Source organism: Astyanax mexicanus, chromosome 22 (assembly GCF_023375975.1).
Source record: "Astyanax mexicanus isolate ESR-SI-001 chromosome 22, AstMex3_surface, whole genome shotgun sequence".
In the NCBI taxonomy this organism is placed as follows: Eukaryota; Metazoa; Chordata; class Actinopteri; order Characiformes; family Acestrorhamphidae; genus Astyanax; species Astyanax mexicanus.
The window spans coordinates 8,174,200-8,246,288 of NC_064429.1; the positions used below are offsets into that span (position 1 = coordinate 8,174,200).

The 72,089-nt window shown below is 37.9% G+C and overlaps 4 protein-coding genes and 2 long non-coding RNA genes across 9 annotated transcripts in view; 2 read left to right on the forward strand and 4 right to left on the reverse strand.

The window, feature by feature from the left end:
- zfand5a (zinc finger, AN1-type domain 5a) overlaps window positions 1-7,765 on the reverse strand; it is a 17,493-nt gene extending 9,728 nt beyond the window's left edge. Inside the window, exons 1-2 of one of the 2 annotated variants that reach the window (XM_022666273.2) lie at window positions 7,583-7,765; window positions 822-983 (exon numbers count right to left, since the gene is read on the reverse strand). In XM_022666273.2, coding sequence (XP_022521994.1) covers window positions 822-978 — 157 coding nt within the window. In that variant the 5' untranslated portion in view covers window positions 979-983; window positions 7,583-7,765. The remainder of the gene's footprint in view (window positions 1-821; window positions 984-7,582) is intronic. The other variant, XM_022666272.2, reaches the window with a different exon arrangement.
- On the forward strand, window positions 5,162-12,179 carry LOC103021806 (uncharacterized). Of its 2 annotated transcripts, XR_007428826.1 has the most exons (5): window positions 5,162-5,432; window positions 7,307-7,466; window positions 7,774-7,932; window positions 9,278-9,456; window positions 11,232-12,179. It is a non-coding gene; the product is annotated as an uncharacterized LOC103021806 (long non-coding RNA). The 2 variants fall into 2 exon arrangements; XR_453746.4 differs by lacking the exon at window positions 5,162-5,432 and having other exon boundaries at window positions 7,238-7,466.
- A 3,899-nt stretch (window positions 12,180-16,078) lies between these two features.
- gda (guanine deaminase) lies at window positions 16,079-43,464 on the reverse strand. The gene is made up of 14 exons (XM_049470356.1): window positions 43,313-43,464; window positions 33,998-34,086; window positions 31,647-31,818; window positions 29,633-29,720; window positions 27,237-27,342; window positions 25,419-25,446; window positions 23,354-23,461; window positions 21,921-22,028; window positions 20,145-20,242; window positions 19,375-19,442; window positions 17,836-17,982; window positions 17,517-17,635; window positions 16,617-16,644; window positions 16,079-16,392 (listed from the first exon to the last, which is right to left on the reverse strand). The coding sequence occupies exons 1-14, from the start codon at window positions 43,415-43,417 to the stop codon at window positions 16,328-16,330; spliced, it is 1,329 nt and encodes a 442-aa protein (XP_049326313.1). The 5' UTR covers window positions 43,418-43,464; the 3' UTR covers window positions 16,079-16,327.
- On the reverse strand, window positions 23,468-25,412 carry LOC125786806 (uncharacterized). Its single transcript, XR_007428827.1, has 3 exons — window positions 24,956-25,412; window positions 24,479-24,815; window positions 23,468-24,129 (listed from the first exon to the last, which is right to left on the reverse strand). It is a non-coding gene; the product is annotated as an uncharacterized LOC125786806 (long non-coding RNA).
- A 15,035-nt stretch (window positions 43,465-58,499) lies between the features above and the next one.
- On the reverse strand, window positions 58,500-65,352 carry c22h9orf85 (chromosome 22 C9orf85 homolog). 2 transcript variants are annotated; one of them, XM_049470766.1, is made up of 4 exons: window positions 65,216-65,352; window positions 62,375-62,481; window positions 60,166-60,279; window positions 58,500-58,723 (listed from the first exon to the last, which is right to left on the reverse strand). In XM_049470766.1, exons 1-4 carry the CDS (start codon window positions 65,285-65,287, stop codon window positions 58,531-58,533), a joined length of 486 nt encoding a protein of 161 aa, XP_049326723.1. In that variant the 5' UTR covers window positions 65,288-65,352; the 3' UTR covers window positions 58,500-58,530. The 2 variants fall into 2 exon arrangements, with proteins under 2 accessions (XP_049326723.1, XP_022522000.2); XM_022666279.2 differs by lacking the exon at window positions 65,216-65,352 and adding an exon at window positions 63,331-63,554.
- A 1,285-nt stretch (window positions 65,353-66,637) lies between these two features.
- The window catches only part of abhd17b (abhydrolase domain containing 17B, depalmitoylase), a 34,798-nt gene continuing 29,346 nt past the window's right edge, over window positions 66,638-72,089 (forward strand). The window contains exon 1 of the mRNA XM_007239657.4: window positions 66,638-67,150. The gene's annotated coding sequence lies outside the window, so the exon portion shown is untranslated. The remainder of the gene's footprint in view (window positions 67,151-72,089) is intronic.

The window sequence follows — 72,089 nt, forward strand, 5'->3', positions numbered from 1 at the left end:
TCTTAGAAGTGCTATTTTATTAATATATTCACCTCAGCAGTGCTATTCTAATCATACCTCATTTATTTACCTCATTATTTCTATTATATTTCTAAAGTTACATCAGCTGTACTGTTCTAGATGTACACTGTCTGCTGTAATGTACAAAGAGAAAGAACAGTAAACTGAGCATAGTAAGTGATGTAGAAAGTTTTTGAAATTTTATTTCACTTATGCAACAAAATGAACTTGAACATGCAGTTTGTCAGCTTTCTGCTGGCATTCTATATATATGTAGGCAGACCAAGAAAAGGAGGAGCTGGATTGTGGACCTGACACCACTGCTAGAACAAATTCTAAAACTTACTTCATGTATTTTTTATGATGTAAAATAAAATGAGTCATTGTTCTGTATAAATTATTCTGTCTTTTTACTGAAGGTCCCTTTTTTGCTGTTTTTAGCCAAACAATTTCAGTTGATAAGTAATTTAGTGCATGCCTCCTAAAGACAGCTCAGTTACTTGTAAAAAAAAAAAAAGTATCATTAAATGAGTATTTAATTATTTAATAGTAGCACTGGTGAAGAACAAGTGGTACTGTACCATATCCAAAAATGTTTGCCTGTTGCTATTGGATGGCAGAGACCTTTTTGAAAAACAAACGATTGCGACAAGTAAGCTGAATGAACCAGTGTTTCCTTCAATTCTATGCCCACTTGAAATCCACAGTAGCTCTGTAATGCTCTTAAAAATTACACACTGTGCATAGAAATCATAAAACGGCTGTCCTTTCATGGCAGTCTAAAGCTGAGTTGAGCTGACCCGGAAGGTTGCACGACTTACCCAGAGGGCTGACTGGACTGCGGTCGCTGCTCTGTTGTCGACTCAGGTGCTCCTTGTAGCAGACGGAGCACATCCCGTTCGTCCTGGGGTTGCCGTAGAAACCGCAGCCCGTGGTGCACAGGATGGGAACTGGACTCTGATTGGTCTCCTGGGCCATCGCTGCTGATACGACATGTCAGGAGTAGAGAGGGGTTAGAAAGTTCTGGTTATGATCAAGATTTACAATGTAGAACAAACAGCCATAGTTGCAAAAGTAGCGGTTGCAAAAATTGTTGCACCCAGAATATAGCATCAGATTGCGACGCTTTCAAAAAGAAAGGCAAGTCTTGGTCAAATTTTTAAGCTACACATTCATACAGGGTTGGACAATGAAACTGAGATGGCTAAATTGGAGCAGCCTGGTGGTCAATCTTCATTACTTGCACATTATTGCACCAGTAAGAGCAGAGTGTGAAGGTTCAATTAGCAGGGTAAGAGCACAGTTCTGCTCTAAATATTGCAATGCACACAACATTATGGGTGACATCCCAGAGTTCAAAAGAGGACAAATTGTTGGTGCACATCTTGCTGGCGCATCTGTGACCAAGACAGCAAGTCTTTGTGATGTATCAAGAGCCACGGTATCCAGGGTAATGTCAGCATACCACCAAGAAGGACCAACCGCATCCAACAGGATTAACTGTGGACGCTGTAAGAGGAAGCTGTCTGAAAGGGATGTTCAGATGCTAACCCGGATTGTATCCTACAAAAAAAAATCATAAAACCACGGCTGATCAAATCACGGCAGAATTCAATGTGCACCTCAACTCTCCTATTTCCACCAGAACTGTCCGTCAGGTCAACAAACTATTGTGCTCTAAAACCAGGTGTTTCAGTTTCATTGTCCAACCTAATGGCTCGTTAATGTATGGCTGGGCTGTCAAAAGTGCCTAAAATGAAGAAAAAGAGATCTTGATCTTGTCTCCACAGACAAATTCTTCTCCACCGTAAAAAAAGCTGGACTAGTCGATGAAGATGACCTGTTGCCATTCTAGGTCAATTCATGACAGTCTGGTATGACTAGCCCAATGTCTTACGGCAACTGACTTAAACTGAACAGGCTTTCTTGGCATCAGCCTGAGTTGTTTAAAACCTCGAACGAGAGCAATCACAGCACTGTTTCCTACCAACACGTAATTAGGGCACATTTGTTTTACTCCAGGCATACAAAAGAGACAGTCTGGACACTCTAAACTGCATCCATAAACTTACAGTTAACTATGTAGGTCAACCACCCAACCAAATTAAGGCAGGTTCAACAGGACCACCTATTGCAGAGTATTCCAGACTGTACTTATGTTTGTGTTGCTGGTTTTGGAAACATTTTTAATCCCAATATTAGTCGAGTAGGATCGTAATTATTAACGATAACATGAAGTATTCAAAATACTTTCAAGGGATGGAATTCACCTTTTGCTTGTCATATTACTCCTGATTTTCTTCCAATGTATGCAATCTCTGTTTGTGTAATTTCTGTCATGTTTTGCTATTGCACACATCTCTCACTTAAAAGCTTCAGCAGTTTATTTTTTTAGCAAAGAAACCCCAATATAGTGGCTAAAAATAAAGAGACATATTCCTAACATTAGCAATGCTCTATTCTGGGCTGCTAAATAATGATATGCACAGGACATTCACAAAAAAAGCACAGGAACGCTATAGTATGCCTGTGGGCTCTCCTGCATTGAATGTGGATGTGATTTCACACCTCAGTTTGCATGGACAATTCTTGCCAGACAAAGGTGATCACAATCATTACCACCAGCTGCACTGTGCTGACCACTGTGGGTGGTAATGCCTTCTATGGCGTATTCCCGGTACACATGAAGTACTGTGATTTGAGGAATTCTTGATCACAAACTTGGATGGATAGAAAATGGAATATCCCTTCCATCTCCGATAAAAATTAGGGCATTCCCAAGCAGACCCCTGAAGTAATACTTCATGATCAATTTACATATCATACAGTCATTCTATCTCAAGACTTTTGGCATGTCAGTGTATTTTTTTTAAATGACCTTTATTATATCTCTTAAGATATAAAGATTTTATTCACAGTTTTCAAGCATCTTGGCATCATGTTCTCCTCCACCAGTCTTACACACTGCTTTTGGATAACTTTATGCTGCTTTATGCCTAGTGCAAAAATTCAAGCAATTCAGCTTGGTTTGATGGCTTCTGATCATCCATCTTCCTCTTGATTATATTCCAGAGGTTTTCAATTTGGTAGAGTAAACAACAACAAAAAAAAGAAATTACATATATTTGCATTTAGAATCTACCGAATGTGTGATATGCCATTTTTTCATGTTTAAATGTGTTTTTATCTGAAAGTTGGGATGTCAAGGCATCAAAAACAAGCTATGTTCTGTGAACCTAAACTTAAACAATATGGAGATGTTTGGAAATATCACAAGGATATAAAAAGGTGCAATTCTTCAAGAGCCTAGAAAATAACGTTCTAACAACGTTCACAGCCATGCTTAAATCATTGCAAGCATCTTATTTTGGTTGCTGGGTTCTCTGGCTGATTGGTGCTGAATGCAGAGTAGTGGGATGCTTGTGGGAAGCAAAGCATCCTCTTAATTTTAACTGTGTTTAACTGACTGCTTGAGCCTCAAGATCTACAGTATGTGTGCATGTTTAATTAAGAAAATGTTGTGCCATCTATCAAAGTATTGTTTGTTTTCCCAGCTTATTTGCATGGAGTTGGTCCAACTTGTCTTTTGTCACATCAGAACATGCAGGGACATGTTCTGTTTGATGTATATGATCCAACTCAGACTCAAGACTCACTTTAATTCAGACTAAAAGATTAGATAAGGCTATATAAGTTTGTATTAATAATAATAATAAAGTATATGGCAACATACATGCTTTATAAGTGCACATACTCGATGCTAAAACAATAGCTGGACCAGTACTTCCTTAAGCATGTGTGTTGTTTAAAGTCAGACCAACTAATTAAACCAGTGGGATCACCAGCAGCCAAACTGGGCCTTTGCATTTGAGACTGGACACACTTGGTCTAGTAGTAGTTGATATGTAGATACTGACACTACTGACACTGCTCAACTTTTTTTCGGGTAGTTACTATTACTATAAATATCTACTTGTCTCATTGTTTCTGCCCATGTCATTATCAGGATACCGTGATATTTCACTTTGTCTTAATTCCCTTGAACATAAAACACTGTGAAGGTTGTGATAGCAATTATGTCAATGATGACCTTCTTAATAAGCGTGAATCCTAAAATGACAAGGCAGACATACTTAAATAGCTTGATATTTAAATTAAGAAACATTTGAGAGACCTAAATAAAAAATCCATCTTGAAATCTGCTTAAAATAAATGATTCAACTTAAGCAGGCATTACTGCTGACATGGCCAAAAACCCTTATTCTCATCAAAGAAAACTATAAAATAGTTATAAACAACTTTAAAGTTACTTTAAAGTAGGTTAACACTATTACTCTGTGTGTGTGATAATGTGCTTATTCTGAGTAAATTGGTGAAGAAAAAAGTGTTTGTATGACATGCAAACATCTACACTGTAGTTGTTTATAAGCTGAATTTACTTTCATAAATCACTCAGAATTGTCGAGCAATGTTAGGGACTTTATTTGTGGGTTTAGAGTATTCTTTAGAATAAAAAAACTGTAGCCATACTGACCCTTTATAAATAAACTTGAACTGTTGCTATCTAGATACTGATACTTTTTTAGAACTCCACAGTCTGTTTTTGATGAGTAACTATTACTATTATTATCTGCTTGACTCATTATTTCTGTGAGGGTGGTCTTTCATTGGGGGTGGTTTCATGCTCTTCAAACCACCTCTGTTTATAACAAACAGTAAGAAGTCTTGCTTCACAGCTGAGGTTACATGAGGGGGGAGTCTGGAACACGAGTCTGTGCTCGTTTCACATCTGAACCAAACGTTATAGGGGAAGTTTCAAAAGGCCCCCTGGTGTGTGTGTGTGTGTGTATATATGTGTGTGTATATATGTGTAAGTATGTGTGTGTATGTATGGTGTATGAAGTGGGTATAACGTTATATGTATGTGTGTGTGTAAATTGTGTATGAGTATATGAAGTATGTTTTTGTGTATGAAGTGTGTATGTATATGTGTGTATTTGTATATGTATAAAAAGTGTATGTTGGTGTGTATAGTGTGTACGTATGTATTTGAAGTATGTATGTATGTATGTATGTATGTGAAGTGTGTGTGTATGTTTGTTTGTGTTTGTATGAATGTGTGTATATAAAGAGTGTGTGTGTATATATATATATATATATATATATATATATATATATATATATATATATATATATATATAGCGCGTGCTGAATGAGCCGTGGCACGCTGCTGCCTCGTGCACAACGTTTACAAAGAAACTTCAAGCTCGAGACACAGGTTTAACGGTTTTCTCTCAGAAAAGTAACTTACATCCATATCTACTTGAGCTAACTGCAATTTTATGACAGAAATACACAACAAATACAGTCAATTACCCGGAGAAAAAACAGCTAAACTAAAGAAAATAACGACATATATTAAATATATTGTGGTGAGTGGCAATATTTACACGACAAACAAATGTTTTTTTTTAATGGTAGAAAGCTAGCCAGATGCTAACTGCTTACTCATTTAGCTAGCTGATTGAAAGCTGTCCCTTTAGCCTGGTTTAGCTTGGCCAGAAAGACCCCAGGTATTGTGACCTGATTAAAAACTAAAAGAACTTAGCTTATCTCTCAACAAAATATCTGAGTAAATTCCTCACTGTCACTGTTAAACAATACTGATAGCTACAAATGCCACAAAGTGATTAGCTAGCTTGTCTATTTAGCCAAAATCACCACATCATCAAGTCCTAGCTAAATATTTAAACTTTTTACTTTATAAAACTGATATACCAGCAATAAAAAGGCTTACTCCTACAACATTAGAGCTATGTATCTTCAAACTAGCCATATTACCAGGACCAAATGTCTCTAAACGTTAGGTTAACTTGACTAGCTAGCTAGTAGCTAATATGTTACCACTGATTTGAATGTTGTTTAGATTATTTTCACTCTTTCTTACCTAGTTATAAAAAAATCTGACAGGAATGCACGACACATACAGTCAAGTATCCAGAGAAAAATAGGTATCTCTGGCTATGTATTTACCACTATTTATGGTTAACTAGCCAGTTGCTAACTGCTTACTCATTTAGCTGACTGAAAGCTGTCCCCTTTAGCTTGGACTAGCTTGCTCAGAAATACTCCTTCAACTAATCAGAAGACCCCAGGTAAGGGGTCCTTCAAAAAATAAAACTCAAAAAATAGCTACAAAGCTAGCTAGCTAGCTAAATTTCTCACTGTCACTCACTGTAACTTGACTAGTAACTTAGCTAACCTAGCGAATATGTGCTCTCTTTTATCTGTAACGTAATGACATTTGTACTAGTAAAACTACAGATATCTAACTTACAATTACTGTATCCTAGTAAAATGGTCAATTCAGATTTTTTACATTTTCACTGTAACGTTAATCCTGACTAGTAAAAGCTTAAATTTTCAATGCATCAATATCTAACGGAAGTAGGTAATAAAAACTAGTTTCAAATCTAGACTAGATAGCTTGACAGACATCTAAAATGATATTATTGTGATCTAAAACTGCACATATCTTAACTACACATTACTAGAAGTAAAAACTCCATAATCTTGATATGTCTTGAATTAGCACTTGTAACGTTACTAATCAGATTTCATTTAGCTACAGACAATGTGGACCTGGAGTTTCTACAAAGAATTTAAGCTTTTACCTGTAAAAAGTGAATTAAGGCTAATATGTCTGGTGTGATTTGAGGCTAAAGCTATGCGAGCTGTGTCTATAAACTATGTAGGTTATCTATTTTCTTTGTTTAAGCCGTGATAGCTATTAGCTGGCTACTTCCTCTTTTTGCCCCAGACAAACAGCCTCATCTGTAACGTTACACTAAACGCGGACTAGCTAATGTTCATGTTGTTCTCGAACAAAAAGCTAACCTAACCTAGCTCGTCTAGCCTGTTAGCTTTTGTGTTTAACTGTGAAACGTCTCTACAAACGAAGACAACACCACACAACACGCCACACAACAAACAACCAGTCTGGCTCTATGGCTGAAGAAGCCAGTCAGCTAAAACAATAGGCAACCGTCCGTGTGAAGTAGGTGAGGTAACGTGTTTATCACCTGGCTCAGGGAACAGCATAGTCCCTGCAAAACAAACTAAGGGAGGAGAAACGGGTTTTAAGCAAGACCAGTTGAATAAACTGCCTGTTTAAAAAGGACAAATCCGTCTACAAGCTGTGCATTGATGATATAAGGCGACAAATCTGGATTAATGGTAAGTTAAGACCACTAAAACGGATGCTCAGCAGCTGACTGCACTGTCTGCCCTTCTTCTTTCTATCTAGGGTTCTTCAGCCAGCCGAGTCACGTTCTCGGGCTTGTGATGGAGGTGTTGATGGTGCTGACAAGTTGGAAATACTTTGTTTACCAAGGTCCACCCGTTGTTGAAAACGTCAAACGTCGACTGGACGTTGTTCTCAAGCTAAACATCTATATTTCATCTGGGTAAGCAGCTCTTAACACACGTCAGCAAAGGTCGTTAATCTATCTGCCTGGTCGTGAACACTTAAAAAAAAGCCATTCTTGGTTTAAAAACACCCATTTTTGTCGTCGACACTCACCTCGGTGTGTTCTTTACTACTAAACGCGTCGATAAAGGTGGGATTGAGCCGATATTTAATAGAAGGAGGCGAGCACTGGTCCTGTTTTTTCCCTGGGCTTTGTGTGTCGGTGATCGCGATAAATTAATTCCCTCTCGCCCTTTCCCGAGCTATCTCTTCTCTTCTTTCACACTGTTTGTTTCCTTCTTTAGTAAGAGGAGGGGCCTATGATGTCACTTTGCGGAGGAGGCACCCTATTGGTCACACGACGTCCGGGGGCGTGGCGATGTGAGCAACGCAAACAAAAAAACAGCACACCACCTATGATGACTAATGCAACAGTAATAATCCCCAGTTGCGTTTAACTTCGGGTAAGCAAAGTACATCCATCCCGTATCTGTTGTGAAAGAATGTGGAAACTAACTAGTTTCAGGTCACACTTGAGAAACTGGCAATTATGTTGATGAAAGTTAATAGAAAAACAACTTTCAGGATCATTCTAACTGTATGTGTACTTTGATCAGTCTGGTATAATTCAATTTAGGTTCATTTATGTAGAGCAGTGGCCTTTAAATCGAGACCCTGAATCAAGTCCCTGGACGCTGTGATGTTTACACGGTCAAAATCCAGACAGAGAAATGAATTAAATGTTCAGATTTAAAGACCCAGCATATAAAGATTTCCACAACGTATATATTATCACAAAGCAGCTTTGGTTTTTTTTTGTGAATATCCTTTTTTCCCAAGAACAAGTACAACAACATACAGAAACAAATAAAGGTATAGAAAAATCAAACACAAAATTAAAATACTGTGAATAACTCAACATGTTCCACACACACACACCTTTGACAGGGGAAAAGTAAAATCTACATAAATGTATACAGCCCTGAAAAAAGTTGAGACCAGTTTCTAAATCATGTTCTCTGACTGCTCCACCAGTCTTACACACTGCTTTTAGATAACTTTATGCCTTTACTCCTGGTGCAAAAAAAAATCAATCAGTTCAGTTTGGTTTGATGGCATCTTCCTCTTGATTATATTTCAGATGTTTTCAATTAGGTAAAATCAAAGAAACTTATCATTTTTAAGTGGTCTCTTTTTTCACAAACAAATATGCATAAATACAGATATAGACTGAGGCACTTCTAAATAATACCATGCTACACATACCCAATCAGCTGTATATTTCAGGATAACTTTGTAATCTTTTACAAAATCAATAGCTTCTGACAAGTGTCGGATTGTAGCTGCTTTAGCACGTTGTAGCCTGGCAGTGGCCCTCTCCAGCACAAGAATGTCAGGAAAAAAATATCAGAAAGTGTTTTTACAAGAGATTTCTCCGGCATACGAAATTTCGCAAATCAGCTTTGTGACATCCAGGTCCAAGCCTCTTATAAGCAACCAAGTGAGAACAAAGACGGTGGAAAACCCCCTTTATTATAAGAGGAAGGAGCCTTGAGAGGAACCAAGACTCAAAAAGGGAACTTATTTTCTTCTGAGTCACACCAGATAGCGCAATATAAAAAAAGAAAACATGAGTAAAATAAGACAAAGTGGTTAGACAAAGTGAAATAATAAAGAAGTATGGTTTACGTAGTTTAAAGTAGTGAATGGATGTTGTGTGAATCTATATTTTGTGTGTTTTTGTGTAGCATGCCCATATATGTAGGTCTTTCACGTGCCGTCACTTTGTTTATGTGCTTTCTTTCGCAGAATTTGGACCAGATTCTTCTCAGTACCGGTAGCCTTACAGCCCTGGGATGTTGTCTTCACTCAGCTCATCTTTTCACGTGTCTCAAAATGCCCAAAGGGCTACAGAATATTTACTGTGCGCGGGATTCCTCTGAGGTGGCGTAACCTGAGAGGTGCACGCTGGGATCCTCTGTACTTTGGTAGGCATGGAAGTGTGTGTGTTGGTGTGTGTGTAGGTGTGTGTGTGTAGGACAGTGAAAGAGAGAAGGTCGGAAGCAAAGAGAGTTAAAAAATGTGGTTGAACTAGTTTTAACCAATGTGTTTTGCTTTTGGACACTGACCCTTGCTGGGGTATACTGAGGTCCAGGACTTATAGAGGCTATAACTCTCATGGGAACATGACAGTAAGTCTCTAAAAAAAAGTATCATCTGGTGTGAAACTGAACAGAACTATTGTAAGATATCAATATCTATTAAAAACACTTTCCTGGTTCATGACACAAATTTAGGCTGACATTCCCTGGAGTGTACTCACACTGCCGCTTCTTTGAGCGCCTTTTTTGACACGGTCAGCTCTGAAGATCATGGCCACTGTGATCTTATTTGCATGTCAGGGTCAGGTTCCTCAAATAGCTCTTTCCAAATGTGTAGCTTTGAGCTTCCCTTCGGAGCTGCTTTGCATGCTATTTGGGTAGCGAATACTTTCTGTCGGTGGGAAACAAATCAGACTATTATGATGTGCACAGTTATTGTTTATTATGTACCATATTGTTCAATATACAATATACATTTTGCTTTTAAATTTGGAATTTGTTCAACAGTTTCAGCAGCAAGGTCAGACCTAAAATGACCAATCAAGGTCTTATATTTGTTTGCAGCACAAACCAGATTTTTTCAGTTTACTGTTTACCTCGTATGAGCTTCAATGCCCTTTTGTTTTCTTCACTGAGGCTGTTGAGCAACTCTTTACACAGCCCAGCACACACACACACACACACACACCTGGCAAGCTACAGCTGACGTACATTAGTTGAGAACACTTAACCCCGGGGCAGGCACATGTATTTTATTGGTTGTAACTGCTTGTAATTAAGCCGATACTTTAAAACTGTATTAATGAAGAAACAGAAGCGTTACTGTCCAATTGTATCAGATCATTAATTAAGATTCACAAAAAAATCACAGATACTGCTCCTTTTAACTTTATAACAACATTGTAGTGCTGGGCGATATGGGAAAAATCATATATCACGATATGGATTTTTTTATTTCATGATATACCACATTTGAGTATGTTTTCAGTTATTCTTTGAAAAATATGACAAAATAATATCATTGCTTACTTTTTTTCCAACTTTATTTCAAAGTGACATTATATATATATATGTGTGTGTGTGTATATGTGTGTATATATATATATTTATATATGTATGTATATATATATCAAATGAAAACAGATGAGGTAGATGCAGTAGCTTTTTTTTTTCAATTGAGTTATCAAAATAAACTCAATTACATTTCTGTCCGTCAAAAAACGTAAACAGCGTCATGTCGCAAAACCACATCGTGAAGCTTTTTTTGCGAAGATTACTTTATTATCATTTATATAAATCAAGTTTATGCAAAGGGACCACGCCAGTACATGTCATCGTAGCCTACTTATTCATTTATTCATATGTTTGCATTAATAATTGATGAAATTACTGTAGAAACGATAGGGACGATAGAAGGTAAGTAGCATGATAGAAACTTTTCTATCATCCCCACGATACTTATCGTCATATCACACAGCACTACAACATTGTACTGTTGATTTCTCTTAACATTACACATGTATGTGTATAAAAGCTTAGGTCAATATATCTATAAGCAGCTGGGTTTTTTTATTTTTTAAGTTGGGAAATGTGGATGATTTATTACATACAGTATGTTGCAGCTACACGTGCACTGTTTAACTCACTGCATGTTCCCACAGGTACTGCTGTCTCCGGACTGAAACCTCCACCCAAACACACACATCTCTTAGGTTCTCCCAATTTATTTTGACTAGCTCTCCGCCCCTCACCATATCCGTCTTTCTCTCTCTCTCTTGCTTTTCTCCTGGTGTCAGCTCCCACCCTCTCTGCTCCCTCACTCCACCTCTTTTCTTTTAAAAAACAAGACTCTCTGTGCAATAACAGCCTATGCGTCTCTGGAGACCAGCAGCCTTGTTTTCAGAAGTTTGTAGTAGGAATGAGAATAATTTCTCCCAAACTATTTCTAGTCACTTTGTTTAGTCATCTAGAATGTAATGTTTACTTGGAAGAATTCATTCAACATTTCAATATGAATAAATATTATTGCATTGCTAGGTTATACTTTGTTTTTCATAATTCCCGTAAAATATAAAAAAAATTTTAATAGACTAAAACACTAGTAAAAGAATAGAACTTCTAAAATAACATTTTTTAAACGCTTCTCTTTAAAACAAAAATTGTAGGCTATGCCTGGGCAACTGAATAAAACAATAAAAAGGTTAAAACCACAAAAGCGGTTCATAGAACCAAAACTTTCTGTGGAAATACTATATGTACAGATTGCCCAAGACTTACTGCTTACTACAACTCATGCTCTGTGCTCCAGTGCTAAATACTCTTCTGGTTCATGCCCCTCCCCCGTTCTCTCTCTCTCTCTCTCTCTCTCTTTCTCTTTTTTTCAATCACTCACTCATACACACTCAAGTTCCCTGTAATAACCCAACACTGCCTACAGGCTTCTGGCAGACATAGCCTCTAGCACACATGCTCTCCCACATTGTAGCAGTCAGGCACAATATGTGTGTAAAGTGTGTAAAGTATCACTGACTTTACAATCATTGTAAAGTGTATGATTCATATATTACTTTCTTCTGGCCTATGTGAGTAAAAACCTATAAAACCTGTCACTGTTCGTGCAGTGTGAATGTTTTCTTGCTGTGTCATACCTGAAACAGCACATCATCAGCTAATTATCAAGCCATTAATTTCTTGAATGATGATTCCCTGAACAGGAAGAACACTCAGTTGTGCAATGCTGATGCTTTCCAAACATTCAAGCATTACACATAACCTTACGCATTACCCTAAATCCATGTGGGAAGTGAGAAAAAAGAGTGAAAGAGTGCTTGCAACAAAAGTCAGAAATATACTTCCTCAACGGTTAAGGACTCTTTTCTTTTCAAACTTAAGGAGTGTTATATTGTCACACTTTTATAAAGCACACACTCTCTATAATGTCTCTTCCATGAAAATCTTGAGATTTCCGCCTGAACCTGACGACCCCTGACTACTCCTGTCAGATTTGGTCGGGCTCAGATATCATTTCTCGGTCATTTAGTGGAATCAGATTTCATGTTTGGGTTTTTAATAGCTTTAATAGCTTGTTTTTCTCAGCTTGAATTGATTTTTGATGTTTCACTTATGTCAATGGCACAATTCACCTCAGTCCATAAGGCTAACATGCAGCATTCATCCTGAGTAAGTAATGTTTGGGATATTATTGCTCTTTATTTAATGACTTGATGATGGTTGTCATTGTCACAAGGTAACATCTCATTGTTGCTTACATATTGTAACAGCTGCTGTTGTTAGGAAGGTGTTGGGTCATTTTAAGACAGAATTTTGTCTGACAACACTTTGAGGATGTACTTCGACTAACAACTAACGATTCTTACAATATTAGAATCCAAATTAATCCCAATATTAGCTAGCTTAGTGCCCTTGGCCTGTTATCAAGTTTAAATTCCATAGCAGCCATCTACTGCATACAAGAGTTGGACAATGAAACTGAAACACCTGGTTTTAGAGCACAATAATTGATTGTGGTGACGGACAGTTCTGGTGGAAACAGGAGAGTTGAGGTGCACATTGAATTCTGCCGTGATTTGATCAGCCGTGGTTTTATGTTTTTTGGATACAATCCGGGTTAGCACCCGAACATCCCTTTCAGACAGCTTCCTCTTACAGCGTCCACAGTTAATCCTGTTGGATGTGGTTCATCCTTCTTGGTGACATTACCCTGGATACCGTGGCTCTTGATGCATCACAAAGACAATGCAATGTGCAATTAATGAAGATTGGCCACCAGGCTGCTCCAATTTAGCCATGAAACCTCCCACACTAAAATGATGACAGGTGTTTCAGTTTCATTGTCCAACCCCTGTATGTAGTTTTGACTGATACACAAGTTCATAAATTGGTATAAAGAACTATAATAAAGAAGATAAATTGGTTTTCGATTAAAGCCGAACGGAAGGGAACAAGTGGGAAGGAAACGAGGAAAGGGTTCAGCAGAGCACTGGAACAAAACACAACCTGCCAGTTCTTCTGTCATCAGCTCACAGCCGGAGGAGGTTTCTGACACATGTGCACAGATGAGACCCTGTCGAAATGCGAGACGAGTCCCAACCTATCGTTTCATCACAGACATTTCAGCCAATTACACTTGTCTGTCAGTCGTTGAGGGTCGTTTCTGGAATCTTTATTTAAACTTGTCAAGCCTTGTCTGTTTTGAAACCTCTTCGGCACTACTGAGTCAGTTGTGCCGGTACAGGACGTGGTACCAGACTAGTGCCTGAGGAACGTTGATTAATGTGGTCGGATTGTGACATGGTTTTGTTTTGCAGTTTTTCATCGCTTTTGTTGAATTGACGTTTAATTTTCTCGCCTTCGTGTGGTGTGGTGGCAGAGCTGAATACTGATCTTGCAGTAGTTGTGTGAATGGGAGGGGAAGAATAGGGGGGTCTGGTGGTGAAGATACTACCAGCACAGTGAACCGAGAGGGAGCGAAAGGGGAACATGGGAAGAGGGAGAGAGAGAGAGAGAGAGAGAGAGAGAGAGAGCAGGAATAGGGGAGAAACACTGTCCACCTATGGTCATAATTTAAAAAGTCTGAGGCCTTGAGACCTTTTTTTATTAAAAAAAACAAGCTCACAAGTAGTAGCTACACAAGGCCCTGTTTCTTTGCGAGGTGCACTGTGGCATTGCGTGACTTGCTGGGGCTGTTCAGTAATTACAGAGTGTTCAGGGAATCAGCTGCCACTCCACAGCTCCACAAGACGGACCTGCCTGGCTGAGAACACAAAGCAGGATTGTTAGTACTGTGTGTGTGTGTGTGTATGTGTATGTGTGTGTATGTGTGTGTGTGTTTGAGAGAGAGAGATACAGAGAGAAAATGGAGAACAAAAGTACTCCAAACAATAAAGGTGCTCTCTGTATGATTACATTTTAACCGTCTCCTCAACCACAAACATTAAAGCAGCCCAACACTCAAACCGCAGACAAACAGATAAAAATAAGCCTGTGTCTTTTTCAACAGTTTGTGCCAAAAATAGCCCACCCTCCTAAGGCTAGCTCCATTTAAGTAAACCAGCCGCCCAGCCTCTACAGTGTCTGGTTTAGAATTACTCAGCAATGCAGTCAGTCAGCATTAGATTAAACAGGACACTAGCACCACCTATTGGAGAGTCTGTGACCTACACCAAGTAGAGAGAAGAAAGAGAGAAAGAAAGACAGGATGTAAAGGTAGGGGAAACTCAAATCTGTTGCAAGATGCCTGATTGTCCACCACCTGCACATGGCACTCTGATACTTTAAAAGCCGGAGAAAAGCAGCCCACTGGTTAGTTGTCACACACAGCATGAGCAGGTGAAACAGGCAGCTATGGGAGACCACAGTGTGTGTGTGTGCACGCAATCATCTATTTTTTTTTATCTGTTGCAGTGCAACTTTGGTGATCTATCAGATCAAGTAGATGCTTTTACATTTCATGTTTGCATGTTTTTCTTGTTTCATGTTTTTCTTTATTTCTTTAGTGTGTGTATTTTCCACATTGTATATTAATATTAAAGACATGAAAACAATTATTTTTGTTTGGCCTCCACAATCACCTGATCTAAACCTGATTAACCGAGATGGTGATTTGGGAAGAGCTAACTTTTGTTCAGCACCTCCAGGAACTCCTTCCTTCAAGACGCTGAGAAAACTATTCCAGGTGACTCTCCCTCATGAAGACACTGAGATTAAAATACCAAGTATTCAGAGTGTTCAGAGAAATCTGATACTTCGAAGAATCTAAAGTATAAAACATATTCTGGTTTATTTAACACTTTTTTATTTACATAATAGTTCCATATGTGCTCCTGTAAAACTTTATTTTATACTGCATTTTATATTAATTATATCATTAGAATAAAAACCATAAAAAAGAAAAAAAAAACATTGAAAGACATGGGAAGAGATGTCTCTAAACTTTTGAATGGTACTGTATATAGCTGTATATATAAGTAGGTATTTAAAAAGCCAATTTGGCATATGATATTCTATGGCCATAATTTTGTAGGCAGTTGATTGCCCAAAACTTAAAGAAGGTATGTTTGTAGGGGTAATGTTTTAAAAATGAATAACCCTGAGTTGAACTGCAGTCCATTGTTATCTTTTCTTTATTTTTTATGCTTTGTTTTTTGCCCTGTTTTTGGTGCATGTTCGTGCTTTTCTTTCCCTTTCAGGTTTTCCTGATTTGTCAATTGCTTATATTGTAAAAAGGGGAATTCAGGAAATGCAGACTGTCCCTGTTTTTTATATTCCAGGCTGCCATTGTTAGTGATACCAGTTGATCCAGACACCCTGGACTCATCTCCACATGTGTGTAGCACTGATTTAATGAGACATTAGTAGACAGAAGTGATAATAAACTGTATTCTGGATTCTGAACAATTTGATGTTTTTTTTTAATTGGCAATTGTCTATGCTAACTTGAAAAAATAGCAAAGCATTTTAATAGACAGAAGGTCTGAAGCTAATTGAAAAAAAAAATCCTTTATTATTTTATTCCTTAGTTACTGTAGTTCATCACAAATAAAGCTATACTTTATTAAAACAAGTTTGAATTAATCTTATTAAAACAGAACATACATATATCCTTACAAAATGATTACATTATTAAAATAACTGAAATGTTAACAATGGTAAAGCATTATAAATTATTACATCATAAAGTGCTATCTAAGTTAGTATTAGTGTGGGCCGGTTTCCAGAGGATTGTGGGTAATTTCTTTCACTCTGGAAACGGCACAACTCGTCTTCCAGCGACAAACACCTCAACAATGTTCCGATCGTCACCTATAAAACAAAATACAGACACGGATGTTATGGTTGATCAGTGATGCATTATGAGATGTTGCATTCTGTGAAATATAAGAGTAATGTTTTGTCTTTGCTCAATTAAATATCACTTAATTCAATGCATTATATAAAACACCTTTATAACAGTCAATTGTCTTTAGATAGAAAGCAACTTTTTATGCTAGTCAAAAAAGCAAAGGAACAAATACAAAAAAACTTACCTAAATTTAGAAATTTCTCCAATATGACCTAAAAAAAAAGATACAAAAACAGAATGATCTCACCAGTACCACACAATCAATCACAGCATTTCACACTTTTATAACCATGTCATGATTTAATGTTCAACAAGATATATTGTAGCGTCAAGCATGTACAAATGCATCTTAAAAACCAATTGAAATATAATTTAAAAGTTACTCCAAACCATCACTGATTGGTGGAAACTTCACACTAGACCTCAAGCAGTTTGGACTGTGTGTCTCTCCACTCTTCCTCCAGACTCTGCTCCCTTTATTTACTTTAAATGAAATGTAGAATTTACTGATGATCAGTGATGGTTTGGAGAGTCATGTCTGTCATCTGCTGGTGTTGATCCACTGTGTTTTATTATCAAGTCTAAAGTCAGTGCAGTTTTGTTTTCCCACAAAATCTTACAGCACTTCATGCTTCCCTCTGCTACTGACAACTTTTATGGAGATGCGGATTTCATTTTCCAGCAGGACTTGGCACACTGCCCACACTGCAGAAAGTACCAATTGATCTTTTTTTTATTTATTTTTTTTTATTGGCTGTACACCAAAATCATGAACAATAAAAGAAATAAACGCTTAAAATAGATCACTCTGTGTTTAATACATCTATATAACATATGAGTTTCACTAGATACACTAGTAGAATAAAAGTAATAATGTTAAAACATGTTAACACAGCATAAAATGATCTCCATGTTCATGTCTTAAATAATATAGCTATTGCACATATTGTAAAGTATACTGTATTGTATATGTATTGTTTTTTAAGTATATTATATCAGTACGTCAGCAAATTTACTGTATGTGCCAAAAATGAAAAAAAGAAAAACGCTATTTATAATATTGACTGTAACAAAAGGGTCGAACCTTGGGCCCCTGTCCAGGAAACACATCGACCGGACCTTCAGGAACACACATGTTCACTCGCAGAGCATCAAAGTCCTTCCCCACTTCAAAATTTCCTGTCTGATCGTCCAGTGAGAGAGCTGCAAAAAATTGTAAAAAAAAAAAAAAAAATTGATTTGATTAGATTTGCCAAATTCCTTTTGAAATATTTTGTCTAAAAAAAAACCTAAAGTACTGTTTTGTTTATTCTGCCATGCAATAGAATGTAGAATATTAAGTTCACTAAATTCATATAAAATAGGTTAAATTACTATAAAATGGATAATAATAGGTGCCGCACCCTCACTGCCCCCAAGTGTGGCCAACCTAAAAGCCTCCTCAAAGGTGAGAGTTTTCAGATGATCCTCCCGCATGCTCAGGAACCTGGAGGTGTCCATGGCTCGACGAAGAGCATCCAGAATGGAGGGTGAATATCCTCCCGCTACATCTACACCAAAAAAATAAATGATAATGATAAAAGATTCTTCACAAAAAATACAATTTCATATGTTTATTTTTAAAGCCTGACACGTGGCAAAAGGTTAAAAAAGTTAATTTACTATAGTTTCATACGATTTATATTGTTTATGCTGGACTGAAAAAAATGATGAGTAAAATTTAATTAAAAAAAGGTTTGCAACTTTCTGCATTTGCTTTTTTTAAGTAAATTTAATTTCAGATAAATTTAAGTAACTTCAACTCAGTTTCAAGACTTAAATGTTACACAGAGTAAATAAGTGAACTGAACTTCAGTCAATCCTTTCTTTTATTAAACTTTACTTCATTTATTTTTTACTAAATCAATCCTTTCTTTTATTAAACTTTACTTCATTTATTTTTACTGAATCAATCCTTTCTTTTAATAAACTTTACTTCATTTATTTTTACTGAATCAATCCTTTCTTTTAGTAAACTTTACTTCATTTATTTTTACTGAATCAATCCTTTCTTTTAGTAAACTTTACTTCATTTATTTTTACTGAATCAATCCTTTCTTTTAGTAAACTTTACTTCATTTATTTTTACTGAATCAATCCTTTCTTTTAGTAAACTTTACTTCATTTCTGCATATACAATATTACCTAATTACAATTACTTCATTTATACAATATTACTCAAATAATTTATGATACATAATATATTATAAATCCTGAAATTGTAATATTTTTTGTTAAAACACACATACACTTACACAGTATCAACACACGAATTGCATGTAATACATCTTTGAGATTATGTAAATATTTAAATCTGTGTTTTAATTAAAATTATCTTTAATAATATTGTATAAATTAAGTAATTGTAATTAGGAAATATTGTATGCAGAAATGAAGTAAAGTTTACTAAAAGAAAGGATTGATTCAGTAAAAATAAATGAAGTAAAGTTTACTAAAAGAAAGGATTGATTCAGTAAAAATAAATGAAGTAAAGTTTAATAAAAGAAAGGATTGATTCAGTAAAAATAAATGAAGTAAAGTTTACTAAAAGAAAGGATTGATTCAGTAAAAATAAATGAAGTAAAGTTTACTAAAAGAAAGGATTGATTCAGTAAAAATAAATAAGTAAAGTTTACTAAAAGAAAGGATTGATTCAGTAAAAATAAATGAAGTAAAGTTTACTAAAAGAAAGGATTGACTGAAGTTCAGTTCACTTATTTACTCTGTGTAACATTAAAGTCTTAAAACTGAGTTGAAGTTACTGAAATTTATCTGAAATTAAATTAACTTTAAAAAAAAAGCAAATGCAGAAAGTTGCAAAACTTTTTTTAAGTAAATGTTACGCATCATTTTTCTCAGTGTGGATTTGAAAAGAAGGGATGCAATGAGCTCTCAGAACTCACCTGTGCCCAGGCCCAACTTCACTTTGTGATTTAGAACATTGCGAACGTTAAGCATGCCACTGGCCAAACTGGAGAGAGAGAGGAGAGGAGAGGACAGAGAGAGAGAGGAGAGGAGAGGAGAGAGAGAGAGAGGAGAGGACAGAGAGAGAGAGGAGAGGAGAGAGAGAGAGAGAGAGAGGAGAGGACAGAGAGAGAGAGGAGAGAGAGAGAGAGAGAGAGAGAGAGGAGAGGACAGAGAGAGAGAGGAGAGGAGAGAGAGAGAGGAGAGGACAGAGAGAGAGAGAGGAGAGGAGAGAAAGAGAGGAGAGGAGTGGAGAGGAGAGAGAGAGAGAGAGGAGAGGAGAGAGAGAGAGGAGAGGACAGAGAGAGAGAGGAGAGGAGAGAGAGAGAGAGAGGAGAGAGAGAGAGAGGAGAGGAGAGGAGAGGAGAGAGAGAGAGAGAGAGAGAGAGAGAGAGAGGAGAGGAGAGAGAGAGAGAGAGGAGAGGACAGAGAGAGAGGAGAGGAGAGAGAGAGAGAGGAGAGGACAGAGAGAGAGAGAGGAGAGGAGAGAAAGAGAGGAGAGGAGTGGAGAGGAGAGAGAGAGAGAGGAGAGGAGAGAGAGAGAGGAGAGGACAGAGAGAGAGGAGAGGAGAGAGAGAGAGAGAGAGAGGAGAGGAGTGGAGAGGAGAGAGAGAGAAGAGGAGAGAGAGGGAATAAAGGTGTTTATTAGCTTTGTCATTAGCACTGCTCTATATGCTGTATCCGAGGTTGAGGAGTTTGCTGTACATACGAGGTGTTGCTGTTGGGGCAGTGAGAGATTGCTGCTCCTCTTTCATGGAAAATCTTTAATTCCTCATCGCTCAGGTAGCAGCCATGTGCCATCACTGTCTGCAAAACAGCAGATCCCAGACATAAAGTTAAATACATTATTATAGCTTTCAGAATACACTAGCAAATACAGTGTGTCTTAAAAGTAACGGTGTACACAATTTAACCAAAACACTATTGCACTACATGGACATCATGGATAATGTTCACCACCCTCTGCACTGCACCATGCTCAGGCAGAGGAGCTCATTCAGCGGAAGACTGCTGTCCCAGTCCTGCTCCACAGACAGACTGAGGAGATATGTTGTCCCTCAGGCCATAAGACAACTCCTCTCAGCACAGCAAACTGAAGACTTGCACTGCAAATGTAAATTATTATATAACTGTGTATTTGCACTTTTATAAGTTTTGTTTTATCTCATCCTTCCTAGTTACTTTTGTGTATCTATCTAACAAATGTATGTACTTACCTAAAATAGATTCAAAGTACATGAATATCAGGCTTTAATCAAATGTTTGAACTTTGATTAAACTTTTTTAAAAAGTACAATATATAAGGAGTGAATTTTGTGGCAAAAGTTTTACATAAAAAAAATAAAATCTGCAATAAAAATAAAAAAAGAAAAATTAGTATGCTGCAAATTAAAAAGAAAAAAAATATATAGCAAATCTATCTATCTATCACACAGCAGTACTATTTTGAAAACAACATATAGTACATATTATATATACATATTAAATAATTATTATTTTATTATGGCGTATTTAATATACATATTAATATATTTTAATAGATTAAAGATATATTAAATATCTTGTGATTAATAATAATTTAAATTAATAATTTAAAATGTTGAAATGCTAATAATTAATAATAATAAATATAATATAATAAAGTACTGCCATAATGCCGATGCTGGTGAGAAGTGCTTTAAACATTACCAGCCCAATTTGCATTCTTATATCTTTTTTTAATTGGTCCATTACGATCTTAGAACAATCTGTCGGCACACTTTGTTCAAGATGCTCCACTGTCATATCAGTGATTTACATCATACTCAGTTTTCTGGAACACCAAGTGCATCATATCTACACACTTACAAGTGTGTCGCAACACTTAAAGTACAAGTACAACAAGTACTACCAAAGTAAAATATTACTCCAGTAAAAGTAGACATCCATTGAGTAAAAGTACAAATGTATTTTATTATGTATTTTTATTATTTATTATTAATTACTGTACTGTAATGTCGCATTATAATTTTTTTAACATGACTTACATGACTAACATTTAGCTGGATCAAGTTTGGCCGCAGTCAGGTTTGCTCTGACTTTGGCGAACTGCTATTTTAACAAGGCAGCACTTCTGCACTTCTCAGCAGAAGAAACTGCCTGGCCGGGGACTCCGGTTTCCTCCCACAGTCCAAAAACATGGAGATCAGGTAAATTGAATACTCTAAATTGCCCTAAGTTGAAAAGTCTAAATTGATCTGGTGTATATGTGTTGTTATGTATGTTTTGTGTGTGTGTGTAAATGTATGTATGACTGCGTGTCCTGAGTAAAATGCTGTAGTGTCCGATTCAGTCCTCCAGGTGGACGGTTGTTTCCGGTTAAGATTATGCTGCGTGCTATTGGCTGCCGCTTCTTACCGGTGTGTGGATGAGTGCTGAGTATAAATATTTTTGTGATTAATACATTTTTTTCTTGATTGACACCACTAGTTTAGACTCGTCTCACCTTTGGTGTGAGCAGGTCGTGTTTGAGGTAGACGTCTGTGTACGATCTGCAGTCTGGGAAAAGCTGCTTCACCAGCTTCACCTCTTCTTTGTTTTCACTGATGTGGCTCTGAAATAAAAAAGAAATTGTCATTAAAATATTCTCTATTTTCTATTATACTGAACTGTGTGTGAGATGAGGGCACCAATTGAAAATTGGTGAGCTGTTACATACTGACAACCTATAATATTAAGACCACTGACATTGAGAAGTAAATGTCTCTGATTATATGGTTCTCATTAACACTTCCACTTCCTGTCTGGGTCTTTACAACATGATGGCCCTTTTGGACAATTTGGAACAAAAAAAATTTCAAAACACCTGTCTTCAAAGCTCACGGGGTACCATAGCAACCACTCGGAAACATCTGAGCACCTATCTAACAACACCTTAGCAACCAATAAACAACAACATGAAAAGTGCCTGAAATACCACAGCAATCACCTTACAACACAGCAGCACCCATCAAATGTCCACGTAGCAACACCTTAATAATAGCAACCTGGGATACCAGAACAACCACTTAGGAACACCAAAGCAATCACCTTGTCTCTGTCTTGAGCCCTCTTACATAATGATCCTTCAGGTCGATTCTTTAGGGTATTTGGCGTTTAAGGCTCATGGTGTACCACTTGGCAATATATGGGCATCCATCTGGCCACACCAAAGCGACCACCAGGAATACCAGAACAACTGCTTAGGAACACCACAGCAACCAACTCAGATACTGATTGATGTCACTAATTATCTGATTCCCATCAAGGAGTGAGATCTACATATTAGGCATCAAGGAATTTGGTGTTCAAGGTTTATTAATGTGACTTATGAAGCCTCCATCTCTCAACTTACAGGACTTTAAGGATCTACTGTTTTAATGTCTTGGTGCCAGATGCTACAGGACACCATCACCATAGAGGTTTCACTAGGAGGACTTCCACAATGTTACTCACATTTTATTGTTATGGCTGATCAGTGTGTGTGTATAGACTAATAAAGTCATGGAATAACAGTATATTTGTAAATTGATCAGGAAGTTGTAAGTTGGGGGGTGTTATCTTGTGATTGAGGCTGAACACTTGCCAGAATTTTTTGCTCATGGCAAGGCGATGTAAAATATGGGAGTTGAAGGCCTGATAGTAGGTGCAGATGGATCATAATTGTCATAATTGTAAATACCACCCACAGTGGACAGCGCTGGGGGTTTATACCCACCTAGCCAACACCTAGCATTGGACATGGTACCAGTAGGTTAATATGTATCTGCTCCAGAGAGTCTATTCTATTCTGTTCTACTGACATTACTCTAATGTGTGCATTTGCACGTCCTTGTCAGCATTGGCTGGAAAATAAAGTAGTGGAATGCATTCATTAGAAGGGGTGTGCACAACATTTACCTGAATGTGAAGGTCGTTGTTTTTGGCAATCTCTCCAAGGGTGTGAAGCAGGGAGGAGGAACAGGAGACGGCAAAGCGTGGGGTCACTACAGGCTTCACACGAGCATACTGTCAAACAATAGTGATACAAGTGAGTTATTAATCACACAAATACCATAGAATAACCTGTAAGGTTTTGTAAGTGTGTTGATACTGCTTACGTTTTAACATTTCCCCATAAGAATGAATGAACATTACACATAGGGTACCACAGCAGCCACCTGAGCAACCACCTCCAACATCATAGCACACATACAGTAACTGCCTAGCATTCACTTAGCAAAAGCTATGTCGGATACCACAACACCTTTTTTTCCATCTTGCAACATCGTAGCAACCACCAAGACACAACATTAACTGCCTACCCTCCACTTAGAAACAAATAAGCAGCCACCTGAGCAACCACCTCCAACATCATAGCATGCATACAGTAACTGCCTAGCATCCACTTAGCAAAAGCTATGTCAGATACCACAACACCTTTTTTTCCATCTTGCAACATCGTAGCAACCACCAAGACACAACATTAACTGCCTACCCTCCACTTAGAAACAAATAAGCAGCCACCTGGGATACCACAACAACCACTTAGCAACACAAAAGCAACCCCCTCTTATTACCATCAGAACCATCTTGCAACACTGTACCAACCATTACTTTCTACTTTTTAACATTTTCCCCATAAGAATGAATGAACATTACACATAGGGTACCACAGCAGCCACCTGAGCAACCACCTTCAACATCATAGCACACATACAGTAACTGCCTAGCATCCACTAAGCAAAAGCTATGTCGGATACCACAACAACTTTTTAGCAACCCAAAAGCAATTACCTATCAATGCTATGAGATTCATCTTGCAACATCGTAGCAACCACCAAGACACCACATTAACTGCCTTCCCTCCACATAGCAACACAAAAGCAACCACATTTGAATACCATGAGAACCATTGTGCAGCCACAAATAGAATTAACCTGTAAGGGTCTGTAGTGTGTCCATACTGCTTACTTTTTAACATGTCCCCATAAGAATGAATGAACATTACACATAGGGTACCACAGCAGCCACATGAGCAACCACCTCCAACATCATAGCACACATACAGTAACTGCCTAGCATTCACTTAGCAAAAGCTATGTCGGATACCACAACAACTTTTTAGCAACACAAAAGCAATTACCTATCAATGCTATGAGATTCATCTTGCAACATCATAGCAACCACCAAGACACCACATTAACTGCCTACCCTCCACTTAGCAAAAAATAAGCAGCCACCTGGGATACCACAACAACCACTTAGCAACACAAAAGCAATTACCTATCAATATTATGAGAACCATCTTGCAACAACGGAGCAACCACCAAGACACCACATTAACTGTCTACCCTCCACTTAGCAACAAATAAGCAGCCACCTGGGATACCACAACAACCACTTAGCAACACAAAAGCAACCCCCTATCATTACCATCAGAACCATCTTGCAGCATCGTAGCAACCGCCAAGACACCACGTTAACTGCCAACCCTCCACTTAGCAACAAATAACCAGCCACCTGGGATACCACAACAACCACTTAGAAACACAAAAGCAACCACCTATCATTACCATCAGAACCATCTTGCAGCATTGTAGCAACCACCTAGGACACCTAGCATAATAACAACCTGGCAACCTCTAAACAACATCATAGAAATTACCTGATATACTACAGCAATCCCCTAGCACCCTCTTAGAAACACCTTAGAAGCCACCTTGGATACCACAACAACCACATAGCAAGACAAAAGCAACCACCTTTGAATACCATGAGAACCATTGTGCAACCACTTGGCAACACCAACTTAGATATCATTGCAACCACCTAGCAACCATCAAACCACCCTGTAGCCATTAAGCAGCATCTTTGTCACTACCTGGGATACCATAGCAGCATCTTAGCATCACAAAATATAGAAGCCATTATATATTAAACTGTAGATGTGCAGTGGTGGCGGTGTAAGAGTCCAGTGCTTTACCTCTTTCCTCAGAAGCTCTTGAATGAACCTGTGGAATAAGAAAAGCCATTTGAACACTGTCAGTAAAGTCTGGGGGGAAAACAGTATACTGAACTAATATATGTTAGCTAGTAGCTGTGTGCTAACTGTGTATGATATTCCAAACACAAATAAATTACTATAGTTCTAGGGTTTAGGCCCCCAGGCTACCTTGGGTTAAATTTTAGCTCATTTATTATGATTAACTGCCTGGTCTCTGTGTTGTAGGCTGTAAGAGCAAGCATCATTATCTGAGCTGCTGGCTCTGTGTTGACTGTGTATAATACACAGTATAGCATAGTATATAGCAGGGGGTATTTCATTAGAATTTAGTTCGGTCCATTTTTTTCTTTTTAACTAAAAACATTTTTAGTATACATTACTTAAAAGTAATAAGTAAAACACATATGGTTAACAGTGAAAGAATGCAACTTTGATAGTGTATAATTATTAAAAACTGGTCTGCCGCCTGCATAGTTTCAGTTATAGAATGCTAAAAATGTTCAGTATGAATATTATATGTCTTTAGTGTCTTCAGTGCAGACTGACAGAGCATGGTCTGATGCATAGTTCTTTGATAAGCAATGTAATTGCATCAGTATGCCAATATACAGTTTTCCCAGCTAACACAGAATGTTATAAGAACGTTTAACAACATTTTGAAAGGGTTTCAGGAAGGTTAGCCTGTAACGTTACAGAAATAATGTTTCTGAAAATGTGTGACATAATAATGGTTTGCATTACAACGTTATTTAAACGTTATTTTCTAAGAACATCCAGAAAACTTGACAGATTGGGGGTTCTATCGTACACCCTGTGCAAGGTGCATCACAACACTCTTTGCTGTCTTATACCCTGTCAACAGTCTATTTTCACATCTTGCACAGTATCGAAGTTAAGGAATAAATCTACACTGATGGTCTGGTGTGGTGGTCTAGAAGTGAGGTGGGTTCAGTTACATTTCTGGTGTATTTATATATATTTTAGTGACAGAAAACACAGGAGCTCTACTGACTGATTAAAACCCTGACAACAGTCAATCATCAGAGTTCATTCCTATAGGTTCACCCAGCGCTCTTTAAACACACACACAGACACACACACTGCAGAGAACAAACCCGACTTTTAACTCTACAATAAACAGAATAAAGAAAAAAATAACTTTACTGTTCCCTTAAATGAGCTGTAGGTGTATCTTCACAGTGTGAACAAGCAAATCAGTATCTGTCTCTGCTGAGACACGAAAAAGTGCCGAGCTGTTAAGATACGAACGCGCCAAAGTCAGAGCTCACCCGGCTCTTAAAGGGAATGATGACTGGCACTCTGATTGGTTTATTTCACTTTACATTAATGCCTTTTGCACGTTTCAAGCAGCACAAGGTGTATTTTACAGCATATTGGTGACATAAAATAGATTTTATATTACGCTAATATAGTTTATTGCAATGATTAATTAATTAATCGTGATATATAATCCAAAATATTCAAATGTTATACTGATAGATCTAAACTGCAAAAAAACCTAAATCATAGCAAGAAAAAAGATCTAATGTAACCTAATATTAAGTAAAATCTGTCATTTTTTGTGTTTGATTTAGGTCCTACTTATACTTATGCACTTATTTTCTAGACTTAATGATTAGTTATTTTACAAAAATTTACTAAGAAAAAGGAGCTTACCCCATTGGCAGATTCTTTTAGTTAATATAAGCATTTCTGTCTCAGTTTACATTTACTTTCTGTAGTTTTTGCCAATGGATTTTATGCACATAATAAAAGCTTCCTCCTGATAAAACTCACCGAAGTGTCTCGTCTTTGCATTCCTTCAGGGACTCTTTGTAGTACGGCACCATACTGTTACAGTCCATGCACACCTTACCCACCAGAGCTCTCTGCCCAAAGTCATCTGTAGGAGGAGAAAATTCATATAAAACTTTATTAACCCTTTTAGATATATATTTTTCTAATTTTCTCCAAATTTATCTGGCCAATTGAACCATCCATTCAGCTGCTACTCATCTGTATATCCCATATCACTAGTGATGAAGGGAAAGAGCGCCATCTACTGTACCCACCCAGAGAGAGCAAAGAGGCCAATTGTGCTCTCTCAGGGCTCCGGCAGCTGATGGGATTTGAATCATCGATCTCCCAATAACAGTGGCAATACTTAAGACCACTGGACCTCTCAGCGCCTTAGATATAGTTTTAATAGTAAATAGTAGTCAGGCTTTAGTTTAACATAAATAAGTAAAAAAAATCATGGACGTGACTGCTAATAGCTTTATTTAATGTTAGCTATTTTACCATTTAGGTGAAGCCAATGAGTTTTTTCACACCTGAAAGTCTGGACCAGAGTCCGCACCAAGAGTTACCTCTTTGTTACATTGCTGTAGTATTTGGACTTGGCCTCCGTCAGAGCTATGGTGAATTTATTTGGATCAAAGTCCAGATAGTGTTTAAGACATAACTTTTCTTCGTTTAATTGGGTATTCTGGTTCTTTAGGCTGCACTGTAAACTCAATGAAGGCAGTCTGAGACTCTTGGACTGGGAGAAGGCAATGGGTCTACCAAATGAGTAGGAGTGTATGGCTCTGGCTCTGGACCTTGATTCAATAATTCACAGATTCTAGTTCCAAATTTGACATTTTTGGCTTCAGTTTTGTAGAATGGATGGAACAGAACATGGCGTCAAATCTATGTCAAAAGTCGGGGGCTGCAAAAATACTGAAAAAGTGAAAAAAATGAATGTGTGTGTTTTAAGATTTTTCATGTACTTCTCGCGAGTGCAAATGTGAAACTTGTGAGCAAAAAAATAAATAAATATCGCTCTCAAACTTCATTTTTTTTGTTTTTGAATCCTTTCGAATTTACAGTTGTCCTTGGCGCTATGCAAATTGCTGTGGCTGCACTTTTTGCTCAAGTTTTTACGCTCAAGTGTAGAAATGGGTGGTTTTGACAGTTCGGGGGTGGGGTCAGGGACACCTCCCTTAGCGAATTCTACTGGCTGATATCTCTCCAGGGTAAAATCTAAACTTCATCCTTGCTTGTTCTATGGTGCTGAAGTTTTTGGATTTTAGCATAGCTAGCTAACTCTCCTGCTGCCCCTTTTTCCCGCCCTTCTCCGCACTTATTCGGCTGTTGGTAGTAGGTGGTCCATCAAAAACCCTGGAGATATCAGCCAATAGCATTCGATAAGAGAGGTGACCTTGACTCCACCCCCAAATTTTCAAGTGAAGAGGACAACTGTGAATTCGAGAGGAAAAAATCACCCAAAAAGGACAAATATTAAGCTCAGGAGTGATATTTTGTTCAGTGCGCACACAATTCCTTTTTTTTGCCCTGTGAGAAGTAAATGAACACACACAGATTGTTGAAAAATCCAGGTTAATCCTTTTTACCTTTTTTTTTTGCACCCCCGGCTTTTGACATTGATGTGACGCCATAAATGGAGCCATGGTGGACATGCTTTCTATAGTCACTGGCTGGAACTCACTTAGCTTCATATATTATTTTAATATGTACAGCAGTTCACTTTAAGTGGAGTTATGTATCATAACTAAGTTTTGGGAGTGACCCACGCCCTCACTCCTCCCACTTCCTTCCCTAATTAAACCGTCACTTCCTCTCTACCTGCTCATTGAACAAACCTTGCACCCACCTCCTCCCCATCTTCCTCCTTCTTTAATTTTATTCTCTTCTCATGTTTCTCTTCATGAGAGGGGGGGCTTCGGCTTCACGCTTTACAGCGAAGCTGCCCCGAACTCCACCCCAATACTCTGAGTTCACTCCCCCTCTTTTCTTCTTCTCAGCCCAGTCAAGGGCGTGGGTCAATACTAGCAAAACAGTCCCACACACACTAAATATTGCTGCCTGCTTTAAGATACCCAACAGTAACTACAGTACAGTAGTACTAGCGGTTTATGGGTAAGGTTTACATCATGCTTGGACTTTGGCACATCATCCAGCTGTAACTGAGTGACTCAAATCCTTCTGTTTCTGCACAGTCAGAAATCAAAGTCTGTTATCTCTGCTCTTCATCTGAACAGCAGTTTACCGCTGACTCTTCTTACGTAAAGAGCTAATCAAACATCAGCACATGTTACTCAATGGATATTCTCCAAAGGGTTAAAGGTTAGAAAGTGTCTGTGAGTGTATTTGTGTGTGCCTGTGTGTGTGTGTGTTTGACTGGAAGTTACCTGCAATTTGTCCGAGCAGTAGCGAGGCGTCTGTGTGTATTGTGGCAAAATAACATGCTGTTGTGGTTCCATTACGCAGTGTTCTTTTCTGTAAACCAAAGCAAAGAGAAGTTAAAACGTCAAATAAAAACTATAAATAAATAAAAATACACTGTAAACTGCCCTAATAACAGAATTAATTAACATCAACTCAACTCCTACAGTGTGTAGGGGTGTCACGATTCTCTAAAACCTCGATTCGATTTTATTTCAGATTTTAGGGTCATGATTCGATTCAATTCTCGATTTTCTTTTTTTCTTTTTTCTTTTTTACAGCAGAGAGGCCTATGCCAGTTTTAGATTAGTCTATGGTCAGTCATTGGTTTGATTCATCAAATTTACAATATCTTATTTCAAAAGGTGAGCTTGATATAAGTGATGCAAAGTGATATAAGTGATCTGTAATACACCACATTAGGCACTAATGGTCAAATTTAAATAATTTTATTAAGATATATATGTAATGCAATCTAGTGGATCTTTTTTTGGTAGCAGCAGTGTGCGCTATTAAAACAGCAATGTGCAACATAACAAAATAAATAATAAAACAATACAGGAACAGTCATGTACAAAGTAATAGAACAATTAGAGCCGTAATAAACTGAACTCTATCCTACTATAACAGTTAAACATGAAAAATAAGACTTTAAGACTTTTTTGGTCTCTGAGAATGAGAAGTTTTTGTCTTTAATAAAGATATATTATTAACTTTATCTGAGAGAAAGATGCTCCTTAAGGTACCAAAACTATTAACATATTTGAGGCTAGACAAAACAACTGTTATTTTAATATTTTCAAGTTTTTCTTTAATAAGATGAGAATGTTCACATTCTCTGGAGAAAGAGCTGCTCTTTCAGCAGTCATAATGTCCGCGGCGTCACTACAGTGTGCTGCACCATTTGCGTAGCTTAGAGGGAGGGATCGTCGATCCTCTTTTTGACTTTGAGGCTCGAGACCATGGCATAATTTTGATCGATTTCGATGAAATATCAAAATTGTGACACCCCTAACAGTGGGGTAATTTAATCTCATTAATTCAAGCTAACTCAAAAATGAATAATTGAGCTACATACTCAGTTATTTGGCCTAGTTATTTTTGAGGTGCATTTGTTCAATTGCACGTTACTGACCGCACTTATCATCTATCTGCATATTGGGCTTGTCTTTCCCCTCTTCACCCGCCATCATTGTGTAGCCTTTTCCCACAAGCCACTTTTCTTTTGTACCACTTTAAAATAAGACTACCTTTATAAAGGGTTTATGAATGGTTTATAAAGGAGTTTATTAATGGTTATTAATTAGGTTGCAAATACTTTTAAACTCATTAATACGCAGTTAAAATATAACATAAATAGAAATGGCAACAGTGAGCTGACAATTAGCAAAGTAGTGATTCCTCACTTATTTATACTGTCAAACTTCTTTATAGAACTTTGTAGATACTGATTTTACTTTGTGTTCTCCATCAGATAGATAGATAGATAGATAGATCATTAAACCTGCCATATTATTTTATAAGTATGTTTAACTATTTACCATAAATTAATTGACTAAGTTGCCACTGTTGCTTTTTTTAATTGATGTGTTTTAACTGCTTATCAATGGTTTTTAAGGCATTTACAACCTAATTAATAATAAGTTTTAATTTCTAATTCACAAACCATTTATAAATCCTTTATAAGGATCTCTCTTTCACTGTGAAGCAGCTTGAATGACAAGGGTCTGCAACAAGCACTTCCTGTGAGTTAGACCCTCCCTTTTTTTATTAGAAATCACAGTTTGTAAAGGTTTTAGTGTTTGTAAAAGTGCTAGTGTTCATTTTCGTACATTTCTTTCTGAAATGTAATTTTTTTAAATTTAATTTTTGTTATTTTTCATACGTAAATTTGTTAAATTTTTTAGTAATTTTGTTTTCCGACATGTTAATTCATTTTGCACTTCTTGGACACCGTAATTTATTGGCACTGCTACCTACCAGAACTTTGGTGTAGACGTCCCTGGCGAAGTCCAGGTCCTTGTAGCCCGACTCTACAGGGAAAGTGTAGGTGTTGAGCCAGTCCAGCAGGGGCAGGTCCAGGGCAGTGCCTGAGTAGCTGTACTGTGAGGCGTGGATGTGTGTGTCCACCATTCCTGGCATCAGGAACTCACTGCAGAGGAGGACAAATGTATCATCAAATGTGTCATCATCATCAATTATCATCAATCATCACTCTGCAGAAAAACAGCCTAACCAGATCAGCAGGTTGGCCAGCTTACTAGTTGACGAGCTTGACTAGCAAAGGAGATAATTTGTACTGTATAAGTTTGACTGATGGTTTATCTGGTCTTCAAGCCTAAGCAGACTAACCAAGCCGGTGTAAAAGCAAAACTTAGATGGTCTACTTGTTTAATTACATTATTAATACATGGTGTCAAAAATTTATATTTTATTGAAACATAGGTGCTCTAAACTCCCAAAGGCTTTCTTTTAAAGTTACTAAAGTTACTGCTTTACTACTCCACATGGTGGCGCTAATTGAACGAATAGGGTAAACCTGCAGTAAAGAAAATTGTTCTCTGAAACTGAAACAAATAAATCCATAACTCATGGTATTTGATTATTTAGGAGTATTTTATCCTCCTCAGTAACACAGATGCTGAAGGATCGTAGAGAATTGTCTTGCAATATACAACTCTGGAAAAAATTAAGAGATCCCTTAAATATATAATCAAGAGGAAAATGGATGATTTGCACCAGGATGAAAAAACCTTAAAGTCATCCAAAAGCAGTGTGTAAGACTGGTGGAGGAGAACAAAACTGTGATTAAAAACCACCAGGGTTATTCCACCAAATATTGATTTCTGAACTCTTAAAACTTTATGAATATGAACTTGTTTTTTTTTTGCATTATTTGAGGTTTGAAAGCTCTGTATCTTTTTCGTTTTTTTGTCATTTCTCATTTTCTGCAAATAAATGCTCTAAATGACAATATTTTTATTTGGAATTTGGGAGAAATGTTGTCCAACAATGTACATTTTACTCAAACATAAACCTATAAATAGCAAAATCAAAGAAACTGATTCAGAAACTGAAGTGATCTCGTTTTTTCCAGAGCTGTATATTGAGTATCGCAGAATCACAGTATTGTGATATTATGATAATATTGTATCGTAAGATGCCCTTTGAATCCCACCCCTAGTATATGGTATGCTTTCATCCAGATGTACAGCACCTATCAATAGTTTGGGCACAAATATATGGGCCAGACATCCCTAGCTAGTCTTCTTCATCTGCATATCCAGGTCAGTCTTGGTTATATCGTGTCACCCCTTGTTTGTTACATATTAACACTGTTCTCTGATTGTAACACATTGTACTAAACTGGCTTGGTACAGAGTGTTTTAACTGGAACGCCAGCACAACTGGGATTTTATATCCAGTATGTCAGGAAAGACAGACCAACCAAAGTTCACAATCCAAGATGGCTGCCTCTTATATATTAATAGTAGTAAAAGCAGTAGTATTATCATCTCATGGTCTTTGATGTGCACCTAGGGACTCGGATACAGCAATAGAAGAGACAAACCTGTTTGTTACATCTGTCTGTTAGAAATAAAAATGAACCATAGTCCAACTCAACAGTGAGGTCCAATTTTACATTTTTTTAAAAGTACAATAACTACTATATTACCACAGTTTTATATATTTAATGTGTTATATGTTCCCTTTCTTCATAACAAGCATAAACAAATCGCTAGCAGTTTGTCTCAGTAGCTAGCTTGCAGCTAACTTTCCTGTTCCACCTTAAACGGTGCAACAGATGGCAGAAGCTGCAGCATTTAAGGTGGAATTGAAAAAGCTAATAAAAAACTTTTTCTGCTCTCCATCACAGATTAATTATTTGTTGGACAATAATAATTAACTGCTGCACCACCTGCCCTCTTTATTAAGAGATATAATAAACCCTTAAGTTAACTAGTTAAGCTGCAGCAGTTAGGTTGCTGAACTATAGCGCTCCACTGCTTCACTTTCACTTCAAAACAAGATATATGGGTAAAAAATAGAAATAGGATTGGGCTCCATACATACTATTTCCATACTGCCACCAATATGGCATCACCAAGCAGCATCACAACACTCCCAGGAAAGCACCGAATCCCTACAATAGGAGTGACTAACTGTGCTCGCTCGGACTCTGGCTGCTGATGGCCAAGCAGCATGATTTGAAAAAGCGATTCACAGTGACAGCACCTTTGTCTGCTGGACCACTCAGAGTCTATGACAATATGCAGGTGGGTTTAATGTTATGGCTGATCAATGTTGATGTATATATATACAGTACTCACTACTGTCCGAGCTGTACGATATCGGAGGTCTCGAAGCCCCATGTCTGTGAGAGACTTTCCACATTCTGACCTTCTTCAATAAAGGCAATCTATCAAAGAGAAAGAGAGAGAGAGAGAGAGAGAAAGAGAAAGAGAGAGACATAGTTCAGTAATAAATAAACCACTGTACTGTACTGGCACCAGGTTCTAATACAGAGATAATCATATAGATCACATAGCTTCAGTATAATCGGTACCACTTTAAAATAAGACTACCTTTATAAAGGGTTTATAAATGGTTTATTAATGGTTACTAATTAGGTTGTAAATGCCTTAAAAATAATTAATAATTAGTTATAACACATATGCAGGAAGGGCAACAACATAGATTGCTGTGGGATCACTATTTAGCAAACAACAGGTCATTGTTGCCCTTTTTACATATGTGTTATAACTGATTATTAATGTATTGTAAACCATTTATAAACCCTTTATAAAGGTAGTCTTATTTTAAAGTGGTACTGTATAATCTACACAGATACTCAAACAGTTAATTACAATATTAATTAATGTCTAATTAACCTTAGTGAACTGTCTATGTATGCATCAAGTTAACTGATACATTTTTGTTTTATGTTTTATTTTTTCAATTAATTAATTCATGCCTTGGCAACACTGTAATTATTAATTACTATGGTCATATCAATAAAGCTTCTTTGAATTAAACTGAATTGACAGAGAGAGCATAAGAGAGAGAAAGCTAGAGAGACAGAGAGAGCTAGAGAGAGAGACAAAAGAGAAAAAGAGAGACAGAGAGAGCAAGAGAGACAGAGAGATCAAGAGAGAGAGAGACAAAGAAAGAAAAAGAGACAGACAGATAGACAAAAAAATAGAGAGAGGCAGAGAAAATGAAGGAGGAAGAGAGAGACAGAGAGAAAAAGAGAGACAGACAAAGGGATAAAGAGAGAGAGGGAGGACGAGAGAGACCAACAGAGAGAGGAAGAGAGAGAGGAAGAGAAAGAAAGACAGAAAAAGAGAGTGAGACACAGAGATGAACTGAGACAGAGAGAGATGTGAGAGAGAGAGAGAAAGCTAGATAAAGAGAGAGAGGAAAAGAGAGACAGAGAGATCAAGAAAGAGTAAGAGAGAGAGACAGACAGACAATAAAATAGAGAGAGAGAGGCAGAGAGAAAGATGAAGGAAGAGAGAGACAGAGAAAAAGAGCGACAGACAAAGGGATAGAGAGAGAGAGAAAGAGAGAGAGAGAGGGAGAAGGAGAGAGACCAACAGAGAGAGAGGAAGAGAAAGAAAGACAGAAAAAGAGAGTGAGACACAGAGATGGACTGAGACAGACAGAGATAGAGTGAGAGAGAGAGAGAGAGAGAGAGAGAGAGAGGGAGAAGGAGAAAGTTTTACAAAGCATTTTACAGACAGAGAGGAAGAGAGAGCGAGTGAGGAAGAAAGAGAGAGACAGACACACAAAGAGATAGAGATAAAGAGAGGGTGAGGGAGAGATAGAGACCTTTTACAATAGCTACAAACATTTTTATTTATTTTTATTACTGTCTAAATAAATATACAAATTAAACAAATTAAAAACACTCTGTGTACACAAAGTCAAAATAGCAGCTTTTTCCCCATTGTGACGTGCCTGTCCCCTGATTGGGTGTTAGGGGGTGGGGCTACAGACCTAATCAATATATGCACCTGTGTAGGTGTGCTGCGGGAGGCCTTTCTTTTGTTCTGTTTGCTGCAGGCAGCTCAGTTTTCTGGGCCTGCTTGGTTTGGTTCTGTTTGACATTATGCTTTAGTTGTTTTTTGTTGATACATAGGTTTTCTTTGGGCCGCCTTTTTGTTTATAAATGTCTGGACATGAACCTTTTTCTAATTTCTTCATTAAATTTATATTTTTTGCCATTTAAACACTGTGTGTCTTCCATTCATTTGTCACGGCCTAGAGCCAGTCGTGACAAATGTGGGGGCTCGTCCTACCTATTTTTTCTCTTTTTTTTTGCTTAAATGGGGACATACAGTGTCTTTGTTTTGGTTGTATATGATTTTGTTTGATTTGGTTTGAGTTCATGTAGGATTGTTTGGCTGGGCCTGCTTTGCTTTGGATTTGTTTGGTCTTCTCTGGGTGAGTACAGCTCTGCAGGGTGGGGTGGGTTTGTGTTGCAGTTCCCTTTTGGTAGGTTTAGTGGGGTGTCCGTGTTTGGGCACACCATTTTTCTTTGGGGGGTGGATTTTGAGGGATTTTGTTTTATTTTTTTATTTTTGTACAACTTCTGGGTTGAGGGCACCGCCATGGTGGTTGGGTTTTGTGGCCTTGGCCAGGGGACTTCAACGCTACTGGTATTTGGGTGCTTAAAGAGACTTGACTCTTGGAAGTTGTATGAAGACTAGGTTGAGTTTAGGTAGTTTTGTTCATTAGTTAGTGGGAATTGCAATTGCATTTTTCCCTCCCCTCCTGTTGAGTTGTTTGGTTGCTTATTTTACCCTGGTTAACTATGGCTTCTGTTAGTCAATTTGTTGAGTCTCCTTCTGAGGCACTATTGGATCAGTTTTCTAAAGATCAGTTGCTTGAAGTTGCTAGTCATTATGATGTTGGGTTATCAATCACTGATAAGCGTTTAAAGGAGAACATTAAGGCTATATTAAAATCTGCATTAGTAGAGCAGGGTGTTTTGAAGGCTTCACCAGTTTCTACTAGTCCCTTATCTTTGAGAACTTCTTTAACATTTGAACAGCAAAAAGAGCTAATTTTGTTAGAGGCTGCTGCTAAAGAGAAGTTGATTCAGACACAGCTAGAGGTGGAAAAGCAGATTGAGTTGTCTAGGCATGAGTTGGAACAGAAAAAGCTTGAGATTGAACAGTATCGTTTGGATTTGGTTAAAGCAGGGAGACTTTCAGGGACTGGATTTGCAGCTGGTAATGTTGGGACAACTAGTTTTGATGTAGTGAAGTATCTTCAGCTACTCCCTAAGTTTGATGAAAGAGATGTTGATCGTTTTTTTTCATTGTTTGAACGTGTGGCTGATGCCAAGGCCTGGGAGGATGGAGAACGTACTCTATTGTTGCAGTGTGTGTTTACTGGTAAGGCTCAGGAGGCTTATTCTGCTTTAAATGTGGAAGATGCATCTGATTATACAACAGTTAAGTCTGCTGTTCTACAGGCCTATGAGTTGGTTCCGGAGGCTTACAGGCAAAAGTTTAGGTTGTGGAGAAAAGGGGAGAAACAAACACATGTAGAATTTGCAAGGGATATTTTAATGCATTTTAATCGGTGGTGTACAGCATCGGAAGTTAAGTCTTTGGAAGATCTAAAGAATTTAATTGTGCTGGAACAATTTAAAAATTCTGTTTCTGATCGCCTTGCTACATACGTGACTGAGCACAAAGTTAAGACCGCATATGAGGCTTCTGTTTTGGTGGATGAATTTGTTTTGATTAATAAGGCTTCATTTGGTCATCGTTTTCATGGAGGGTCTGTTAAGAGGGACTCTAATTGGCATCCTTTTTCTAATTCTGGGGTGTATGCTGTAGGGGAGCAAGTGAGTCGTTCACCTAAGGTTAGAAATCTTGAAAATATCTGCCATTACTGTCGTGCCAGTGGTCACTGGAAAAATGAATGTCCTGTTTTGAAGGCAAAAACAGAGGGCCCTTCTTCCTCTAAAACACATTTTAGAAGTGCTCCAGCCCCTGTAAAATCTGTCAGCTTGGTTGCAGCAGTTCCTCCTGTTTTAAAATCTGTAGATGGAAAAGTTTGTGATCCCATGTACGTTCCATTTGTTACAGAGGGTTCTGTTCACTTGGTTGGCTCTGCGAAGCAAGTTCCCATTCGTATTTTGAGGGATACTGGGGCGTCAGAATCTTTTATATTAGAGTCTGTGTTGCCTTTTTCTTCTAATTCATATACAGGCAGTGATGTCTTAATTAGAGGAATTGGATTAAAAGTACTGACTGTTCCACTACATAGAGTTGTTCTGTCATCTGATCTTGTTAATGGAGAGGTAGAATTGGGTGTACGTTCTTGTTTGCCAGTAGAGGGGGTGCATTTGATTCTAGGAAACAATCTTGCTGGTGAACGTGTCTGGGTAAATGGTTCTCCATCTTTGGTTGTAACTTCAACACCAAACAGTCAGATGGGTGTTTTGGAGGATGTTTCCCCTGAGATATTCAACTCTTGTGCTGTGACACGTGCTATGAGTAAAACACCATTAACCTCTGTTCCTTTGTCTCCAACAGAAATTTCTGAGGGTAAAACAGTCGAAATTCCCTCTTCCCTCTCTGTTTCCCGTGATGAGTTGATAAGGGAGCAGGTGGCTGATCCTTCTCTCAGTGAGTTGTTTGACAGAGTTCTACCTGCTGATGTTATTGAGGATGTATCTTCAGGTTATTTCCTGGAGGATGAACTGTTGGTGAGAAAATGGGTTCCTCATGGAGTTCATTTTGTGGGAGACTCCATTCTGCAAATTGTAGTTCCCAAAAAGTTTCGTTGTCTGGTGCTGCAAACTGCGCATGATGCGTCAGGACATTTGGGAGTTAAAAAGACCTACAATAGGATACTTCAGTATTTCTTTTGGCCAAAGTTAAAAAGGGATGTATCTTTATACATTAAGACCTGCCACACTTGCCAGTTAACGGGTAAGCCCAATCAAACATTGAAACCTGCTCCACTTTACCCTATTCCTGCTATTAGTCAGCCTTTTGAACATCTGATTGTGGACTGTGTCGGCCCCTTACCCAAGTCCAAAGCCGGGAGTACTTATCTCCTGACTGTGATGTGTCAAGCCACACGTTATCCTGCAGCCTATCCCCTTCGGTCTATCACTGCAAAATCTGTGGTTAAAGCTTTGACACAGTTTATCTCAGTTTTTGGAATCCCTCGAGTTATACAGTCTGATCAAGGGTCTAATTTTACTTCTAGTTTGTTTAGCCAGGTATTGAAGCAGCTTCATGTAAAACATAACCAAGCTACTGCTTATCATGCTCAGAGCCAAGGAGCATTAGAACGATTTCATCAGACACTGAAGGCTTTGCTGCGTTCTTACTGTGTTCAAATGCAAGACAATTGGGAAGCAGGGTTGCCGTGGTTATTGTTGGCTGCTAGGGAGGCGTCCCAGGAAAGTTTGGGATTTAGCCCTAACCAGCTTGTGTTTGCGCACAGTGTGCGTGGTCCGTTGTCACTGTTGACTGATAGTTTAAAAATGTCGGAGCCACCTAATCATGTTTTAGGTTATGTCAGTGATTTTCAAAGGCGTCTCTATGAGGCTGGTCAGTTTGCTAAGGAAAGGTTAAGCCTTTCCCAGGATAAGATGAAGCGTTTGTTTGATCATCGGTCAGAGGTTCGTGTGTTTCAGCCAGGTGACCAAGTTCTGGCATTGTTGCCTATTGTTGGTTCGCCATTTCAGGCCAAGTTTGCAGGTCCATATACAGTGGTGAAACAGACTTCTGATCTTAATTACATGTTGGAGACACCAGACAGAAGAAAGTCAACTAGAATTTGCCATGTCAACCTGTTAAAACCCTATTTTGGGCGAGAGTCTTTGGGGAAGTCAGGTACGTTGGAAGGTAAAGTGGAAACTGATGTCAAGCCTGTCCTTTTGGCTGGGATTTGTTTTGCTAAAGAGCAATCATATCCATCTAGTGAGCCATCTCATTCTTCTGTTCTGACAGTTCCAGAACCCACTGAGTTTGATCCAGGAGATTCTGTTTTGCTCGGCCAGTTAAACAATTCTGAAGCTCTGAACAATCTGCAAGACATGCTTGGGCATTTACTTGCTTTACAACGTGCAGATTTAGTTAACTTGATCTATGAATACAAGTCACTGTTTCCTGATACACCTACCTGTACAAATTGGATAGAGCATGATATTGATGTGGGTGATGCACCCCCTATTCGGCAAAGGTATTATCGTGTCTCTCTAGACAAGAGAAGACATTTGGATAGAGAAGTTGAGTACATGCTTAAAAACAACATAGCAGAACCCTCTTTCTCCAGCTGGGCCTCTCCATGTTTGTTGGTAAATAAACCTGACGGTTCTTTCAGGTTCTGCACAGATTATCGAAAGGTAAATGCAGTGACCAAGCCTGATTCTTTTCCTTTGCCACGGGTGGATGATTGTATCGATCAGGTGGGGGCTGCCCAGTTTGTAAGCAAATTCGATCTATTGAAAGGTTATTGGCAGGTTCCGTTAACACCAAGAGCCCAAGAAATTTCTGCTTTCATTACACCATCTGGTTTGTACTCTTACAAAGTCATGAGTTTTGGACTTCGAAATGCTCCCGCTACATTTCAGCGATTAATGAATCGTGTTGTCTCTGGATTAGAAGGGTGTGCAGTTTATCTAGATGATCTTGTGGTGACCAGTAATACTTGGGACACTCACCTTCTTCGTATGCGGGAGCTGTTTGATAGATTTGTTGAAGCTAATCTTACAATCAACCTGTTAAAATGTGAGTTTGCTAAGGCTACTGTTAACTATCTGGGAATGGTTGTGGGGCAGGGAAAAGTGTGCCCGTTGAAGTCGAAAGTGCAAGCTATTGACCAGTTTCCTCCTCCAGTCACAAAAAAAGAATTGATGCGTTTTCTTGGGATGGTTGGGTACTACCGTGCCTTCTGCAGAAATTTCTCAGTAGTGGCAGCACCCCTTACTAATTTGCTACGAAATCAAGTTAAGTTTGATTGGACTCCAAATTGTCAGCAAGCTTTTGAGGAATTAAAGCTACTTCTAACAGTCGCTCCAGTTTTAGCCGCACCTCGTTTGGATCAGTGTTTTAAATTGCAGGTTGATGCCAGCAATGTTGGTGCTGGGGCAGTTCTGATGCAGGCTTCTGAGTATGGGGTTGATCACCCTGTTGGTTTTTTCTCAAGAAAATTTTATTCTTACCAGTTGAATTATTCTGTAATAGAAAAGGAGGCTTTGGCCCTAATTTGGGCCCTGAAACACTTTGAGGTCTATGTGGGTACGGCTTGTACGGCTAGTGTATACTGATCATAACCCCTTGACTTTTTTGCATTCTTTACAGAATCCGAACCAGCGATTGATGAGATGGTGTCTGTTTTTACAGGGGTACCACCTAGACATACGGCATATCAAGGGCCAGGATAATGTAATTGCTGATGCCCTGTCCCGTGGTCCACTGGGTAAATAAATTCAGGCTGCTGTCTTGTTTTTCTCCAGTGTTTTAATTTTGCTCTTTTGCTTTCTCTCCCTCTTGGCTCTACCTTAAATTGCTTCCTAGGCGCCAGGGTTGCTGGTGGAGACTGGTGAATGAGGAGGTTGTGTGGAGTGGACTTGAAACATGGAGCTGGCAGGACTGGATCAAAGCTGTTGGAGTTCTGTTTTTCTTTTTCTTTTTTTTTTTTTTTTTTTTTAAGGGGGGGTGTGTGACGTGCCTGTCCCCTGATTGGGTGTTAGGGGGTGGGGCTACAGACCTAATCAATATATGCACCTGTGTAGGTGTGCTGCGGGAGGCCTTTCTTTTGTTCTGTTTGCTGCAGGCAGCTCAGTTTTCTGGGCCTGCTTGGTTTGGTTCTGTTTGACATTATGCTTTAGTTGTTTTTTGTTGATACATAGGTTTTCTTTGGGCCGCCTTTTTGTTTATAAATGTCTGGACATGAACCTTTTTCTAATTTCTTCATTAAATTTATATTTTTTGCCATTTAAACACTGTGTGTCTTCCATTCATTTGTCACGGCCTAGAGCCAGTCGTGACACCATAAATGCACTTTTAACTTTGACTAAAATCAACCTCTCTGCTAAAATTCATGCAACAAATAAACATAATGAACAGTGTAGAGTTCAGTCCAGTTTTATATTAGGGTTACACCCATATATTATTATACTATAAGTGTATATATATGTAATAATTACCGTAACAGGTATACACATACTTGAATATAATAAAGCCTAAACCCTCATTTCCAATACATATTGAATTCAGCACACAGCTGCTGGTCCTCAGAAACACGCAGTGGTAAAGTAGACTGTTTGGGCTGATATCTAAGGTCAAAGTCACTTTACTGTTGTTCCAGCAAGTTCAGCAGCAGAGCCGCTGTGACCACAGACTAAAGTCTCACTGTATGATCTGTACAGAAAGAGAGCTGTCTTGTATATCTAGGCCTCATGAGTATACAGTGCTGTGCAGTATTGACCCTGTCAAACTCTATATAACACTAGAATTAACCTAAATAAGCCCAGCCATAGAGCCAACCACAGTGGCCTGTAGGTTCAATCTGTAAACCCTAATAAGTTAAGTCTACTAAAATCATTTAAGGTAATTTGTTCCCTGTAATTAATTACGTATTTAAAACTTTATGTTCTTTAAATTCTTTAAAATCTCTATTAGTTAAGTTTATTGCAATGATTCTATTGCATACGTTGCTTTTATAGGCAATTTTTCTTTTATTAAAGCATTACTAGCTCGCAGTGCCCTAGGTGAAAGATGACGGTAGCTTATACCATGTAAACTGTGATAAGTACCGTCTTTACAAGTGTCAATTAATAATTAGTTTAGACATTACTTAACAATTTAATCATTTTAGAAGTTATTTGTGACACATATTTTTAAGTACCAATCCCATGATGCATTTGATCAGATGTATAACATTTTTTGAATGTATAAAATTTTAATATTCTGGCCTACTGAGTCTGAGCTGTATACACTGTGGTCTAAGAATAAGAACAGACATCTGCAGCTGACAGTCAGCTGACAGGAGATACAGAAAAACCGATGTTTAAAAAATTCAGTATTTTTTAACTATTTTAGTAAATACAGTTAATTTTCTTTTTAAAAATTATTTCTCTGTTATACAGTTGCTGCATCAGGTATTTTATAGCCCCTTTTTAGAAAAAGTAGTGGTTATATTTATTAATACCTACAGTATGTATGTTTGTATTCAACTATTGGTACATCATATATGGTTACATTTATCTTATTTTCCAAAATATACTGTATACAGGGGTGTGTACGTTTTATGTAGAGCTGAGCTGTTTGCATCAAGTAGTCTTAACTTATATTTACGTAAAGATGATGAAATAAGTGTCCTGACTTCCTAAATTCAACATTTGCACCTAAAACTTGCAACCACTTTTTCATTCCTTCATCCAATCGTTTTTAGAAATTATATGGTGATGAAATGTTAAATTCTAATTCAAAAAGCAGAAGGTTGAGGACATGATGTTGATTCAAAGTTAATATTTTAACACAATTTAACGTTAAATGTTGTTTTAACTTTGTTTACCATATTTCAACCATGATATTTAGTTATATAGTTATATATGTATATATGATTAATCACGTGCTGCAGGTCAGCGCTGCGTGTTTACGCACCTTCCCCCGGTGATCCACCCCCAGCACAGAGTCCTCGAGGATCTGCAGCGGAGTGTCCCGCGTGGAGTGCGCGAGCGTCCCCCGGTACACGCAGCTCACCGGCATGCTGTCTCGTGCTCCTTTCCGCGGTGTGCGCGCGCTCTCCCGGGCAGGTGCGTCTCCTCGCGCTCTTATACCCGCAGATACTGACGCTCCACCCGCGAGCGGAAGAGGAGGAGGAGCGCGCGCGAGGGAAGCGCGCGGGGGAGCGCGCGAGGGGAATCACAGGCGCGTACGGGGTTCTTTAAAGGTTCCTTAGACAAAGTAATTTTAAGTGAATTTTAAGTGTTATTGGCTTTTAATTTGTATTTTTTTGTTGTTGTTTTCTATGTTATATTGGTATATCTCCTTATATTGGCATATTTATCATTATTTAATCTCTGCACCATTATTTTCTGTTTTACTTCATGTTATTTTATCTTTCTGTGAGTTTTTGTTTTCTATCCTTCAAAATCTGCAATAAAAATAATTAAAACAAAAAGAAAGAAAATGTGATATTTCTAAAGAAAACCACATTCAAACACACAAGCTCTTCTTCTGGTTAAGTGATTGCTCAGAGCACTATAGAGAACCTTTAGGTTTTTCAAATGGTTTTAAAAGTTTAAAAGTGTTTCAGTGGATCTTCCACTGTTTAAAAATATTAAACTTAATTTTTCTATAAGACTAAAGACATTGATGGTTAATGGGTTCCTCTTAATGATCAAGTACCTATGCACAGTTTTATGCAGCATCAGCAGTGTTCAACTATTACAGTTTTCCTTAAATCATCTCATAGTCTCTCCTAATCTGAGTTTAATAGAGTTACATTTCTAGTTCTCATCATATTAATCAACACCTGGTTTGGTAAATTTGTAAATGTGGTAAATCAGGTGTGCTGCTGACGGAACTGGACATAATATACACATGCTGGCTGAGCAGGAGGATACAGGAGAAATCTGGAATCTCTATACTTTGTTCTTCAGCTCGGCTCACAGGATATAATATACTTATAGTTAAAAATGAGAATTTCTTGTTACGTTTTCCTGTATTTGTGTTTATTTGCATCTGTTTAAATCATATGTGGTGCTTTTTTATATGTGAAAACACTCATATTGCTGAGAAAATGGATTAGTGTAATTTGCTTTGGTGCCTAAAACTTTAGCATAGTAAATATATATACATTGAATTTTGTGATGCCACAACACAAGGAGGGTAAAGACCAACACATGCCTCCTCCGATACATGTGAAGACAAGACGCAGACTTGTGCTGATCAACATCACCCTAGGAGTGATGAGGAGAAAGAGCACCATCTACCGTACCCACCCAGAGAGAGCAAGGCCAACTGTGCTCTTTCAGGGCTCTGGTAGCCAATGGCAAGCTGCATGACTGGGATTCGAGGTTCCACCTTTTAAAAAGAAGGTTTGTTCGTTAAAATGCTTAAATAGTTCTTACCCATGATCAATTACCTGTAGAGTGTTTTTCAAAAATATTCATACCCCTTGAACTTTTTCATAATTTGTCACCTTACCACCACAAATTCAAATGTATTTAATTGTGATTTAAATTTTCTATTTTCTAGGCACACTTTACATATTTTAATTTATTTGAAATTTTGAAAACCATGCATAATACATTTAAGTTTGTGGTCGTAAGGTGACAAAATGTAAAAAACAAAATTAAAAGGATGAATACTTTTGCATGTCACTGTGTACGTGTAATGTTCCAAAGTTGGTCAATCCCTCAGTGTTCACAGATCCTCAGAGTTTCTCAATGTTTTATGAGTAAATCTCAATATAAGAACCGAAACTATTTATAAAAGGATCTTCATGTGAATCTCATGTATCAAACTCAAGACCCAGCTTCTCAAAGAGAACAGTTTGTTCTCATTTTGATCAAAGATAAAGTTGGTGTTGGATGGGAACTGGAAACACTGGTTTCACAAGAAGTACCACTGAAAAATATATACATTTCTATCATTAATGCACATAATGAAGTAATAATGTATTCTTGTTAAACCAGCATGATTTTTTAATATAAAAATGTAAGGTATAGTCAATAATAATTTATTGAATCAATATAACCTTTTTATACTTATTAAAAAACAAAACTAACTTGTACCACTTTAAAATAGGGCTTCTTTTATAGAGGATTTATAAATAGTTTAGAAAGGACTTTATTTATGATTATAAATTATGTTGTAAAAACTGTAAAAACATTCATAAACACTTAATAAATGACAGTGAAAATGACCTTTTTAACATATCTAATTAAATAATATAGAAGGTCAGTTTAGTCATTTAATGTTAATTGTTATTAAATGTTAATGATGAATGATGGAAAAAGCAAAGTAAGATAAGCATCTAGTAAAATCTGAGGTTTAAAAGTATAAACAAATGTGGAATCCCTATTTGGTACATGGTAGGCCACTGTTGCCCTTTCTGTTAATGTGTTATAACTGCTTATTAATGGTTTATGACCCAATTAATAACATTATTAAACTCATTTATAAACTAGTTACTCAGTCTCTTATTTCTTATTATTGAATTATTAACACTGATCTTAACTGAGGCTTAGTGAGATCCTGAGTTCTTCATGCCCTTTTGGAGTAATTTCGGTCGGCCGGTCACTCCTGGGAAGGTTCACCAGTGTTCCATGTTTTCTGTTCCATGTTGTGTTGCTTTTTGAGGTATTTTATCTACTTCATGTTGTCATGAGGTTTTATTGAAGTGATTTCTTGATTCTACAGGTCTGGCAGTAATCAGTCCTGGTTTTGGTTAGTAGTGAAATTTGAGCGTGATTAATTACAGTTTGGATAGCTTTTTTTTTCTTAATAAATTAAATCATAATTTTAAAAGTACTTTTTTATATTTACTCAGGTTATATTTGTCTGATAAAGTTTGTTTGATAATCTAAAACATGTAAGTATGACAAAAATGAAAAAAAAAAAACAAAAGAAATCTGTAAGGGGGCAAATACTTTTTTACGCCACTGTAGATGGTGCCAGGAGTTAATAGGAAAGGTAGGAGAATCCCACCCAAACAAAATTTGATAAGCATGCACCAGCAATTAGTGAACAATGTAAGCAGTTGTGGGCGTGGCTAAACTTTTGTGTGTAATTCATGGGTGTAACACCAACATATTTTCAACATAAGTCTTTCAGTGAATGGTTTCGTCAATACCCAACCCCCATTCCCTCACATACACTTTTTTTATTTTTCACTCATTGGTTGTTTGGATCAGCAATTTTAGTTAAATATATCATATAGCAGATGAACACAGTGATAATTGAGAAGTGAAATGAAGTTTATAGGATTTACAGAAAGTGTGCAAAAATTAGACAAATGAATACATTTGGGCACCCAGAAAAATGACAAAATGCAAAAATAACAGCCTCCAAACGTTGTTCTTGTTCCTCTGTATGAATGCTTTAGTGCTTTAGTAGATTTTGAGCAGTGTTTAGGGTGTTTAGGGTCATTGTCTTGTTGAATTATCCATTAGCCCCGGTGCTTTAACTTCAACTTTCTCACTGATTCTTCAACATTGTTTTCAAGAATCTGCTGATATTGACTGAAATCCATGCAACCCTCAACTTTAACAAGATTCCCAGTACCTACACTGACCACACAGCCCAACAGCATGATGGAACCGGCACAAATTTTACTGTGGGGAGCAGTAAAGTGTTTGTGTTGGAATGCTGTGTTTATTTTCCTCCATGCATAAATAACCGCCCTCCAACTAACTCAACTTTAGTTTCATCAGTCCACACACAGAACCTTATTCCAAAATGAAGCTGCTTGTCTAAATGTGCTTTAGCTTTAGCATACCTGAAGTGACTCTGTTTGTGGCGTGTGCTCAAAAAAGGCTTCTTCTGCATTTCTCTCCTAACAGCCTCTCCTTGTGCAAAGTGCGCTGAATAGTGAATAGTGAACGATGCACAGTGACTCCAGCTGCACTTTATACCACTAAATGTTATGTTACAGCTGTTTAAAGACATGGTAACTTTAATTTTACATTTACTTTTATTCTGTTTTTCCTCATGATGTGATGTTACACATAATGAAATTGTGGAGCAGTCTCTACTCAGAGCAGCTAAATATGGTGATTTTATCAGTAAACCAATCACGCAAATGTTTTCAGATCAAATCCTACTTTTATTTAGGTTATTGTGGTTTATTTAGTTTGTTGTTCTTGTGTCTCTGTGTCAATGGTAGCTCTTCATCAGCGCCATCAGCGAAGCTGCGGTTGCTCAGATCATTATTTGCAAAAGCTCTTGCCACCAGAAAGTCTTCTAGGAAAACCTACCACACCGTTCTGTTTAAAATAAATAAATATATATTCAGTTCAGCTGGGATAGTCACATCTTAGAATCATTTGCTCCCTCCCCCCGTTCAGGAATACTGATATAGAACTGTTGTAATTTACTTGAAGTAAATTCAACTTATCCAGGCTTACAGTGTAAATCATGTGGTTCCTTTTAATCCTTAAAAAATGTTCTTAGTCACAAAAGAGAACCATTCATTAGAAGGGTCTTAGGGAACCAACAGTGTGGTTCTATTACATCAGGCAAGAAGTATTTTCTGGATCAGTTGAGTGTAGCAGTAAACAGGCCGGGTTCTTTGTGTTCAGCATGACTTAGCACTTAGCAAAGCTGTAATCCTGTAGATCCTGCAGAAATCAGAATAAATCACACCACAGTAGAACTATACTATAGAGTCAAATCAAACGAGAAGGTGAGAAAATGACGTAATACTTTTATTTACCTAAGGTATAGAGACTCTCCCAGGACTTGCTGTTATGGAGATGTTATGGAGACATCACACCCCCCCCCCCCCCCACCTGACCATCTCATCAGCTTGTACTGTTCCCCCCCAGAGAGATGAAGAAGGAAAAAGCAGCAAAACAAGGGGTGGAGCTTTTTTAGGTATGGAACATAATCTGATGTTCAGCAAAACCATAAAACCTCAGTCTCTGATTGATCAAAATGTGGAACAGGACAATGACCTCAAATCCTTCAAAACAATTCTTATTCGGCTCCAGTTCATATAAATATATGAGGATTCTTCCTATTTTTAAAGCACTCTTACCTAATCAGAAGCTAAAACAGGAGGATCTTTGACTCCAAAGTGTGACCAAAGACCACATGTCCAATGTTTTAAAAACAAAGATGCTCACATCAGTGTTTTGGGAGGACCTGTAGGGTTTCCTTCCTTTTTATTTTTATTGAAGATCTGGTGATGCCAGTGGTGTGATTTCCCCAGATCACATTCTGTGCAAATTAGTGTGAAAAAGACAAACCATTTAAATAAAAAATTATTTACACATAGAGTGATCTATTTTAAGCGTTTATTTCTTTTATTGTGGATGATCATGGCTTACAGCCAATGAAAACCCAAAAATCAGTATCTCAGAAAATTAGAATATTATATAAGACTAATTGGTACATTTGGTACAGTGTGGGCAGTGTGCCAAATCCTGCTGGAAAATGAAATCACAAAACACAGTGGATCAACACCAGCAGATGACGTGTCTCTCCAAACCATCACTGATCATCAGTAAATTTTACATTTCATTTAAAGTAAATCAAGGGATCAGAGTCTGGAGGAAGAGTGGAGAGACACACAGTCCAAACTGCTTGAGGTCTAGTGTGAAGTTTCCACCAATCAGTGATGGTTTGGAGAGACATGTCTGTCATCTGCTGGTGTTGATCCACTGTGATTTCCCACAAAATCTTACAGCACTTCATGCTTCTCTCTGCTGAAAACTTTTATGGAGGTTTGGATTTCATTTTCCAGCAGGAATTGGCACATTGACTATAATACATCACTCTGTGTGTAATACATCTATATAATATTATATATGTTTCACGTGTTGACCTTAATTACTGAAGTAAAGTAAATTTTCAATGATTTTCAAATTTTTTGACATGCACTAGTCTATAAATATATGAGGATTCTTCCTATTTTTAAAGCACTCTTACCTCATCAGAAGCTAAAACGTTGACTCCAAAGTGTGACCAAAGACCACATGTCCAATGTTTTAAAAACAAAGATGCTCACATCAGTGTTTTGGGAGGACCTGTATGGTTTCCTTCCTTTTTATTTTTATTGAGGATCTGGTGATGCCAGTGGTGTGATTTCCCCAGATCACATCCTGTGCAAATTTTAGCCAAGTGAAGTGCTGTGTTTTCCTAAAATGGGGAAGTGAGGAGTGGAATGACATCAGTAGCTGTCTGATCATCTGGCTTCCCGATTTCCATTTTCATCAGGAGGTTTGCAGATCATCGGGGATGCTGTGCTGTCATTTGGAGAAAAGGCTACAAGTAAGGGTTGCCTAATCAGTTTGTACAGGAAGTGGATTTCATTTGTGTTAGTATGTATCCATTGGTAAAATGCATGCAAAGAAAGAGATACTTGAGAATATTGATATGGCAATAGTTTTCGTTTGCATTACATTATTATTGATATATATGTCATCAAATATGAATATTTTTATTAAAACACTGGACTGTATCTTACACCTTGTGCAATGAGCCTTTTTTTCATTTTTGCACAGAATGAAACACAGAAGTGAGAAAATAAACCATAATTTATTATTAGGCCAATTGTCTGTATTTTTTTATTTTTAAATGTTGTATCTGATGTTATAATGTTAACCTACTGATACAGAGACAGAAATTGATGTTACTTCACTAAATTATAAAGTGTAAAACTTGCATTTGTCTAAAAGTGGAGAGGGTGCGCAGTTGTAACACAGAAAAACGGGCCAAAGAGTCTAAAACGTTATATACGGTATAAATGAAATAAAAAGTCCAGTGGCTGCAGAGGAACTGGGGTCCCTCCACAGAGAACCACGAGCCCAGCCTTGCACGGGGAAACCCACAGTGGTGTAACCGATGAGGAACAATAAATCACACTGGGGTGAGTGTATAAATCACACTGGATTTGATGATCCTGCAAAACAGGCCAGAAACCACAAGATTTTCCACCCTGAGCGCAAAATAGTCTTCCCTAATTCTGAGAATTCTAGGAAAACAAAAATGACATCAGAAACTTTATTTATTTTCCTTTGAAGTGCAGTAGTACAAAACATATGCTTACAAAATAATACAGGTATAATATAGGTATAATGTCTTACTCTACAGTCTATGGATTACAAAAAAAACAAAACAAAACAAACACAGTATGTGTATGCTAACAGAATCTATCTATCTATCTATCTATCTATCTATCTATCTATCTATCTATCTATCTATCTATCTATCTATCTATCTATCTATCTATCTATCTATCTATAAATAAATACACATCCTTAACCCTTTCCCTCCATTGTTGTATTGATGGGTGCTGTGGCTTTAGCCAGAAAATGGTAATCATTTTCTTAGCGATCAAAAAAAATTATTCTTGCTATTAATATCTGTTACTTCCTCTGGTATAATTCTTAAAATAAAGCATGGTCGTTCTAATGAGAGTTCTATATTTAAGCATTTGTTTGTTTCATTTTGTATATTTTTCCAATGTTCTAATAGTTTTGGGCAATACCAAAATATGTGTGTATGGTCTCCTACCGACATCAGAAACTTTCAACATAATCAGACCAGCGACAAAATCAAACTCACCATTCTTCTTCTCTGCCTTTCTGATATTTTTCTTGGCCTGCCACTTCTGGGCTTAACAAGAACTGTCCCTGTGGTCTTCCATTTCCTTAATATGTTCCTCACAGTGGAAACTGACAGGTTAAATCTCTGAGACAACTTTTTGTATCCTTCCCCTGAACAACTATGTTGAACAATCTTTGTTTTTAGATCATTTGAGAGTTGTTTTGATGAGCCCATGATGCCACTCTTCAGAGTAGATTCAAATAGGAGAACAACTTGCAATTGGCCACCTTAAATACCTTTTCTCATGATTGGATACACCTGGCTATGAAGTTCAAAGCTCAATGAAGTTACCAAACCAATTTTGTGCTTCAGTAAGTCAGTAAAAAGTAGTTAGGAGTATTCAAATCAATAAAATGATAAGGGTGCCCATACTTTTGCACTGGTCAAATTTTGGTTTAATGCATATTGCACATATGCGTAAGCGTAAGCGCGGAAAGAGAGCTGGGATCCGCGCGAGGCTAAAGGCTAGTCCTAGCCGGCCGGCTATACCATCGCTCTTTCTGGCAAACGTCTGTTCCCTTGACAATAAACTGGACTACATCCGACTCCAGCAACAACCCAGCATGAGTTCAGAGACTGCTGTGTTTTGGTTTTTGTGGAATCGTGGCTGAACGACAACATTCCGGACAGCGCCATTCAGCTAGCCGGGCTAACCACGTTCAGAGCGGATAGGAGCGCGGCTCTATCCGGGAAGACCCGCGGTGGAGGCGTGTGTGTTTACATCAACACGGAATGGTGTAACAACGCTGTGACTGTCGCCAAACACTGCTCTCCGCTGGTGGAGTTCCTGATAGTCAAGTGCAGACCTTTTTATTTAGTACGGGAGTTCTCCGCCGTGCTAATAGCTGCTGTCTACATCCCACCCAGTGCTAACATTGGTGCTAATGCTAAAGAGGCTCTGTGTGAACTCTATCGGACTATCAGCGATCTGCAGAACAAACACCCAGACGGACTGTTTATTATCGCCGGAGATTTCAACCACGCAAATCTCAAGTCAGTGCTCCCTAAATTCCATCAACATGTGGACTTTGTTTACACAAACATCCCCAGCGCGTACCGGGCGGAGCCCCGCCCCCACCTCGCTTTCTCGGACCACATGTGTGTTTGGCTGACTCCAACATACACACCACTCATCAGACGCTCCAGACCAGTTCAGAAGCAGGTGAAAACCTGGCCGGCAGGCTCCATCTCTGCCCTTCAGGACTGTTTTGAGTGCACTGCATGGGACATGTTCAGGGAGGCTGCTACAGAAGGCGATTCTGTTGATTTGGAGGAGTATGCAGCATCAGTCACTGGCTACATCAGCAAGTGTATTGATGATGTCACTGTCTCCAAGACCATCACTACACGCCCAAACCAGAAGCCTTGGATGACTGCTGAGGTACGTGCGCTGCTGAGGACCCGCGACTCCGCCTTCAGAGTGGGTGACAAGGTGGCCCTGAGGAAAGCGAGAGCCGACCTGTCAAGAGCCATCAGAGAGGCAAAGCGCGCACACGCCCAGAGAATCCACAGCCACTTCAAGGACACGGGTGACGCGCGGCGTATGTGGCAGGGCATCCAGGCAATCACCAACTACAGGACAATGCCACCATCCTGTGAACGTGATGCCTCCCTCCCTGATGCCCTGAACAACTTTTATGCACGGTTTGAGGCACAAAACAACACGATGGCGAGAAAGACCATGCCCAAGCCGGACGAGCAGGTGTTGTGCCTGACTGCAGTGGATGTGAGGAACACTCTGTGCAGAGTCAACCCACGAAAAGCTGCAGGACCAGACAACATCCCCAGCAGAGTGCTCAGGGAGTGTGCAGACCAGCTGACAGATGTTCTCACGGACATCTTCAACATCTCCCTGTGCAGCGCCACTGTCCCAACGTGCCTCAAGTCCACCACCATCGTTCCCGTGCCGAAGAAGTCCACAGTGTCCTGCCTCAATGACTACCGTCCCGTTGCACTTACACCCATCATCATGAAGTGCTTCGAGAGGCTAGTCATGAGGAACATCAAGACACGACTGCCCTCTTCACTGGACCCCCTGCAGTTTGCATATCGTCCCAATCGCTCCACGGACGATGCCATCACCACCACCCTTCATCTCTCCCTCACCCACCTGGAGAAGAAGGACACTTACGTCAGAATGCTGTTTATAGACTTCAGTTCAGCATTCAACACAATCATCCCACAGAACCTCATCAGGAAGCTAAGCTCGCTCGGCCTCAACACCCCCCTCTGCAACTGGATCCTGGACTTTCTGACGGGGAGACCCCAGTCAGTCCGGTTCGGGGGCAGCACCTCCAGCACCATCACACTGAACACTGGGGCCCCCCAGGGCAGTGTCCTGAGTCCTCTGCTGTTCACCCTGCTGACTCATGACTGTGCTGCAAAACACAGTTCTAACAGCTTTATCAAGTTCGCCGATGATACAACCGTACTGGGTCTCATCACCAAAGGCGACGAGTCAGCATACAGAGAGGAGGTGCAGCGGCTGACAGACTGGTGTACAGTCAACAACCTTCACCTGAATGTGGACAAGACAAAGGAAATGGTTGTTGACTTCAGGAGAGCACAACACACCCACTCTCCACTCAACATCGACGGTCCTCTGTGGAGATTGTTAAGAGCACCAAGTTCCTTGGTGTCCACTTAGCAGATAACCTCACCTGGACCCTGAACACCAGCTCTACAGCCAAGAAAGCCCAGCAGCGTCTCTACTTCCTCCGGAAGCTGAGAAAGGCCCGTCTCCCTCCACCCATCCTCACACTCTTCTATAGAGGGACCATTGAGAGCATCCTGAGCAGCTGCATCACTGCCTGGTTTGGGACCTGCACCGTCTCTGACCGCAAGACCCTCCAGCGTATTGTGAGGACAGCTGAGAGGATCATCGGCGTCTCTCGAACTGTTCTCCCTCCTGCCTTCGGGAAGGAGGTACCGCAGCATCCGGTCCAGCACGACCAGATTTTGCAACAGCTTCTACCCCCAAGCCATCAGACTCCTCAACTGCTGAGACTGAACTGATGGTTTTTCTGTACATGCACACACACTCTTACCCCACTTACCCCAGAAAATGGAAGCACCAAAAAACCCTACTACCTCACTGGACTCTATTGCACACTGTGTAATAGAGGTAATTACTACCTCACCTGGTCCTTTTTGCACACTGCATAATTTGCACACTGTCTTGTTATTTATTATTCTTTGTCTGTATTGTGTTGTATTGTCTGTCTGTACTTTTGTACTGTTGCACTATTTTTCTGTCTACACTGTGTTTATGTGCACCATGGTCCCTGGAGGAACGTTGTTTCGTTTCACTGTGTACTCTGTATATAGCTGAAATGACAATAAAAACCACTTTGACTTTGACTCATCCAACTTCCAAGCATATGTGGAGAAATCCAGTAAAAGTGTCTAATGAAACACGTATCAAGTGAGAGTGAAATCACTGATGACGTCTGAAGCCTGATTGGTTAAGGAAGTGGTTCGAGTGCTGGTGCAATCTTTTAACAAATTTCAAGTTTAATAACATGAACAACAGTGGAAAAAAGATTGTTTCTTAATAAAAAAATAAATGAAGTAACCATGACCCCTGTATTCATCACCGCCTCATCTGTGGAAACACTGCAGCAGTTTTAACATCAGGATCTCAGGTTAAACTGGATTTACATTAATTTTAACTGAATTCTGACCATTTTTTGACATATCAGACCCTATTACTGTACCACTTTAAAATAAGACTACCCTTATGAAGGGTTTATAAATTGTTTATAAATTAGATTATTAATTATTATTATGTTGTAAATGCTTAAAAAAAACACATCATTTGAAAAGGCAACAGTGATCTGTTGTTTGCTTAGTAATTTAATTTAACATTTCATTCATAGTGAATAATGTATTTAAACATACTTATACAGTAATTAATGACAGGTTTAATTCTGATTGATGGAAAACACAAAGTTGGATCAGTGTCTAGAACAGGGGTGTCCAAACTACGGCCCGCGGGCCATTTGCGGCCCGTTTCCTGTTTTGGAGCGGCCCGCGAGGTATTTTAGAATTAGAATGAAAGTTGGCCCGCTGTTAAGCAGGTTTTTATAATGTGAGATTCAAAGTTTGAACGCTAGGTGTCAGAAACGGGCCAAAGAGTCTAAAAGCGGAGAGAGTGCGCATTTCTAGCGCAGAAAAACGGGCCAAAGAATCTAAAAGCGGAGAGAGTGCTCATTTCTAGCGCAAAAAAACGGGCCAAAGAGTCTAAGGCTGCGTCCAGAAACCCCAAAAGTGTCTCCTTTTTCCTACCGATCCCCCGCCTCTCCTCCGTGACCCGGAAACTGATTTCGTGACGCCATCTTGCCGCCTGTCCCAATACCGTAGGAGACGATAGAAGCCGCTTAAAATCCTCCTGTAGGGGGCTTCCAACGGAGGTTACATCAGTGTATCCTACTCCGGAAGACTTTTAAGGATTTTCCAATGACATCACTGCATCCACGCCCACAGAGCACGCAAAAATGGGGAAGGCAACGCCCAAATATACGTCATAAACATATTAATTAACTAGGTTCCTTATCTAATTAAACAGCCAGTAAAGCAGTAATATAATTTATAGTTTAGATAAACAGTATGCTCAGTAAAACTATATTTATGACCCTATGTGTATCATGTTATACATATAAAAACATATATTATTTATAATATATATACATAATTTTAATTAATTCATTTATTTACTTATTTATTTTAACTTAGGGACTGATGAGGAAACTGAATCCCTCATAAGGCTGAGGTCAGACAGGGCTGCCAGAGTCACTGGTCAGAGATGCGGCCTAAAATGCGGCTGGGAGTAAACAGGATTTTATTGGAATATCTGAATTTTTAGCTGTGTGTGATAGTAATGTTCTGAAAAGTGCTGAAAGTGAGCGTTGTGATTGGCTCAGTTCAACGGTAGTCAACATCCTATCTAAAAGGGATCAGCTGTCCCATTTCCCCAATTACAGCTCCTTCCCTCCATTCCTCCTCCTCCTCTCCTCTCCTCGATTCCTCCACCTTCTTCCGGGGTAGGAGAGGAGGAGTAGGAAAGGAGGAGTAGGAGAGGAGGAGTAGCAAAAGTTTCTGGACGCAGACTAAAAGTGGAGAGAGTGCGCATTTCTAGTGCAAAAAAACAGGCCAAAGAGTCTAAAAGCGTAGAGGGTGCGCATTTCTAGCGCAGAAAAACGGGCCAAAGAGTCTAAAAGCAGAGAGGGTGCTCATTTCTAGCGCAAAAAAACGGGACAAAGAGTCTAAAAGCGGAGAGAGTGCGCATTTCTAGCACAAAAAACGGGCCAAAGAATCTAAAAGCAGAGAGAGTGCTCATTTCTAGCGCAAAAAAACGGGACAAAGAATCTAAAAGCGGAAAGAGTGCGCATTTCTAGCACAAAAAACGGGCCAAAGAATCTAAAAGCAGAGAGAGTGCTCATTTCTAGCGCAAAAAAACGGGACAAAGAGTCTAAAAGCGGAGAGAGTGCGCATTTCTAGCGCAAAAAACAGGCCAAAGAGTCTAAAAGCGGAGAGGGTGCGCATTTCTAGCGCAGAAAAACAGGACAAAGAGTCTAAAAGCGGAGAGAGTGCGCATTTCTAGCACAGAAAAACAGGACAAAGAGTCTAAAAGTGGAGAGAGTGCGCATTTCTAGTGCAGAAAAACAGGGCAAAAGAGTCTAAAAGCGGAGAGGGTGTGCATTTCTAGCGCAGAAAAACAGAACAGAGAGTCTAAAAGTGGAGAGAGTGCGCATTTCTAGCACAGAAAAACAGGACAGAGAGTCTAAAAGTGGAGAGAGTGCGCATTTACAGCACAGAAAAACAGGGCAAAGAGTCTAAAAGCGGAGAGAATGCGCATTTCTAGCGCAGAAAAACAGGGCAAAAGAGTCTAAAAGCGGAGAGAGTGCGCATGTCTAGCGCAGAAAAATGGGCCAAAGAGTCTAAAAGTGGAGAGAGTGCGCATTTCTAGCGAAGAAAAACAGGACAGAGAGTCTAAAAGCGGAGAGAGTGCGCATTTCTAGCACAGAAAAACAGGACAGAGAGTCTAAAAGTGGAGAGAGTGCGCATTTCTTGCGAAGAAAAACAGGACAGAGAGTCTAAAAGCGGAGAGAGTGCGCATTTCTAGCACAGAAAAACAGGGCAAAGAGTCTAAAAGCGGAGAGAGTGCGCATTTCTAGCGCAGAAAAACGGGCCAAAGAGTCTAAAAGCGGAGAGAGTGCGCATATCTAGCGCAGAAAAACGGGCCAAAGAGTCTAAAAGCAGAGAGAGTGCGCATTTCTAGCGAAGAAAAACAGGACAGAGAGTCTAAAAGCGGAGAGAGTGCGCATATCTAGCACAGAAAAACAGGACAAAGAGTCTAAAAGCGGAGAGAGTGTGCTCATTTCTAGCGCAGAAAAACAGGCCAAAGAGTCTAAAAGCAGAGAGAGTGCGCAGTTGTAGCGCAGAAAAACAGGCCAAAGTTTAATATTAAGAGACATCGTGAAATTAAACATCAATTTGAAAAATCTTAGTTTACACAACACTGTAAAAGATAAAGATAGTAAGTCAAGTAAAATGGTGTGTAAATGAAATAATCAGGAAAATGTATTGTTTAAAGTGGTATATTTCAATTTTTTGTTTGAGTCTGTGGCCCATGACTTCAAATATATTTCTCCTCCTGGCCCCCAACAAAACAAGTTTGGACACCCCTGGTCTAGAAAGATCTGAGGTTTGACAGTATAAACGAGTCTGGAATCATTATTTTGCAAATTTTCAACTCTTCCTGTTGCCATTTCTATTTATGTGTTGTTATATAATTATTAACTGCATAATAAAGGGTTTTAAAGTATTTAAGTAGCAACCTAATTATTAACTATTAGTAAACTCCTTTATAAACCATTCATAAACCTTCATAAACTTAGTCTTATTTTAAAGTGGTACCTCTATTACTCACACATGATGAGTAATGAATGAATAAATAAATTATGATGATTAGATGAATACATTAATAAAGGATTGAATTAATTTATTAACCAAACTAAATCAAAGGTTTTTTTTTTTAGTAGTATTTCTGGCAGTTATTATGTCTGTGTTGATGTTGTTGCAAAACTACAGAGAGGCCATTACAAAAAAAAACTTTTAAAAAAGTAAAAAAAAAAATAAAAAAAATAAAAAATAAAATAAAAAAATTGCACATGAAGCCTAGAGAAATTATTTATTTATTTATTTTTTAACAAATTGGATTTAAAAAAAGATTCAAGGCTTCATGCGGCTTCACCTGTCTGTATCTAATCAACACCATGTTTGCAGTTAGTTTCGAATGTAATTCTAATTGGATTTCACTTACAAATAACAGTGTGAACAGTCATCTCAACAGATCCGATTTAAAAAACACTTAAACTGTGTCCGCAGTGTGAACACAGCCTGTAATATTCCCATAGTTATTCCATAATCAGTGGAAGTATAGCACAGTTCTTCTCCACTAACCGTGCAGACATGTATTTATTTATAATAATTAAACTGAATTCAGTCCTTTAATAAAAATCAACACCACGGTCTTTGCTTTATTTTCCAGCAGCATCTGAATCACAATCGTCACAATCACTGTCCAGTTCACCAAGGTCATCCTCATCATCAAAATCTTCATCATCCACGTCTCCTTTCTTTGTGCCTCGTTTCTTCCGACTGTTGCCTTGTCGTTTCTCATCCTCCTCCTCCTCCTCCTCTTCCTCTTCCTCTTCCTCCTTCCTGTCCAGCCTGGAACAGAGAAACATTGCAATGTACAGATTTACAAACTGCTCACATACGTAGACTAGGGGTGTTGCCATATCGTATCGTACGCGATAATATCACCAATATTTTTCAATATCGTGAACAATATCATACCCTGAAATATTGTGCCATATCACCCGTCCCTAACCCTTTACTGCAGATCCATTTTTTTGCTCATTTTCATGCGATTTGCACTACTATGCTATCACACTGGATATCTTAAGTTTTACATATAGCACAATGACCATTCAGGGCTTAAACTGAAGTAGACACTTGGGACAAAACAGTAAATCACGTTCAAGAGGGAATTTTCATTATTTAGTTTCTATTTGAGAGCATTAAATGCAGAGGAAAATGTGTAAAAAAAAAAAAAAAAAAAAAAAAGCGCCTGTTATATTTGGAGTTTATAGTGTGTGTATGGATGTTGGTGATGAATAGCCAATCATTCTCTACATTTCGTGGTTTATTAGGGTCTTGTCAAACAAATTACAAAATTTGAAAACATTATATTGAAGCACTGGGAAATTACAATGCATCATATAAGGTGTCCACCAGGCGTCTCCAAAGGCTTCAAAACTTCTCCAGAGCGCCCCCAATATAATTCAGAGATAAATCTGTCTCTATAAAACAACATTTTAATATTTTTTGGTTTCTTTGTGATAAAATTATGCATTACTACACAAATTAATCACAAAAATTCTTAATGGTCCTTTAAAGTGACTGACCACACAGTCCTAAAAATATCTGATCTGTTGCATCAAGGAAAAAATATTAATTTAGGTTGCTTTTGCACAAAGCTGAGAATTTTTCCATTTGTCACCAAATCACATCTACTAAGCCGGTCAGATGTAAAAAATTATGCCAGAAATTATTGCAATACACAAGGTTTTTTAATTTTAAGACTATTAAATTTAACTGACATAATGATAACAGGATAGCATAAAAAACTAGATTCAATTATACACTTTTTGAAGAGAAAATAAATTTACTTAATCATTTATTATAATTAGTTAGGGAATTATATACTTATTTCCTCACCTACTTTAGTCCACACTGTGTGTATGTTATGGAGTCACAGTTTTTGAAGCACGACTGGATAAAATACTGTTCACTAAAAGATTTTTGAGGTCATGATCATTTATTGTGCGATAAATCGATAATGCAATTATTGTGACAGGCCTAACAATTACACATTCTAACACTTTTCTTTACAGTTTTTTTTTTCCACAGGAAATGACTGGTCACTTTTCACTCTGTTCCCTAAAAGAGTGAATGCAGTGTTAAAAATATAGATTAGTGTGTATAAATGAAGAAAGTTCCCCAAGATTCCCTATACATTTATCCCATTCAAGTTACATTGTGTTCATTTTTATTTTTTTGTCCTCCTTAAATAATAGCACACACAGCCACACCTCTCAGATACTTACGGAATGACAACTTCTTCATTCTTGCCACACTTGGCGCACAGCTCCAGTCTGAGAGCACAGGGTTTACACATGATGTGATAAGCGTCTTTCACCGACTTCTGCAGACATTTAACACTAGAGGGAGACAGAGCATCACACATGAGACAGCAGTAAACCCATATGTTGTTTGAACTCAAATGATTTAAGTCTGTTTTACATAAAATTGGAGATTTCTAAACAATACTCAACTATTTTGAGTTAGTTGAATTGAATTTGTGGGCACATATACTGTACTATTCAAACTGAGATCTTTGAGTTGAACCAACTTATAATAACTGAGTTTACTCTGTTTTTACATTAACAGCTTCTTTTCTATTGGCTTCTGCCACAATCTATTTGCATACTGGGTGTGTCCAACAGTTTCTGACTAACACTCATCATCAGTGTGTAGTGATTCCCCCTGGGCTGCCTTAGAAATAAATCAACTTCCCCTTTAGTTATAAAAACTTGATGTTTTAATTTATGCTAACTCAAATTTTCCTTTTCCTTTTCCAAACTAAGCAAACTGGCTGCCTTAAAAAAGTTAAGTTAACTCAACTTATCCCGTCTTACAGTATAACAGAAATAAAAAAAAAGTTAAATCAACTTCCCCTTTAGTTGTAATAACTTGTTGTTCTAAGTTAAGTTAACTTAAGTTTTCATTACCCATTACTTAACTTTTTTAAGGCAACTGGTTTCCTCAAATTTTTAAAGTAATTGTTAACTTTTCCGGGCTGTGTGGGCGGTATGATCAAAAATGTGTATCACAGTATTTTATTATTATTTGAAAGAGAAATTATAGTTTTTTGCATGCCTGGTTTTAATATAGGTTTGTAATATCAAACATTAAGTCTTTAAATTAAAGCTTTGATGAGTATAGGGTTTAGTTTGTCCCACAAAATTCCACAATTAATAAAGAAATCAGACTTTTTATCAGAAAAACAGCTGAAGAATGTAACCAATAGATTTTAAAAAGAAAGAGATACACCAACAACTTTTACACGGCTTCCTTTACTAAACTAAATATTTAAAAAAAAAGTTCCATAAACACTATAAATGGTCAATATACTAAATTTTTAAGAATCCAAGAGAGATATCTTAAAAGTGTTCTATTGCAAAAGTAAGACACAAGTTTAATATCAAATTACAATATATTAATTTTTTAAAAGTATTTAAGTAGCTGTTTGTCAGTTTATCACAATTACTTTGGTTCTTTAGTCAACAAATTCCTTTAGTTCAGTGTGTAGTTCTTTCAAACTACAATATTAATATATTTAAACAGGGCTAACGTTACTACTAATGAAGTTTTTTGTACCTTGTATCCAGTGTTTTACAGAGTTTTATCATTTACGCTGAATAAATGATTCTGTACCAAGGACAAATTCTGGGTTTGTCTGGAGAATGAGAGAAACCCTTTTCTCAGCTGTGGGACGATTGCGTAAATTCCATTTTCTCTTTTTTGCTCTGATTGAATAATTGTGAATACTTTGTTTGCTGTTGTTTTTCTATTTTACTTGGATAAAAACACTAATACTGTGAGGAACAGCAGCAGGAGCTCCACAGATAAAGTGCTGTTCTCATTTTTCTCCATTATTCTATGTTTTTTTTTTTTACACAAAATCAGGGTCTTTTACAGTTAAAGCAAAATGTGAAATGTTTTTGACTTGAACGTCTATGTCCTCTATTACTAGATGTACATCATTATTTGTAAATTGCTTTGGATTAAAGTGTCCGGCAAATGTAATGTAATCTTTCCAAACTGAGCTGTGGATTTCTGCAGCTCCTCCAGAGTGACCAGCTGCTTTAGGGGGTTCAGAATGTAGACAGCTGAATACCTTTGCAGGTCACACTTTTTTAGATTTTTACTTGATAAATGTTTTGATAACCATTATTATTTTATTTCACTTTAAAATAATGTGCTACTTTGTGGTGGTGTATCGCTTAAAATCTTAATAAAGTACATTTAAAATTTTGGTTAAGGGGGAATGAAAGCTTTTGCAAGCCACTGTAGTTAGGATTTTATTTGAACTTTCAGTTCCACCTTAAATGGAGCACCAGCAGTATTTTGTATTACTTTAGATGGAACGTTGTGGGAAAGTTGTTATAGAATGGAATAAGCTGTTTATTTCTAATAATGACACAAATATAGTTTATTAAATGTGTTTGGTTAATAATTTAAGGAAAATCTCACCATTTTCGAGGCTGAGTGAGGAATTTATATTTGTTGTATTTAACTTTCCACTCCAGGATCTGTTTGCAGCGCTGACATAGTCCATCATGAACCTTCGCGTTGGCTTTCTGTGAGGAGAAAAAACATTTGCTGCATTAAACCACCTGCTTGAATGTTACAAAACTGTAAATGGCAATTAAAAAGAATGGGAATGGGTTTCTAATCACCTAACACTATATGACCATAACTTTACATGATACAGTAATTTATTCGATCCAAATATATTCATGATCCATGGCCAGGCATTAGGATCTTATTCCCACGCCTTGTATTTCTATGTTAGTCGGATAAAATCACTCATAGAGTGAGAAGCAGCAGCAGGAGCTCCTCACATAAAGTGCTGTTCTTATTTTTCGCTATTATTATATTATTTATTTTATTTTATTATTTATTATAGTTACAATTTACAAAACATATATCTAAATATCCTATCAAGACTTATTCTGCCGGAAGAATTTTCTAATATAGTTTTTAAATAGTTTTAAATAGTTTTTTTTGGCATTTTATCTTTAAATATACACTAGCACGGTTTGACAGGGTGTTCTGTCGAGCTGTGCTACATACCAGCAGTGCGCATGCGCAGACCCATATTATTTATGTTTTTCATGTTTTCATGTTTTTTTTTAATAGTAATTCAGTTTTATTTAAGTGCATTATTAAACAAACGGAGCCCCCTGTAGTTGTTCGTTAAAAATATGTAAATGACATTTAATAATAAAAATAAAATAAAATAAAAACAGATTAATCACCCCTTTTACTTTCTCTATATCCTGATATGATATTAATTGAGGCTTTCCAAATATCCTGGTAGTTTTAGGTTTACATCACACTAGGGTAGCACGGTTTAACTAGGTAGCAGAACTTGAAACAACACCCCCGGTTAGTTAAACAGCGTTAGCAGCGTTAGCTCCGCTTACCTTCACCTGAGGAGTCGCTCCGTATTTATCGTTTTTATAAGCGACCGCGTTCTGGTACTTCTGGCCGTGAGACCGAGACCCGCCGCCCTTCTGGCAGCTCATTCTGAGCTCTTTATTTTGCGGATAAAACCGATAAAACTGACTAAAATCATAAGTTCTGGAGCCACATGGAGTCTCACAACCCAGCAGCGGCCACAGATTCAGCCTCTACAGAGCAGAGAATAGCCATCAGTGTGTACAGATGTGTGTCAGACACTAGGGGGCGCTCCAGAGTGAGACCAAAATAAATGGGTTTGTATGGAGCAACTGAGTAAAACCACATTTTCTATATTTTTATATTGAAAACATATATTTTTTCTCAACACAGAACGATATCAAATGTTTCCAGACTGGGTCTGGGAGGTTTATCAAACTCATTAATATGATTAATCAGAAACCTGTAAAGAACTCTTTTATGTTTAAATGATTTTCATACATTTATTTTAAACTTATCCTTAAATAAAAACTGAAATACAACAATGTTATACACTGCCTGGCCAAAAAAAGGAAGTAACTAAGTAAATGATCTGTGGTTGATGCTGCAGTTGGTCAGGTCTAGGTTCAGCAACAGTATGTACTGAAAAACTTCCAAAAACTTGTTTACTGTAAAACTTTTTAACCATTTTTTTACAGAGCCTGTAAGGTGACATCATGTTAAAAAAAAATAAAATAGTGAGTTTTTAAGACGTGGGAACAAGATCCCAATGCTTGGCCACAAATTATTAAGGTGTGGGAGTGAGAATCGAATGCATGGGAACAATATAATATAATTAGGTTGTAGCCAGAGTCGTCCATAAACCAGCCAATGAGAAAGTAAATAACAAAATGACATAGTAACTTAGCCCAGCCCACTGCACTGGAATAAAACAGCAACTCAAACATTAGAGCGTTACAGCACATGAGCACGAGAACTAAATACAGTAAGAAGTTATTTTTACTCTTTAAATGTGATTTAGAACACTTTTTATAATGTTTATAATATTTTACTGTTTAGTGATTGTTTGTGAAATAAAAAAAACTTTTTCGGCTTTCTATACAATGGATATTAAAAAGCAATTAAATATTTTAGTAAATTCTATTTCATTTTTATATGTATTTTATAACAGAATCTTAGAGTCTTTTTTGTGTGCATTACAGACAGAAAACAGCATTCTTATTTTTTTCATCACTGGAACATAATCATTTAAGTATGGATGAGTTAAATTATGCTGTCTGTTTACAAATAATAAAAACTTTAAAAAAAATTGTTATGCAAGAACTAAATATGTAAATTGTGAATGAGAGTTGCATATATATTGAAAAATAAATAAAAGATCCTTTGTTTTTTTTGCAATAACACCTAGCCCGAATTATTAGTCTTAAAAATGTATCTGCTGCTTTAGCTTAGAAGTTATGCTAGCGTCTCTACTTTCAAACACTCATTTGCTGTAGGATTTTTTTTTTTCGTAAAACACTTTTTTTTCCAAAAATTAAAGGAAAACTCGCCACAAACAGTTACATATTATTTTTTAATTAGTTTTAAGCTAAATTAGCTAATTTACCTCTATTCATTCTGGGCTCACTCGCGGGCTCCCTGTAGCGGTTCGCTGTAATTTCTCTGATTATATGAGGGGATATGGAAAGTGGTCAGTCTCGCTATAAACAGGCTCTGCAGCGGCACTGATGGTGACGTAATGCAGCATTCCCGGATGTAAACAATGATCCGCCATGGGCTGTTTGTGGATTAAATTATTATTATTATTAAAAAAAAGCAAGAACCCGGTTTAACTATAGAGCCTAAAGGCTTTAGTGACATGGTGTCTGTTTATAATAAGGCGTGGCCACCAGAAAATGCAAATATACATACCATGTTTTCTGCTGGTGTTGGTCCACTATGATATATCAAGTCCAAAGCCAAAAAAATCTTACAGCACTTCATGCTTCCCTCTGTTGACAACTTTTATGGAGATGCGGATTTCATTTTCCAGCAGGACTTGGCACACTGCCCACACTGCCAAAAGTACCAATTAGTCTTATACAATATTAAAATTTTCTGAGACACTGATTTTTTTGGGTTTTCATTGGCTGTAAGCCATAATCATCAACAATAAAATAAATGTGTTCTAATACGGCTATATAGTATATGAGTTTCACATTTTGAACTGAATCAATAAAACAAAATAAATTTTCAATAATATATTTGTTTAGATGCACTAGTACATGAAAAAGAAATGTATGCCAGCTTCACTTCTAAATACATTTGAAACTGTATGAAAATGGTCAAAAATACATTTTCCTTAATGTACTTGCATCTGCTCAAAATGTATTTCATATATAAAGAATTACATACAAATTATCTTGTGGCCTCAGTATTTTAAGGGCCTCATTATATTATTTGTATTATGCTGGAGCCCTGATATACAACACCGTTACACTGTTCATATTCAGTGAGCGGTATGAGAAAATTTAACCCAAAAAAAAAAACCCACCAGATTAAACACTCCTGCTCCCCCATTCACAGCTGAGACCTTGTAACACTAATGAGTCACATGACACCTGGGAGGAAAATGGCAAATTGGGCACAATTTGGTTATTTTTACTGAGGGGTTTGTTCACTTTGGTTGCCAGCAGTTTAGACATTAATGGCTGTGTGTTTTATTTTGAGGGTAAAGTAAATTTACACTGTTATATAAGCTGTGTGCATTACAGACAGAAAACAGCATTCTTATATTTGTTATATTCTTATATTGTATTCCATCAAAGAAAATAATATAGGTGTGAAAGAGTTACATGATGTCTATACAATAAAATGTATACATAAAATGTGGTATTTAAATTTAAATAAAACATTTAGAAAGGCATGGTTTTCTTTTATAACATTTGTTTAATGTTTATAAATGTGACGCTTTGGTTGGTTGATTGATTAGCTATGTACATTTTAATATACAGTTCTAGCTATTTTAAACAGTGACCACTTATATTATTGTCTTTTTATTCATTCATTTATTTATTTTATTTAAATATTGTTTCAGACTCACACAGTATCCCAAATCATAAAACGCATTAATTAATGGATAAACAATATATGATACAATAATAGTAACAGAAACAGAAAGTGTGCGCAGTGTTTCAGCGTTTCTCACTGTTTATGATCTTCCCATTGGAGAAGCGGCAGCTTGGTAGTAAACGCTGATTGGCTCCCTCAAACTTCAATCAACCTCATTTGTCCTCTTCGCGTATGTGATTGGTGGAAAGGCGCTTCCCTACAGCGTGACGTGCGGATTTTGGTCGCTCCTCCGCGGACGTAAGAAATCCGGTGAAGCGCGAGCTGAGCGGACCGGTTTTAGTGCTCGCGCTCGACGCTTGAGGCCGGACGCTGCGGAGAGGGAGCGCGCGGGATTCCTCCTCTTGCTTTGACGGGTTAATCCCAATTACCGGGGCCGTTAATGATCCGGAACACATGCGGGCGCGGATTGCGGAGCCACAGAGGACGGAGGACGGTGTTGGAAGAGTCTCGAGGAGGCGGCGTAACGATACATCCCCGCAGCTCGCGCGCAGGCGGAGCGAGCAACCGGCGCACTGCTGCTGCTGCGGATCAGGATCCGTATCGACCGAAATTACCGAGACTGCCCGCAAATACACCGGATAAACCTCCCCGTGCTCCCGACTCCGGGCTGTAACCCGGACCCGCCCCTCAGCATCCGCCTTCTGCTGTCTAACGGAAATCTCAACCGGGACACCGACCCGGTAACCGGACAGATCCCCGTTAATAGATCCCCGCCGCCGCCTCGGTTCACCACAGGTACCTACCCGCTCCCCCTGTTAGCCACTTGGCTAAGCTTACTAGCTAACTAACCTAACTAACCTTATCTAGCTGCCTTATCTAGGCTAACTAACTAGCTAACTGTTTGACCTGCAGGTGTACACACCAGGGCTGGACAAGTATTCAATATCGATATATATCATGATGTTAAACTTCAGTATGATTTTTAAACACGTTTTTGATATTTCTATATTAACATTACTACATTACACGGCTCATTAGATAAGTTACTTGAATTTAAAAATGTCGTTTTTCAAAAGTTTTTAAGGTCAAAAGGTTAACTAGCTAAAAACTTAAAATTTAAAAAACTAAAAATAGATATGAATTTGAACAGAATTTGCATCTCAATCATGTTTGCTTACTTCAGTGTTTTTAATTGTGTTGCTTAGCAAGAGCAATCCATTACTGTGAATGTGGGGTGTTGTTTAGGTCATTTACTTTTACTCTTATGTTTTAATAGTTTGGAATATTTAAATATTTTATTATAATCTAAATTCAATGTCTAGAAATTGTTCATAATTGAAAGCTCACTGCTCTTTGTTAAAAAAGGAGTAACTGCTGTATTCTGTTTAGTATAATATAATAATATTATGTTATTTAGTCATTTATACAAGATATATAAAAAGATCATAAAACTGATATTTTACATAGCGTCCACACAAATCATCGTGACAGGTCTACATTGTGGATATTCTTATTAGTTGTTCGGTGTATTAGTATTGTCTAGTTCTAGCTAGTGCATACACTTACTTTTAAATGTTTTTTAAATTTCAGGAATGTAATAAATACAAGTATAGTTTGTCCCAAGCAAAGCCATGGCCTGTCTGGGACTTGCACAGTATGGTTGGCTTTTAATTTATTCCAAGCTTCAATACTGTGCAAATGTTGACCAGCGTGTGTGTTAGTAAAGCTGGTCATGCTGATGGATTAGTGTGGATATGTTAATCGAACGTCTTGGTCATCTTGGTATTCTCGTTGATCTGCTTGGCCAAGTTGGTCAACATTAGTGTTCACAAAGCTGGTTTACCCATTTGGACAAGCTGGCCATGTTGATGGGCTAGTTTGTGTGTAAACCAACAAACTTAAACAACCAGTTGACCAACATAGCCTTAGGAAAGCTCATTGACCAATTTTGTCTAGCTGGCCATTTCCATGGATGGGCATGGCCATGACAAATTGAACGTCTTGGCCATTCTGGCTGACCAGTGTGATCATACTCATTGGTCATGTTTGGTAGTGCAGCTACACTATCAAAAACTGTTCTATTCATTGATCTTTTATATGATCATGCTAATTGAATAGCTTGGTCATGCAGGTTGATGTTGACCATTCTAAATCTTGGTCATGGTGGCCAACTGGTCATGGTTTTACTTGTTGGCCAGCTTGGTCGTTTTGGTTAACCAATGGTAGACCATCTAAATTTAAAACCCCCACTTAAAACCACTAAATATCCTATACTGGTGAAGAGCCAAGATGGTCCCTCAGCTTGAGCTGGCCAGGCTGTTTTCTCAGCAGGCTTTTCTGAGGTCAGTGAAACTGTGGTCTAACCTGAGGCAGGCCATTTCTGTCCTATTGAATGAATGTCGGCGGCTTGAAAGGTCAAGCAGTGATGCTGTGAGTGACCTTATCTCATCTTAAACAGGTTTGTTGTATGAATGAAGTCTGGAGCCTGTGCTTTAAAAGCGTTATCTCAAACACTTGAATGAATGAATGTATTAGTCAGCAGCTGTGACTCATACGGGTGATATGCATGTAGAGTGTGTGTGTGTGTGTGTGTGTGTGTGTGTGTGCGCATGTAAATCCAGCATGCTTTCTTACCTGGATAATTTAAGCCAAACCTAAAGACTAATTAGTTGGAATGTTCATCTGTTGCTCCTTTTTGATGGTTTCAGCATTTGGCTTAAGATATTTCGCTAAATAATGACCCATATTATTATAAAAAAAAATTTTAGGCATGCACTGATGTGTGAATTTTTAGCTGATACCAATATCTGATATTATACTGATGCCGATTATACACATTTATAACTTGCAGAGAAACTACACACCCTGGTATAACTTAAAAAAAACAATGTAACATTTATAAACTTTACATGTTAGCTTTCAATCAATTTCTTCTAATATTTAATTTTTTTTATATTTATTTATCTAACAGGTCCTTACATAGACTGATTTTTTTTAATCCTCTTTTAATAACTAATTAATAGTGAAAATAAGTGAAAATTAGCTCAGGAGTAAACACGAGGTAACCGCATGGCCTCCATCCACATGTTTGGGCATGTGCTTGTAAACGTGAGCACATGTAAATAGTTGTGCACCTGAGTCCAGCACAGATTTGCAGCTGTGCAGATATTTCCAGTTACAGCTGAATTCACGCTTTTAATCTCAGAAAAACAAATGCTCTTATTTACCTTTTAAAAAGCCATTTAAATGCCTGATTAAAGGACTGATTTATTTATTTATTTATTTTATTTTTTTTTTATTAATGTTTTCCTTGGGTTTTGAGAGCTCGGCGCTAACTCAGCTCTTGATCGGTCCAGGCGTGAGACAATGTGCGGGTGAGGGGGGGGCGGGGTTGGTGATGTCATGGGACCTGCATTGTTTTAATATTGCGATTTATATATATCGTCGAAAAAAGAACATTACCAATATCGTGCAAATCTATAGCGTTTAGTAGTTTCAAGAAAAGACCAATGAGCATGCATTGAGTTGCATTATATCAGTCACTCATTTGTCATGTCTTTCTGTCTTCCTTGGAAAGTGCATAAATGTGTCTGTAACATCCTAGTTAATGGGTTAAATTTTGGGTATGATTTATATGTATCAGGTTCCTTAATCAATAAGCAGGAGAATCCCGGTAATTACAGGAGAGTTGGGATGTCTGTGAACCTGGAAAAAAGGGCTGATCAGTCTGGAGAAAGATCTTCTAGCTCTTGTCTTGTTGGAAATAGTTTGGCCAACATTCTCCACTTGTCTCACAAATCACAATTTTTTTTTTTTTTTTTTTTTTTAGTTATCCAGCTAATTTAAGCTTAAACGTCAGGTGTTTCTCAGTTGTTCAGCTCTTTTGAACAGGTTTGACTTTGAACTTTCTGGCTAAACTTGTTTCTAATATCTTTCCATTGAAAATTCCACTCTGGGCACATCTACAAGGCTCACTTTCTCAGTTTAGCTGGATAACTTAAGACGGTTTGTACGGTTATGAAAAACCTGGGAAACTCATGAAATTTGAAAATAGCAATTTCCAGGGCTGGATAAGTTGTGAAAAAATTAAATTATCCAGAAAGTTTTGAAAAATAATGGCAATTTGGTCTGTAAATCTTTGTGTTTCAGTTCATTGATGGAGAAAATTTTATTTGAGCTACAAATACATTAGCTGAGAGTTTTTTCAGTAATTTAGCCTCTACACAATGGAGCTCTCAGGATCTGACACACATTTTCTTGGTTGATCTTTGGTTTTATTGTCCATGTCTGCACTGATGTTTTAAAAATCGTATGTTCATGAAAATTTGGCTTGAAGGCCTGGAAAAATCATGGAAATTTATTGGTTAAAAAGTATATGAACCCTGTTAACATTAAAAGCGAGGTTTGGATGGATACAGTTGGATGGATACAGTTGGATGGATACAGTTGGATGGATACAGTTGTATGGATACAGTTGGACGAATGGGATGGGCATAGGCTTGATGTCTGACTGCCTGAAACACTCCATACTTCAGTGCCTTTAAGCCTGACCTCTGGTGAGTTTTAGTTTTTGTTCAGCTGTATAATTAAGCTCAGGTGGAGGGAATGGGACGCAACAGGAGCGTGAAACTGTTGGCTCAGGGTCTCTGTGGCCTACATCACAGTCCTCTGATCTGCTGTAGTCACACTGGGCTTATCCGCTGGGTTTGTTCTGTGCTTTTCTGTGTTCTGAGAGTTACGGGATTGCTGCCTGGAATGCTCGCTCGGCTTTAAGAGAAGGAAGTGCCGTTGTTGCTGAGAGCGCCTTGGGGAATTCTGAACTGCAGTGTGTGAGTCAGTCTTATTCCAGTACAGCAGCACTCAAATTGGTCTCATATAAAATGATAAGCACTGAATTTTGCCTTGGAGGAATTGAAGTCCGGTTCAGGCTTGCTTCGTGGAATCGTAAGCAAAGTCTTGGCGAGTTCCAGAAGCGCCTTTAAAATGAGGGAATGAATAACGTAATACTTTTTCAAATCCTGAGGGCTCATATAATGAGACTATTTGAATGAATTTGGGAAGTGAGATCACTAGTGGTTTCTTTTGATGCCTCTAGGTCCTGGTTATGAAGGCTGATTTCCTAGACTGAGAGGATAAGATGCTGTCTGTGTGGAGAGCTCACTAGGTTTTGGAACAGACCCAACGATTGACCTTGCATTTAGATCAAGACTAGGCTAATCTCTATCCAGGAAGCTGCTAAAAGATGTTAGAAAATATCAGTGGGTATTAGAGCTGGTCGATTAATCAATTTTATCGATTAATTTGAATTTGTCTATAATAGGTTTGAAAATAAAGAAAACTTAAAAAAGCTAAAAAAACAATTCATAAAATAAAAAACTGCTCTGATAATAACATTTAACAACACGGCAAAAAACTGATTTATGTAATTTACGTAAAAATAGTTATTTTGAGACGTGACTGCCTATTTAAAAAGCAACAGAAGTTGTTCATTTGTTGAAGTTTATTTTTATAATTTATAACAGTGTTTTTACCCAGTTTTTTTCTCTGTCACAATGTTAATCCTTTACAGCTTTAAAAACCCGTATTATGCAAATTAGGCGATGACGTCATTTAGCAACTTTTAGGAGATTTTAGTAGGGGAAAAAAATCGATTTAAATCGAAAATCTGATTTAAAAAAAAAAAAAAAAGTCAAAGATTTTCTCTTTTTTTTTTGGGCCATATCGCCCAGCTCTA

Coding starts and splice junctions, on each gene's coding strand:
- gda (XM_049470356.1), bottom strand. CDS start 43,417: ATGCCGGTGAGCTGCGTGTACCGGGGGACGCTCGCGCACTCCACGCGG. Junction 20,243..21,920: donor ACGACCTGCTCACACCAAAG/GTGAGACGAGTC, acceptor GCTGTTTTGCAG/ACAGTGATGGCACATGGCTG. Junction 16,645..17,516: donor TTCCTGGACAGGGGCCCAAG/GTTCGACCCTTT, acceptor CTTTTTTTTTAG/GTCATATTGGAGAAATTTCT.
- c22h9orf85 (XM_022666279.2), bottom strand. CDS start 63,432: ATGAGCTGCCAGAAGGGCGGCGGGTCTCGGTCTCACGGCCAGAAGTAC. Junction 60,280..62,374: donor CTCACTCAGCCTCGAAAATG/GTGAGATTTTCC, acceptor GTCTCCCTCTAG/TGTTAAATGTCTGCAGAAGT. Junction 58,724..60,165: donor AATGAAGAAGTTGTCATTCC/GTAAGTATCTGA, acceptor TCTCTGTTCCAG/GCTGGACAGGAAGGAGGAAG.